Source organism: Urocitellus parryii, chromosome 4, assembly GCF_045843805.1.
Source record: "Urocitellus parryii isolate mUroPar1 chromosome 4, mUroPar1.hap1, whole genome shotgun sequence".
NCBI lineage: Eukaryota > Metazoa > Chordata > Mammalia > Rodentia > Sciuridae > Urocitellus > Urocitellus parryii.
This window is the reverse complement of record NC_135534.1, coordinates 110554739-110626827: the sequence shown is the minus strand read 5'-3', so window position 1 is coordinate 110626827 and position 72089 is coordinate 110554739. Positions and strand designations below refer to the sequence as shown.

General features: G+C 36.3%; 2 protein-coding genes and 3 pseudogenes across 2 annotated transcripts in view; 2 read left to right on the top strand and 3 right to left on the bottom strand.

Moving 5' to 3' along the window:
- The first annotated feature begins 7723 nt into the window (after positions 1-7723).
- LOC113192567 (olfactory receptor 8D1-like) lies at positions 7724-8667 on the top strand (annotated as a pseudogene).
- Positions 8668-23303: 14636 nt separating this feature from the next.
- On the top strand, positions 23304-24248 carry LOC113192568 (olfactory receptor 8D1-like). Its single transcript, XM_026402730.2, has one exon. The coding sequence runs from the start codon at positions 23304-23306 to the stop codon at positions 24246-24248; it is 945 nt and encodes a 314-aa protein (XP_026258515.1).
- A 2348-nt stretch (positions 24249-26596) lies between these two features.
- LOC113192569 (glyceraldehyde-3-phosphate dehydrogenase pseudogene) lies at positions 26597-27879 on the bottom strand (annotated as a pseudogene).
- A 17721-nt stretch (positions 27880-45600) lies between these two features.
- LOC113192544 (olfactory receptor 8D1-like) lies at positions 45601-46527 on the bottom strand (annotated as a pseudogene).
- Positions 46528-71530: 25003 nt separating this feature from the next.
- LOC113192524 (olfactory receptor 8B3-like) overlaps positions 71531-72089 on the bottom strand; it is a 936-nt gene continuing 377 nt past the window's right edge. The window contains exon 1 of the mRNA XM_026402681.1: positions 71531-72089. This exon is cut by the window's right edge and continues 377 nt beyond it. Within this exon, the coding sequence (XP_026258466.1) occupies positions 71531-72089 (559 nt within the window).

Here is a 72089-nt window from a genome sequence, read left to right as displayed (position 1 = left end):
TCTTTTCCTCTGTCTGACTAACTTGAGAGACCTTCTCTTTTACTTGAATCTTTTCCTCTGTCTGACTAACTTGAGAGACCTTCTCTTTTACTTGAATCTTTTCCTCTGTCTGACTAACTTGAGAGACCTTCTCTTTTACTTGAATCAGTATGTTTTCTCCTTCCTCTACCATTGTCTGAACTGAAGGCTTTGGACTAAGCAAACAAGGTACAAACATCAACAATGGCAATGTGCCAACTGGCAGAGTCCCTGGGCTTTTCTTTTCTATTCTTTTTAAATCTTCACCATGATGGTTCCATTGTGATATATTCAACAACTCCTCCTTAAAAAGCCATGGGCTACATTTTTGTATTGTATCAACGTATGCCCTGACTGCTCCTGATTTTACTGGGATGCCTCCTTCCTCTAACAATTTACTTAACACTCTTTCAGTTTGTTTTTTACTAATTTCTGATCCCATATTTCTACTATAATACAACCCAACAAGATAACGCCAAACAAAACTGAGACAGAATGAAATAAAAAATGGAACAACAAAAAATCATTATAGCCTTTCTATCCTTCTGAAATGTGCATCCGTCCTTTCCCCCTATCTGTTCCTCAGACGTAAATAGTTTTTCCTCAAATATGAGCGGTTTTTCTTCTGTCTCACTCATCTCCAGGGACAGGCAACTTAAAAGTGAAGCAAAACAAAAGAATAATCTTAAAATGGCTACCCATCCTCTAGCCCTGCCCTCAGGGGCGAGCAGTTTACCTTATCACTTACCCTCAGTCGTTCCCTGTGGGGCCCACCAAATGCCACAGTGTGGCTGGGCACAATCAGGAGCCACTTGTCAAAAGAAACAAACTTTATTTTTAGAACCACACGCGCCAAACAAAACTGCTGCTCAGGAAAAACCTTCGGAGCCCAACTGCCACCACCGGCTTCCCACAAGCTTCTCAACCTCTCCCACTCCTCCTGCTCTTGAGGCCGATTGGCTGGGTCGCATGGGTGGAGTCAAAAAAGTCCCCCAATAAGCAGCTTCGTAGTCTGAAAGGGCGGGGAAACAGCCCAATGAGCATCACCGCAGAGGAGCCAATCAGCTACAAGTTGCTGGGGCCGCTGTGAGCCAATCATCAGCTGGCAGTCTGAAAGTTTGCTGGGGCCCCTTGGGCTGTGGCTCTCAACATCTCCCCCTCTCTGTTTAAACAACAAGCATGTGGCTCAGGGATCGTGCCTGCCTTAGGTTGTCCAATAGTACATATGGTTCTTACCTGTTATCGGATGAGCTGACCTCAAGGCTTCAGCCTCCTGTCTTAGGTTTGTACCATTGCAATTGGATCTTACCTGTCACTGACTACCGGTCCAGTATACAGCCAAACCTGTGGATAGGTCTTTGTACCAGCAGGGGGGTGAGGTTCTTTGCCTCACCTCTGTTGGCCCCCAAATTTTAGCTGAACGATCATGACAAGCAGAAGGGAGGAAGATACACCAAGCCAATTGACAGCTCCTTTTGGAAAAATTGTACCACCAATGACATCATCAGCAAAAATACCCCAACACTACCACAAGTCGCTGCACCAACAGATAGTTCACAATACATACAGGTGAGTTCACAATGCATACAAGTGATACATAGTCCAGGCAAGTTCTGCAAGCAGTTCAGTGATGGCTATTGCAGAAGCTATAGATTGGTTTTATCTTTGTCTTCACTGGCACTGGGATGAAGATAGAAATTCTGGAAATAATGGCTAAAGAAAAAATTATGTAACATTCTAGAAGGCACTAAAAGAAAACAATTTTTCTTAACAATTTACATTATCTTGAAGAGAATTATTAAATATAATGAAAAGGAAAGGTGAAAGTAAACAAACAGATCTGTTAACCTCCTTTTTTGTTCACATATTAAAACAATCCTCAACAGTTGTTTACCCAATTTAAATTAAACCATTTAAATCATGTGAATAAAAAAAATATATTTGGATCCATTTTTTCATGAGCGCTCATCATATATGATATATGGACATATGTACATACAAACATACAACATAAAACACAAGTGTGCACACAACACATAATAGTAAAAGCCTTATAACTTTTTTCAGGTGAAATCTCCATTGCAATGTTTAAAAACTCTATAGTCAAAAAATAGAACTGATCAGCGAAACATTAACCTAGGTCTGTATCAGCTCAAAAAACAAAATAGAACTTCACAATGTGGGAAAGGGCAATAATAAAATAGATATTGAAAAAAGCATCCTGGTTCTGTCGCAGATGTAAGGGTAGCCAAACTGGAGTTCTGGATATCAGCTGTTATGGATTTGAGCCGAATCATCTTCTTTTTGGTCTGTAGAAATCGCTTTAGTTAATCTTTCTGGAATCCAAATCAGCTGCTGTTCTCCCTGTGGAAACACACAAACAGACCCCCGACTCCAGACAATTACTGGGTCAGGACCTTTCCATTGTCCTGTTAGAATATCCTTCCAAAGTACCTTGGGCTTATGTACATTTTTTGGACACATATGGTTTTCCGCAGAAATAAGCCCTGATGAATCCAAATTTAAAAAGTTTAGAGTAAAAAGGGTTATTTTAAGTTTATCTTTGGGGAATATATACCCCTTCCTAATTCCTTCTTTTTGCTTTAATAAGTACATTTTAATAGTTTGATGAGCTCTTTCAACTATGCCTTGTCCCTGTGGATTGTATGGGATTCCTGTTATATGAGTAATGCCAAATGTTGAGCAAAATTGTTTAAAAGAGGTAGAAGTATAACCAGGGGCATTATCTGTTGTTAACTGATTTGGAATGCCCACAGTGGCAAAATTTTGTAAACAATGAGCTATAACATCTTTAGTTGTTTCTCCGGCATGAAGGGAGCCCATCAAAAATCCAGAAGAAGTATCAACTGTAACATGCAAATATTTTAATTTTCCAAATTCTGGCAAGTGTGTGATGTCCATCTGCCAAATATGGTTAGGTATCAATCCTCTAGGATTGACTCCAAGATTAACTTGTGGTAAAAAGGTCACACAATTTTGACATTGTTTTATTATTTGTCTAGCTTGTTCCTTAGTTATTTTAAAATACTTTTGTAAAGTATTAGCATTGACATGGAACTTTTTATGAAAATTTGTTGCTTCTTCTAGTGTAGAGAAAATATGTATGTCATGTGTAGTTTTATCTGCTAAATCATTGCCCAAACTAAGGGCTCCAGGCAATCCTGTATGTGCCCTGATATGTCCTATAAAGAATGGATCTTTTCTGTCCCAGATTAGACTTTGTATAGTGGAAAGCAAAGAGAAAACAGTAGAGGAAGGGGAAATCCTACCAGCATCTTCAAGGGATACTATAGCATTAACTATACACTGACTATCGGAAAATAAATTAAATAGAGAATCTTTAAACATCACAAAAGCTTGTAATTAAGCTCTACCATTTGAGCTGGTTGTTTGGGTTCTAAAAATGTAAAAGTTTGATCAGGTGTAACTATTGCTGCTGTACCATTATTTGACCCATCAGTGAATATATTTGGAGAATTCATGATAGGTATTTTTCTTGTCATTTTTGGAAAAATTACAGGATGCGATGATCAAAAAGACAATAAAGGATTAGATGGTAAGTGGTTATCAAATGAAACATTAGATTTGCACATGATTATTGCCCAAGTATTTAACTCATTAGCTAACTCATCAATTTGATTCATAGTATATGGAGTAATAATTTTATTGTGAGAAATTCCAAACACTCCCTTTGCTGCTTTTATTCCTTTGAGTATTAATTGTCCTACAGCCTCAGGATACCTAGTAAGAATAGTGTTAGGAGAATAAGATAAATGTATCCATAATAATGGACCTTCTTGCCAAAATACTCCTGTAGGAATATTTTTTGTTGGTAGTGCAATAAATAATAAAGGCAAACTTATATCAATTCTATCCAAATGCATATTTTCCATATATATTTCAATGATTTTTAATGCCTTTCTTGCTTCAGGCATTAACATTCGGGGTGAATTTGGATCTGATGGACCTTTTAGGATATCAAATAAAGGTCCCAACTCTCCTGTTGGTATACCTAGGTAAGGCCTTATCCAATTTATGTCTCCTAATAACTTTTGAAAGTCGTTAAGTGATTTGAGTTGATCTACTCGTATTTGTTTAAACAGAGAGGGGGAGATGTTGAGAGCCACAGCCCAAGGGGCCCCAGCAAACTTTCAGACTGCCAGCTGATGATTGGCTCACAGCGGCCCCAGCAACTTGTAGCTGATTGGCTCCTCTGCGGTGATGCTCATTGGGCTGTTTCCCCGCCCTTTCAGACTACAAAGCTGCTCATTGGGGGACTTTTTTGACTCCACCCATGCGACCCAACCAATCGGCCTCAAGAGCAGGAGGAGTGGGAGAGGTTGAGAGGCTTGTGGGAAGCCGGTGGTAGCAGTTGGGCTCTGAAGGTTTTTCCTGAGAAGCAGTTTTGTTTGGCGTGTGTGGTTCTAAAAATAAAGTTCATTTCTTTTGAAAGTGGCTCCTGATTGTGCCCAGCCAGACTGTGGCACATTCCTAAAAAATAATATTCTCAAAGAATGTAAAACTGCAAATAATATTCTCAAAGGACATAAAACTGCCCCTATCACAAAGCTAGCTAAATTTCAAGCAGAAATCTGTAGATATTCCACATATGAACTGTGCACTTCTATGATCATGGGGATCTTAATATGGTCAAGACAATACCTTCAAATTCTCCAAATTTTGATCCAGTCTATAAGGGGCCCTTCCATGTGGTTTTATCAATCTTCAGTAAAAGTGCTTGGACAAGAGAACTGGAACCACCAGTCTCAGCTAAAAAGTTGGCATCCTGGATCAACTCACAGGGAAATTTCTCCTTCTCAAGAAACTGAGGCCAGGCATGGTGGCACATACCTGTAATCCCAAGGGCTCAGGAAACTGAGGTAGGAGGATGGCAAGTTCAAAGCCAGCCTTAGCAACAGCAAGGCATGAAGCATCTCATTTAGACCCTGTCTCTAAAGAAATACAAAAAAAAAAAAAAAAAGGGCTGGGGATGTGGCTCAGTGGCTGAATGTTCCTGAACTCAATCCCCAGTACCCTAAACTCCTGCACTCCATTAGAAGACCTAAAATTTCTCTTCCACAAAGATAGTGGTGATATGTAAATATTTCTTCATCTCATTCTTTATTATTTTAGATAAGTCCACTGAAATTAACTATTTTCTAGACTGGGCTCAACAGTATGCTACTAGGTTACAGAAAGATAATTGCTGTATATGTGTACTATTGCCTCTTCCCAGTACTTCTGGGCTGCCTTGGTGGGTATCTTCTTTACAAGGGAATGACTGGGTAAAATTACAATTTTTAATTGAGGAAGAGGAGGAAGAGATATACTCTTTATGAACCACCACCAATGCAGCTGTTATATTATGACCTATAACTGAGAATTTGTCACAGCCAGGTCATGGAAAGAGTCTCACTCAAGAGCAAACCAATCTTTAAATTTTTGCAGCTGTTAAAACACATTTAAGCCTAACTACTCCTCACCTTCCACTATCTATACCACAATGCCAAAGATGGTTACTCTCAGATTCAGGAAGGAAATATAAGGCTTACACCCACCACAGGGCATCTAAATCAAAAAGCCCCAATACATTGGTAACAATGTAACCATGCCTATGATAAATGGCCTAGCGCTTCTCAGAAATTAGGATGTATCCCAGTATCTCTATGTCAACACATCATGAATTTATAGGCCAATGATTGGCTTGGGACTAATTCGTTCTTGACAACTCTGGCAATGTGGAAAATCTTTAAAGATTTCTATTCCTAAATAGATGCTGCGGCCTCACTGGCCTTGTCATGGGAACAACTTTTTAGCTTATGGTTCTCTGGCACCTCCTGGTGGAAAAAATTCCTGGTCTCTATTGTCATCATCATAACTTATTCATATATTTGGATGTTGCTGCATTTAATTGTATCAATATCATTCCAGTATTCATGTCTTCTTGCTTTTCTTATAGGGCACCCACATCCCAGATGACTTTTTAACCTGTTTAAACTAAGCAGACTATAACCATGAACCTCTCAATCATCCCTAACATTCCTAAAAGGGAAATCCAAACTGCTTGCCCCCAATTCCTATTAACTTATTTGTTATTATGAGCATATTTACATATAACTAAGTAAAACTGGGCCAAAATCTGACCTAGAAAAATATAATCTAAAGGTGAAAGAACTTATATTTGCAGCAGTAAAACCATGGAGCCTGTCTGGATCTTGGCTAGCTAGACTGGGTTGTCTGCCTGCAAAGAATAGATAAATGATATAACAGGCATGAGTTTGGTTAGAAGAGAGAAAAAAGAGAAAGGGAAATTCTCCTTTCATAGAGGAGAGGGATGGAGTGTCCCCCCCTGCACTTCATTTTTTAAGGGGAAAGATAGGAAAGATTCCAGAGAGTCACTTTCAAGTGTACCTTTTGATTTTTGACTGATAGCATAGGAACTGCATGGATTTTCTCCAAGAAAGGAAGGTGTTATGATCACAGAGTTGGAAATTTCAAGGAAATTGGGTACTCCTGTTCTTGCATTAACTTTTGATCCCTTAATCAGTAAAGTGCCTTTTGAATAGCCTTCAGTAAGCTTCCTTCATGAGTGTCTTGATGTTTAGGTTGCCAGGATGTTGGAGATTGTGATAGTTTTAATGATGAGGGAGGGTTCAGGCCACCTGATGGAGTGGTTCTTGAAACAATATTTTTTTCAAGGGGAGTATGTTCTTGAAACAATATTTTTTCTTATGGTGAAGTAATCATGGCTGGGGGATAATTTAACATGCCAAGCCCCATCTTCCTTATGTTCCTCTGTCAGATAGGACTCGCTATGGTTTCTGGTCACCCTTCATTGTCTTTTTCCTACTCACCCATTCATTACTGGCTAGTTGCCTCTCTGTGCGATGTCTAACAGGAGTGCTGAGAAAGGAGAGCCTGGCTTTATTCCTGATCTTAAAGATAAAGAGCACCATTTATTTTTATACTTGTCTTGAGGACTTCTCCACCAATGCTGAAGCCAATAAAGTATTAATGAGTGTTCCTTCATTTGAAGGCAAACCTAATGGGAACAGGAACCTGTGTATGAATGCTCCATCTTCTAGTTCCTCAAGTAACCATTCTGGGAGGCTCTTTACTCATGCCTCAGGGAGTATCCATAAAATTGAACCCCTACTAACCACAAACACCTCACTGATACACTGTGATATTGGTTTGTTCCCCTTTATAACTTCATTTCTTTTCTGTACGGGAAGAGAAATGCATTCATCAAGTCCTACCATTGGGAATTAATATCAAGTTCAGAAACAATTTTGACATTATTTTTGTAGTTAAAAAGAAATAAAGATGTTTTCTTCATAAAACAAACATTATTATCTTTTAGTATATTTATTTTAATATCTCTTAAATATGTTCTTGAATAAAAGAAGCTGATATTAATTAATAATTGCTTATAAAATGGAAAAATGGGAACAGAATACCCAAGAATTTTGATTCAAAAAGTATGCCATATATAGTGTGTGTATATCAGAAAAAGAAACAAATAAAGAAGCTACAATAACTGATAATTTCCCAAAATCAAGTTTGGACATCAAAGCACTAAACCCTAAATCTCAAAGAATCATAAGAAGGACAAGTACAAACAAACAAACAAGCAAAAAGTATATCTAGACATATCATATCATACAATATTTGTCCAGTGAGAATGTCCCCCTTGTGCCACTCTACCTATAACAATAGGGAGAAGAATGAGCACAGCAACTGTATCTGTCTGGAGGGACTAACAGATATCCCAGGGATCCAGTTCCCTCTCTTCCTTCTGTTTCTATTGATCTACGTGGTCTCAGTGTTGGGAAACTTGGGCTTGGTCATTTTAATCAGGATCAGCTCTCAGCTTCACACCTCCATGTATTATATTATTTTCTCAGTAACTTGTCCTTCATAGATCTCTGCTACTCCTCTGTCATAATCCCTAAAATGTTGGTGAACTTTGTGTCAGAGAAGAATTTTATGCTCTTTACTGAGTGTATGGTGCATCTCTTTGTATTCTGCTTCTTTGGTATTGATGACTTCTCCAAGATGACTGCCATGGTGTATGATTGCTAAGTTGCCGCCTGTAACCACTTACTCTACAGTGTCACCATGTGCCACAGAGTCTGTCTGCTACTGGTCACCAGTGTGTATTTCATGAGGGCATTTGGGGCTTTAGTTCATACCAGCAATGTATCTAGTCACTTTTTTTGTGGAACTAACATCATCCTCCATTACTTCTGTGACATCCTCCCTCTTCTAAGTATATCTTGCTCAAGAGACTACACCAAGGAGCCTCTGATGATGGTTTTGGTTGCATTTAATGTATTTGCATGTACTCTAGCCATCGTTATCTCTTATGCCTTCGTCCTTTCCAACATCCTGCGTATATGCTCAGCTGAGGGAAGTTCCAAAGCCTTCAGTACCAGCAACACCCATCTTGAAGCTGTTGGGATCTTCTGTGGCTCCATTATCTTCATGTATTTTAAACTAAATACCAGTGACACAACTCAGGAGAAGGTGGTCTCTGTGTTCTATACCACAGTGATTCCCATGCTTAACCCCCTCATTTATAGTCTTAGGAACAAGGATGTCAAGGAAGCATTTAACAAATTTTGAATGGTGGATGATCTCCAGATCTGTGTATAAAATAATGTATTTTTATAAGACAATTTTGAACATAGATTTTATCTTAATTTTTGCTTGTTTATAAGAATAACCTGTTTCAATATTAAACCAAAATATCTAAATAGTTTATTTTTGATGATCCTCATTTTCCCTTTTATTGTCCCTACTTCCAACTCCCAGTGATTTTTCACTCTCCCTAGTCTTTCTCTTACCCATTGTATATATTTCTATAACTAATGTAATATAGTATAGTAATCTGAATCTAATATTCATGGGAAAAAGGACAAATCAAACCTTAAAGGTAATCTGTAAAAGAGCTAGTTTATGTTTTTAAAATCTGAATATCATAAAAGAAGGCAGTTGAGAAACAATTCTAAATTTACATATACTAAAGGAAAATGAAAACTGTTATGTTAGATCTAAGGTAAAAGTAAAACAGAAAGAACTAATAACACATATCATTAGAGCAACTGATGACATTTGAATGTGAATTATACATTCAATAGAATTGCACCAGTGTTGAAATTTCCTAGTGGTGTAATTATATAGTGGTTACCTAGAAGAATGTCTTCATTTTTAGAGGATATGTGCTAAAGTATATTAAAGAAACTTCATGATTTGTAATTATCTCTTAAATGATAAAAAATATGTGTACATGAGGATATCTGTGGTGTGTGTGTGTGTGTGTGTGTGTATGTACCTATGTGGGTGAGCATGCAGTGTACTATGGGGAAAGAACACTGAAGTAACCATGGAAAAAAATCACCAGTGAATCCAGGGTAAGAATATACTTATTGTTCTATTCTTGCAACTTTTCTCTAGGCTATACATTTTTCAAAATAAGAAAGAGAAGAGAGATCTGCCCAAACCAGCCTGCTTGGGAAGCAGGCTCACTGTAGGCCTGGGTCCACCCCTCCACCAGCAAGCACCCACCCAAGCCCAGCCTCTGGCACAGGACTGCACCTTCCAACCAGCAGACTACTGTGGGAGGTCAAGCCCAGTGGCCCAGATCCACCCACACCAGCCTGCAAGAGATCCAGGCTCCCTCCACCAGCAGACACTCCCTGGAGCCCAGCCTCCAGCACAGAACCGCCTCTTCCAACCAGCAGACTAGATCCACCCATTCTGACTTTCCCAGGACCCAGATGCAGGGTAGATTTGAGTTCACTCCCCACCCCACACCTGGAGACTAAGCCTAACCCACTTCCATCTTGGGACACTGCAGTCACCACCATAGTCTTCCCTACACAGTAGCACCTCACTTTTTGACAGCAGAAAGGGCCAATAAGCAGCTGTATCTCATAGCAAATAGAGTGTTAGGCCCACCCTTTCAGCCCCATCTCTGTAAGACATTGCTTCCGTCTTGGGGCACCTCAACTTTTATCTCGAGTAACCTCGGCTATCACTGCCACCACTTTTAGATGCAATAACATACATTGAGGGATACCAGCAGGGTCTGGAAGTCCAACATCAAGGTGAGGTACAGACAGTCCTCATGGGTACTATAAGAATATAGGGTAGAAAATGTGATATCTCAGATTCATGCTGCAAGAAAGGAAGACCCATAGACAACATGAAAAAAATAAGAAAGGAAAATGCCCCAAACAAACCAGGATACTATAATAACAGAACCCATGGATAGCAAAGTTGATAAAATGTCAGAGAATGAGTTCAGAAGGTTCATAATCAAAATTATCTGAATGATTTTCATAAAGAATGATCTAAATGAGCAAATACAGGCAAAAATTAATCACCCCAATGAAGAAATAAGAGAGCATACAGGTATCAAAAGATTACTTCAAGAAAGAGATAGAGACTCTGAAAAAAAAAAGTCAGAAATGGATGGCATTAGAGCAGATTATGCTAAGTGAAGCTAGTCAATCTTTAAAAAACAAATACCAAATGACTCCTTTGATATAAGGGGAGTTAACAAGGACAGGGTAGGGACGAAGAGCTTGAGAAGAATATTTACATTAAACAGGGATGAGAGGTGGGAGGGAAAGGGAGTGAGAAGGGAAATTGCATGGAAATGGAAGGCGATCCTCAGGGTTATACAAAATGTCATATAAGAGGAAAGGAGGGGTAAGACAAGATAATACAAATGGAAGAAATGATTTACAGTAGAAGGGGTAGAGAGAGAAAAGGGGAGGGGAGGGGAGGGGAGGGGAGGGGGGATAGTAGAGAATAGGACAGACAGCAGAATACATCAGACACTAGAAAGGCAATATGTCAATCAATGGAAGGGTAACTGATGTGATACAGCAATTTGTATACGGGGTAAAAGCGGGAGTTCATAATCCACTTGAATCAAACCGTGTAATATGATGTATTAAGAACTATGTAATAGAAAGCATAACCAATAAACTAGATCACTTGGAAGAAAGAACGTCAGATAATAAAGACAAAATATACAATCTGGAAAATAAAGTTGATCACACAGTGAAGAAAGTTAGAAACCATGAACAAAACATCTGAGAATTATGAGACAGCATATAAAGACCAAATCTAAGAGTTATTGAGATAGATAAAGGCACAGACTTTCAAACCAAAAGAGTGCACACTCTCTTCAATGAGATAATATTAGAAAATTTCCCAAGCATGAAGAATGAATTGGAAAAACAAATACAAGAGGTTTACAGGGCAGCAAATGTACAAAACTAGAACAGATTCACACCAAGGCACATTATAATGAAAATACCTAGCATACAGAATAAGGATAAAATCTTAAAAGCCGCAAGAGAGAGGAATAAGATCACATATGGGGGGAGATCAATTCGTATCTCAGCAAATTTTCAACCCAGACCTCAAAGTCAGGTGATCATGGAACAACATATACCAAGCTCTGAAAGAAAATGAATGCCAACATAGAATCTTATATCCAGCAAAACTAAGCTTTAGATTTGATGATGAAATAAAACCTTCCATGATAAACAAAAGTTTAAAGAATTTACAACTAGAAAGCCTGCACTACAGAACATCCTCAGCAAAATATTCCATGAAAACAAAATAAAAAAACAATGATGAAAATCAGCAGCAGGAGGAATTACAATAAAGGAAAATCTAATCAGAGGAGAAACCAAGTCATGTTCAATATTAAAAATAAACAAAAATGGCTGGGAATACATATCATGTCTCAATAATAACCCTGAATGTAAATGACCTAAATTCACCAATCAAAAGACATAGACTAGCAGATTAGATTTAAAAAAAGACCCAACAATATACTGCCTCCAAGAGACTCATTTCATAGGAAAAGACATCCACAGACTGAAGGCAAAGGGTTGGGAAAAACCATACCATTTACATGGACTGTGGAAGCAAGCAGGGGTTTCCATCCTCATATCAAATAAAGTAAATCAAGCTAAAGTCAATCAAAAAGGGTAAAGAAGGACACTACATACTGCTCAAGGGAACCATACACCAACAAGATGTAACAATTATAAATATATATGCCCCACAAAATGGAGTGTCTATTTTCATTGAACAAACTCTTCTCAAGTTCAAGAGTCAAATAGATCACAACTCAATTATTTGGGGTGACTTTAACACACCTCTTTCGTGAAAGGATAGATATTCCAAACAAAAGCTGAAAAAGAAACTGTAGAACTCAATAACACAATCAGTAACTTAGACTTAACTGAAATATATACAATATTTCATCCTTCAACAAGCAAATACACTTTTTTTCTCAGCAGCACATGAATTCTTCTCTAAAATAGACCATATATTATGCCACAAAGCAAATCTTAACAAATACAAAAATGTAGAGATACTACTCTGCATTCTATCAGATCATAATGGAATGAAATTAGAAATCAACAATAAAATAAGAAATAAAAGCTACTCTAACACCTGGAGTCTAACATGCTACTGAATGAACAATGGGTTACAGAAGACATCAAGGAGGAGGTTAAAAAAATTTTAGAGGTAAATGAGAACACAGATACAACATATCAAAATTTGGGACACTATGAAAACAGTTCTAAAAGGAAAGTTCATTGCATGGAGTTCATTCCTCAAAAGAAGAAAAAGTCAACAAATAAATGACTTAACATTACATCTCAAAGCCCCAGAAAAAGAAGAACAAATCTACACCAAAGGCAGCAGAAGACAGGAAATAATTTAAATCAGAGCTGAAATCAATAAAATTGAAACCAAAGAAACAATTGAAAAAATTGATAGACAAAAAGTTGGTTCTTTGTAAAAGTAAATAAAATTGACAGAGCCTTAGCCATTCTAATGAAGAGAAGGAGAGAGAAGACTCAAATTACTAACATACATAATGCAAACGAAAATATCACTACAGACACTACAGAAATAAACAAGATAACTAGAAATTATTTTGAAAAGTTATACACCAATAAAATAGAACACATTGAAGGCATTGATAAATTTCTTTTTTTTTTTTTTTTTTTTTTTTTAAAGAGAGAGTGAGAGAGGAGAGAGAGAGAGAGAGAGAATTTTTAATATTTATTTTTTAGTTCTCGGCGGACACAACATCTTTGTTGGTATGTGGTGCTGAGGATCGAACCCGGGCCGCACGCATGCCAGGCGAGCGCGCTACCGCTTGAGCCACATCCCCAGCCCGATAAATTTCTTAAGTCATACAATTTGCCCAGATTGAGTCAGGAAGATATACACAATTTAAACACATCAATATCAAGTGACAAAATAGAAGATGCCATCAGAAGTCTACCAACCAAGAAAAGTCCAGGACCACATAGATACACAGCCCAGTTCTACAAGACCTTTAAAGAAGAACTAATACCAATACTCATCACTTTATTTCAGGAAATAGAAAAAGAGGCAACTTCCAAACTCATTCTATGAGGCCAATATCACCCTGATCCCAAAACCAGGCAAAGACACACCAAAAAAGAAAAATTCAGACCAATATCTCTAATGAACATAGACGTAAAACTTCTCAATAAAATTCTGGCAAATTGAATACAAAAACATTTCAAAAAGATTGTGCACCATGATCAAGTGGGATTCATCCCAGGGATACAAGGATGATTCAACATACAGAAATCAATAAATGTAATTCATCACATCAATAGACTTAAAGATAAGAATCATATGATCATCTCAATAGGTGTAGAAAAAGCATTTGACAAAATACAACACCCATTTATGTTCAAAACACTAGAAAAATTAGGGATAACAGAAACATATCTCAACATCATAAAGACTATCTATGCTAAACCCCAGGCCAACATCATTCTAAATGGAGAAAAATTGAAAACATTCCCCCTAAAAACTGGAACAAGACACAGATTCCCTCTTTCACCACTTCTACTTAACATAGTTCTTGAAACACTGGCCAGAGCAAGTAGACAGATGAAAGAAATTAAATGGATGTACATAGGAAAAGAAGAATGCAAATTGGCACTATTTGCTCAGGATATGATTCTATACCTAGAAGACCCTAAAAGTTCCACCAAAAAACTTCTAGAACTAGTAAAATAATTCAGGAACTATATATAAAATCAATAGCGATTAATCAAATGCATTTCTGTATATCAATGACAAATCATCAGAAATGGAAATGAGGAAAACTAACCCATTTACAATAGACTCAAAAAAAAAAAATAAAGTACTTGGGAATCAACTTAATGAAAGAGGTAAAAGATCTATTTAATGAAAATTACAGAATCCTAAAGAAAGAAATCACAGAAGATGGGAAGATGGAAAGATCTACCTTGCTCTTGGATAGGCAGATTTAATATTATCAAAATTACCATACTTCCAAAACACTATACAGATTTAATGCAATTCCAATTAAAATCCCAATGATATTTCTCATAGAATAGAAAAAGCAATCATGAAATATGCTGAGGGCCATTGCCAAGTAGGAATGACACATCGAAATTTCCATGCCACCGTACCCCATGTTGCTTAGAGGAAGGACTCGTGGAAATGGACATTTGAAGTGACATTGCATGTATGTTTGAGAAAGGTGACCCTGCTAAAGGACCAGGGTGGATCCGAGTTTAAGGAGGATCCTACTGGATTAGGGTGGATCAGGTTTTAGGGAGTATCCCGCTCCTTGGGTTTAGGGCGTTCAGGTTTAAGATTATTCCTGCTGGGAATAGGGCGTATCCTGCTGCCTGAGTTCCCGTTGAGTTCTCGTGGAATTCAGAAAGTATTTGGGATTCAAAGCCTGGTGGAGTACGGGAATTTTAGAGAACATGGATTTCCCCAGAACGTGTTTGTAGAGGGCCGGTGTGAGTTCGGGAATAAAGAATTGCTGTTTGAATCTACAAAGCTGTGAGTGGCTCGTGATTTTGTGCCCAGCCAGACTGCAGCAGAAATACATCTGGAAAAATAAGAAATACAGAATAACTAAAGCAATCCTTAACAGGAAGAGTGAAACAGATGGCATCACTATACCAGACCTTAAACTATACTACAGAGCAATAGTAACAAAACAGCATGGTATTGGCATCAAAACAGTCTGGTAGACCAAAGGTACAGAATAGAGGATGCAGAGATGAACCCACAAAAATATAATTATCTTATATAAGACAACAATGTCATGAACATGCATTGGAGAAAAGATAGCCTGTTTAACAAATGGTGCTGGGAAAACTGGAAATCCATATGCAAGTAAATGAAACTAAACCCCTATCATTCACCATGCACAAAACTCAACTCAAAATGGATCAAGCACCTAGGAATAAAATCAGAGACCCTGCATCTATTAGAAGAAAAAGTAGACCCTAATAACATCACATGTGATTAGGTCCCAACTTCCTTTATAAGACTCCTGTGGCACAAGAATTAAAATCAAGAATCAGTAAATGGAATGGACTCAAACTAAAAAGTTTCTTCTCAGCAAAATAAACAATGTGAGGTGAATAGAGAGCCTACATCATGGGATCAAATATTTACCCTTCACACATCAGATAGACCACTAATCTCTAGAGTATATAAAGAACTCAAAAAGCTAAGCACCAAAAATACAAATAACCCAATCAATAAATGGGCCAAGGACTTGAACAGACACTACTCAGCAGATGATATACAATCAATCAACAAATATATGAAAAAGTGTTCATCATCTCTCACAGTTAGAGAAATGCAAATCAAAACTACTGTAGGATTTCATCTCACTCCAGTCAGAATGGCAGCTATTATGAAGACAAACAACAATAAGTATTTGGGAGAATGTGGGTGAAAAGGTACACTCATACATTGCTGGTGGGACTGCACATTGGTGCAGCCAATATGGATATTTCTTGGAAAATTGGGAATGGAACTACCATTTGACCCAACTATTCCTCTCCTTGGTCTAAACCCAAAGGACATAAAAACAGCATAGTACAGGGACACAGTCCCATCAATGTTTATAGCAGCACATTCACAATAGCTAAACTGTGGAACCAACCTAGATGCCCTTCAGTAGATGAACAGATTAAAAAATATGGCATATATACACAATGGAATATTACTTAGCAATAAAAGGCAATAAAATCATGACATTTGCAGGTAAATGCATGGAGTTAGAGAAAGAATGCTAAGTGAAGTTAGCCAATCTCAAAAATCCAAAAGCCAAATGTTTTTTCTCATATAAGGAAGCTGATTCATAGTGGGGTAGGGAGAAGGAGTATGGGAGGAATAGATAAAATCTAAATAGGGCAGAGGCGAGGGACGGGAAGGGAGGGGATATGGGGTTAGAAATTATGGTGGAATGTGATGAACAATATTATCCAAAGTTCATGTATGAAGACACAAATTGGTGTTAAAATATTTTGTATATGACCAGAAATATGAAAAATTGTGCTGTATGTGTGTAATAAGAATTGTACTGCATTCTGCTTCCATATGTAAATAAATAAATAAAATTTTAAAAAAAGAAGAGAAAATAATCACCCAATGTGCTCTTCAGCTAATGAAGAATATGACTGGAAGCAGGGAGGACAATTAGGAAGTCATTCCAGGAATCAGGTGAAAGACAAAAGTTATATGGACCAGGATGGATACAGCAAAGGCAGTGAGAAGAGACAGAATTCCAGATACATCTTGAGGATCAAGTATTCATATCTATGGATAGCTTGGATATGAATTGGAAGAGAAGGAAATTTTCTCCAAAGCTTTTCACGTTAGCCATTGGATAGATAGGGTTGCAATAGCCAAAGCTATGGAAAATCATGGGAGGAGTCCCTTTGGGTGAGGATACGTTCAATCCATGTTGATAATCATGATTTCTTTACAATAAAATACCCTCTCAAGAACAAGGATCTATATTTTGTTTGTATATGGACACATATTATTTTAAAAAAATTGTGCAAGAAATAAAGCAAATTGATTCTTGATTTCAGGAAGAAAATCAAAGATCAGTTAAAAAAAAAAAAAAGAAGTGGATCCTGACTAAGGTTGGCCCCAATTACACTTACACTCACACATTCACATATTTCTAAGGGAAATATATTACCTAAGTAGCTTTCACATCAACATAGAGTTCTTCTGCAGTTATACTGAGACCAAAACTAAGCTGCAAACAAGAAGTCGGGGCAGTGTTGAAAACAGCAAGGAGAGTTGAAGTTGAAATAATATCACTGTCCCCCTAGTATGTTGGCTCTTCGCTCTGAAAGGATTCAGAAGAAAACCATTATACTGAGATTTAGGAAGTATGGACAAATAATCTGCAAAACAACACTAACCAATTGGATAATTTTCTGTGCTCTCTGGGATGCAGTTTCTTTAAGTTCTATAAATTGTGTTCTTCCAGGTTCCTAGGAACAAAATGGATATGGTCTTGTAGCATATGAATTCATAGAAACCTAAGCATCACCTTCATGACACTCATTGTAATTAAAACTTAATACTGAATTCTGAGAATATCTGGGTAATATATGACCATATCTAAAATGTAAAATCTGTGAAAACAGTGGCCATGTCTGTCTTGTACATCTTTCTTTACAATTCCTAAAACAGTAAATGATGCATAGTTGCTCAAATCATATTTATTGAATGAATAAATAAATGAATTTTTATAAATAAGAATTTCAAGGAAAAATAAAATAGAGAAGATGTGTAGAGCCAAACTCCTAGATATATTTATCTTCTCTGGGAAGATCCTTATTCTGGTTCTCATGCCACCGAATATTTAGTGTAGCATTATAAAATAGGTCTCATGGAATTTAAAACAGTCAAAAATGTGTGTGCATAGGTGAGGGGATCAGGTGAATACGAAATGACCCTTATTTCTCTTCTAATTCACTTACTTTTCTCATTTAAATGTCTTTGAAGTTGTCATACATTATTTTCATAAAAAAGTGATTATAAAAAGCCTTTTAAATGAGAAACATGATCATGAAAAATAAAGTGCTATAAAGCAGTCATCTATTCCCTGAGCAGAATACCAGGAAATTAAACAACAGAGAATAGGATGGCTTCTCTCCACTTCACTGATTTTAATTGTAATTTGCTTGGGAAGTGATAATTGTTGTTGCTGTATTTTCTTTTGTTTTTCAGATTGATAAGCCAAGAAATCAGTCATGTTGTACACAAATTCTGTATTAGCTCCCAAAATTTTACCCCACTGAATATTAAGTGAATCATTAAGATAAAGATCTCATGGAGGGGCTGTGGTTGTGGCCGGTGGTAGAGCACTTGTCTAGCATGTGTGAGGCACTGGGTTTGATTCTCAGCACTACATATAAATAAATTAATTAAAGGTCCATTAACAACTAAAAATATATTTTTAAAAATCTCATGGAATGAAAACAATCTAAATAAGTTGAAGAAGAGAATCCCTAGTGCTGAAATGTCCCTTAGTGTCCTGGATGAATAAATGAAAGAAACATCCAAAACACGGAGGGGGAATAAAGAGAGAGGTATAATTTCAAGAAAATTTTGGTTTTCAGAGCAAAGAATACAGAGATATTACATGGCACTTCTGACCTCCTCCAACAACCAGTGTAGTTTCCCCTTTTAGTAATATTTTTCATGGTATTTTCCTTTAAACTGATGAGTGAATATGGTTACATTACTACTAACTAAAGCTGATCATTTACATTAGGGTTCACTCTTTATGTTCTACATTCTACAAGTTTTGAAAAGTCTACAATTGCATGTCTCTGCCATTACAATACCACACAAATTTGCCTCATTGCCTCATTGCCTGTGCTAATCTATCCACCTCTCTTCCTTCCACCCAAGTTGTTGGCAACCACTAATCTTTTTGCTGTCTTCATAGTTTAACTTTTTCCAAAATGACCCATAGTTGAAATTAAAATACATGTATGCTTTTCCTCAGTTACTTTTTTTTTTTCACTTAGAAATGTGCTCTTAAGCTTCTTCCATGTCGTATTGTGGTTTGGTAGCTCATTTCTAAAAATCAACTAATAATATCCCATTGTCTGGACTCACTGCACATTGTTTATTGATTCACTTTTCTTTTACCTTCAACTATTGATAATAATGAATAAAGCCTCTACACACATGCATTTTCTGTGTAAACACTTATTTTAAATTCATCATGGTAAATAGCAAGGTGCTTGATTGTTCAGTCACATGGTAAGAGTATGTTTGGTTTTGTAAAAACCTGACAAGCTGCACCTTTGTGCATTCCCATCAGTAATGAATGAGCAATCCTGTTGTTTCACAACTTCAACAGTGTTTGGTGTTGTCAGTATTTTGAATTTCAGACATTTTAATTTGCTTTGATTTATAATTTTTTAATAACTAAAAATATTTTCAAATTGAATCATGATGTATTATGCCAAGAAGCAGATGTTGTTGTAAGTATTAAGCACTATACAGATTCAGTGCAATCCCAACCAAAATCACAATGGCATTTCTTACAGAAATAGAAAAATCAGTCATGAAATTCGTCTGGAATAATAAGAGACCCAGAATAGCCAAAGCAATCCTTAGCAAGAAGAGTGAAGCTGGTAGCATTACTATTCCAGATCTAAAATTTTACTACAAAGCAATAGTAACAAAAATAGCATGGTATTGACATCAAAATAGACCTGTAGACCAATGGTACAGAATGAGGACACAGAAACTAACCCACATAATTTCAGTTATCTTCTACTAGACAAAGGCACCAAAAACGTACATTGGAGCAAAGAGAGTCTCTTCAACAAATGGTGCTAGGAAAACTGGAAATCCACACGTAGCAAAATGAAATTAAACCTGTATCTCTCACAATGCACAAAACTCAACTCAAAGTGGATCAAGAACCTAGAAATTAAACCAGAGTCAACATACCTTATATACCAACAGAATTATGAAAAATTGTGGTATATATGTGTATTAAGAAGTGTAATGCAAAAAAAGTACATGTATAATGGCATAAATTGACATGAACATACTTTATATACAGAAATACAAAAAAATTGTGCTCTATATGTGTAATAAGGATTGTAATGCCTTCCACTGTTGGAGTGTATTTTAAAAAAATAATTTTTAAAAATGTTGGGAAAAAAAAGAATTAAGATCTTACTTAACCATCACTGATGTTTTTTTACAGGCTTAAAAATTAACCTTAGTTCGAATACAACTTTATTCTGAGAAAAAAATTAAAACCAGAGTCTAATAGAAGAAAAAGTAGGCCCTAATCTCCATCATGTTGGATTAGGCCCCAACTTTCTTAATACAACTCCTAAAGGCAAAGAATTAAAATCAAGAATCAATAAATGAGATGGATTCAAACTAAAAAGCTTTCTCTCAGCAAAAGATATAATCAGTGAGGTGAATAGAGAGCCTACAGAATGATTTACAATTTTATGATAACTTACCTTAAATATTTTTTCATAAGATTACTTCCCAGCCCTTTATCTTCTTTTTGGTAAAATGTTCATTCAGACATTTTTCCCATTTCTAAATTGAAGTATTTGTTGATTTTTTAATAGTTCTATGTAAATTTAGGATATTGACACTTTATTAGATATGCATTTTGCAGACTTTTCCTCCAGTCTGAAGCTTACCTTTTTCTTCTTTTAAATAATGCCTTTTGGTAATGCATTCTGCTGTCATTTATTTAAAAAAATCAATTAAAAAAAGAAATAACAAAACTAAATAATAAAAAGTAATGCAGTTATCCACACACATGCAAAAATACACCTTTTACAAAGCAAAAGTTTTTGGTTTTAATAAATTTTGACTTATTTTTCTTTAACTCTTTAATATATTATGTATCTAGTGTTGTGTCTAAAAGTTATCATCAAACTCAAGGTCACCCAGACTTTTCTCTAGGTCATTTTTCTAGGAGTTTATGATTTTACATTTAGATTTTAATTCATTTGATTTGATTTTTGTGAGACATGTGAGACCTGTGTCTAGATTAATTTTTTTATATGTATTGTGCAATTGTTCCAGTATCATTTGTTAAAAAAGACTGTCCTTCTCCATTAAATTGTTTTTGCTCCTTTATCCACAATCAGTTGATTATATCTATGAGGGTCTATGTCTGGGCTCTCTGTCCTGCTCATCTCTTTGTCTATTCTTTTTATGTCACCTTCTTGAGTATTAATGCTTTGCTTTAATTTTGAAGTCAGATACTTCCAGTCTTCTGACTATTCTTCCCCTTCAATATTGTGTTTGCTAGTCATAATAAATCCACAATATATCCTAAAGCTCTTCCTATAAATAAAAATACATATGGAATATTCATTCAAATCACAGAACACTAGTTGTAACACAAGTGGCTCATCATTGATACTGGTAGCATAATTACTGTCCCAGGAATATAAATCTTAATTAACCTTAATTACAACACATAGATTTAAAAATATAAAAGTCAGGTTTACTATGCTCTTTTTGGAGCTCAGTCATGAGGTCAGAGACACTTGTTTTTTTGAAGTCAGACTCTCCTAGCTAAACTGCTTATGGTAATCCTACAACCATCTCAGGTGGGAACTTTCATCTTTCACATACATTGTTTTCTTCCAAAAAGTAAGATCAAAAATGTAATTACATTCACTGGAAATGCCAACATTCTGTGCACATCATCAATTTAAGAGCAAATAGACTTTATCGTGTTTCTGGTTCTCAGGAGAATTTCATCATCTTTCGTGGATCTTGTGGTCCTCAGAGAATATTCTTGTCATCCATTTCCTTGGAGACCAAACATCCACAAACAATGAGTCAAAATATTCCCTTGCTTAGAAAAGGCTGTTTGTGTTATAGGGGTGAAAGGGAATCTTATATTTGCTTACCCAGTGTCATTAAATTTCAGAGATTCAGTACACTATGGAAAGCCTCATCCCAAATTCATTCTTTCACAGAACAGCAAAGGTGAAGTTACTTTTCCAAAGTCATACAGTGACTTGGTGACACAGCTGGAGCATGAGGTAAGCATTGAGATGGCCAGAAGATGCTCTATTTTTTCTTCATTTTCAATAATGTCCATTTGATTTTCAGTGTTCATTAATTACACTCCAACAAGATCAGCAAGGCACTGGATGGGGCATATTTTCCATAAAGCCAACTGTGTGAATTCATTTCACACTGAAAGAGAACAAACAAACCAAGTTGGAGCAACAATTCTACTCCTTACAGCATTCAGGTAAGTGTACACTTAGGAAAAGCCACATTTCCTTAAAGTTTTCATTGTAAAATAGGGTTACTTATGGAAAATTGCAAATTTGTAGTTCAATAAGCTAGTTAGATCAAATACATGTGGAAATTAGTTCACCCAGTACAACCGGAGTTGGAGGAAACAAATTTACTCTTGCCTGTAACATGCAGTGGATAGAACCACAGAAAGATGGCTCTTCTCTTTCCCATTATTTCATCAAAGTCCTAAGATGTGCCTACAATATATCCCAAAGCATCTCTAGAAGCAAAATTGCCTGACAACAGACTCTCTTATTTGAATAACAGAACTTCAGAATCACTTGAAAACCTTAACTTGGAGCATCAAAGTAACTGTGCTTCCCTCTGTGACCTTGAATTGTGACCCTAAAACATGCATTTTCTCCCCAGTTCTTGTTTATTCCACAGTAAACAATTACCTAATGCACACACAGGCTGTTACTAGCCCAGAAGTTACTTTAATTTTAAAAAAATATTTATTTTTTATTTGTAGTTGGACACAGTACCTTTATTTTATTTGTTTATTTTTATGTGGTGCTGGGGATCCAACCCAGGCCCTTGCACATGGGAGGTAAGAGCTCTACTGCTAAACCACAACCCCAGCCCCAGAAGTTACTTTCTGAGCACTAGATTGAACCTTGGTGTTAGCAGCATGGAACATCCCAGCAGGCATTAGCCATGCAGAGGTCAGATGGATTTCCAGCTCCAGCTGTAACTATGGAGTACCCATTCATAGTAGACACTAGGGTGGTCTCTGAGGATAAAAATGGGGCAGCCTTGAACTGTTCAGATACTTTCTAATCATTTTAAGATCATATAGTACTTGCTCTTTGTTTCTATACACCTTATAATATTCCTTGACTAAAAGAAACTCAAATCTGACATGAAAAAAAATATATAATCCTCTTCTTTTGTTAGTTACAGCCATTAAACTGTTCTCATTTGATGATCAGGATTTCTTTTCTTTTGTCACACTCGTAATAAAACAGCTTCCCACCATGGGAACAGAGCTTTCTTACTTTCTAAGGTTTCTTTTTCTTTTTTTCCTTAGGTTTATACCCTGTTTCCTAGAGGAAATGATCAGATGCAATTTTTCCACCATGACTGAATTTGTCCTCCAGGGATTAACAGACCAACCAGAACTCAAACTGCCCCTTTTTCTCCTGTTTCTAGTAGTCTATGGGATCACTGTAGTGGGAAACCTGGGTATGATCCTCCTAATTACTGTTGATTCCAAGCTCCAAACTCCCATGTACTTTTTTCTTGGTAATTTGTCATTCATAGATTTCGTCTATTCCTCAGTTATTACCCCTAAACTGTTAGGAAACTTTATATGGGAACAAAATGTTATCTCCTATTCTGGATGCATGACACAGCTCTTTTTCTATTGCACGTTTGCTATTGCTGAGGGCTATATGCTGGCAGCCATGGCATATGATAGATATGCAGCTATCTGTAATCCACTGATCTACAGTGTCACCATGTCCCAAAAGGCATGCAGCATACTGGTAACAGGGGTCTATATCATGGCAGCTCTTGGAGCTGTAGCCCACACTTCCTCCATGATCAGGCTTTCCTTCCACGGGGAGAATGTCATCCACCATTACTTCTGTGACATAATTCCCCTCCTACAGCTTTCCTGCTCTAGGACCTACTTTAATGAGCTTCTGGTGACCCTTATAGGTGGATTTAATGTGCTGGCAACAACTGGGCCCATAGCCATCTCTTACACTTTTATACTCACCAACATTCTTCGAATACCCTCAAGTGAGAGCAGGTCCAAAGCTTTTAGTACCTGTGGCTCTCATTTGACAGCTGTTGGGGTCTTCTACGGATCCATCATGTTTATGTATTTCAAGCCAACATCCAGCCACAGCAGGGTCCAGGAGAAGGTGGCCTCTGTGTTCTATACCGCGGTGATCCCTATGCTGAATCCCTTGATCTACAGCTTAAGGAATAAGGATGTAAAATATGTTCTGAGCAAAGTAATGAGAAAGAGATGTAGCCTACCCCAGAGTTAGTGGACATAACCACTAAGGATCATGGTGGCCTCTTGACCCCTTCTTTTTCTTAAAACTAACTTCCCTGTTTCTTAAAATTAACATTCAATAATTTTCCCTTTTCCCATTTCCTCCAACAGTTGCCCAGTTTAAGAAGTTTGTGCAAACACACACACACACACACACACACACACACACACACACTTATTTCTTGAGCAAACTATGCCAAAATATAAGGAATCATTGGTCCTTGATAAGCCTGGACATGTTTACTTAAAAATATTCTTTTGAGTTAAATTTGCACATTCTATTTCATTCCCTATTGAGAAAATCTGGAGTAGAATTTTTTTTCCTTTAGTTGGGGTAAGTTTGTATTCATCACCTTCTGTCTCACATAACTAGCTTTGTAACAGTCAATGTTAAGTCTTACCAGACTAGGCTTAACACAATAGTAATCTTAGCAATTAATCATAGGAAAAATTCAAAAACTAGGTATATACTTTGCTAATTTGAAGTCTCCTCATGGGTCCTCTCCCTTTTATTGTTCTGCTGTGTATCTTTCTTGTGAAGATTAATCGGAGAATCAATTAATTCCAAAATTAATGAACCTTTATAAAAACTTAAAAGCAGACATAAATAGCAAAATAATAAGTTCATAGTAGGCCAGGGAGGTTGTTTTCAGAAAGGAATATATATCCTAGCAAAATACGCAAGCAATTTGACCTTTAAAAAATTTAATTTCATAGGTGATAGATTTTCCTTAATCTCAAAGAGACTGAATCATGGGCATGCTCCTAGAAGGCAGCCTAACTAATTCTCTTCTGCTCCCCATTTCCTCCTACTCCACTTACAGATGTTATGTCCAGTGTGGTAACTGATTTCTTGTGGGAATGACTTACAGGGTAGGTAAGGATCATGCCAAACAACCTCATCCACTCAAGGCCTAAGTTTCCTGCTGTTCCTCTTCCAGCCTCCACTGCTGAAAGGGAAACTCCATTGGCAGGGCCCATGCTTTCCTATGGAGGAACTCATGGGATAACGTCTCTGTCCATGCACCCCACCCATTTCTCAATATTCCATGTAAAAATAAGAATAACAACTTAAAAACTGATCAAGCTCAGCTCCTATACTCCTTCTTCATTTCTATCTTATTTTAATAGCTTTATTGAGGCATAACAGACAAATTAAATGTGTACAAATTGTATACATTAAACATATACAATTAGATAAGTGTTGACATGTACACACTCACAACGCCATCACTACAGTCAATTCGGTGAATATATCCATCATCCTTAAATGTTTACTCATGCCCCTCGTTAATCTACCCCTGGATGCTTTCTGTTGCTATGAATTTGTTTTCATTTTCAAGAATTTCATACAAATTAAATCATATAGTAATTACTCTTTTGTATGGGGCTTATTTTACCCAGCATAGTTATCTTTAATTTTGTCCATGTTGTTACATATAATAATATCTACTATTATTGCAGTAACATTCCATGGTATGAGTACACCAAATTCATTCATCTGGTGCTGGACATTGGTTTTTTTCCAGATAAAGGGTGGTGTACCAGTCTTTGTGACAGCATAGGCTTATATGCTTTTATTTCTCATGGATAAGCACATCAGAGTGGAATACCTGGACCATGTATTAGGTATGCATTTATTGATTTAGAAACTGAAAACTGTTCTTCCAAAGTGGCTATACCATTTTACATTCTCTATAACAATTTTTCAGGATGTCAATTCCTACATTGTTTTTGAAACATTTGTTGTGGTCACTCTTATTATTGTTATGCTTAACTCCTCCATATAGTAGTTAGTGGTGTTTCATTGTGATTTAACTTGCATCTTCCTTATGATTAATGATGCTAAGCTTCTTTTCTTAATGTTATATGGATCTTTTTCAGTGAAAATGTCTGTTCAAATATTTTGCTTCTCTTTTTTTCTTACTATTATTTTGAAAGCTCTCTATATCTTTATATATTCTCTCTATATAAAGTCACTCATGAGATAACTGGTTTGAAATATTTTCTCCCTGTCTATGCATTATTTAAATTCTTTTTACCTTCTGTTGAGAAGTAAATTTCATGATTTTAATCCAGTTCAGTCTATCAATATATTTTTGTATAGATTATTTATATCCTACACAGCTTTGCCTAAAACCAGGTAACAAAAATTGACTTAAATATCTTCTAGAGTTTTCACAAGTTCAGGTTATACATTTGGGTATAGGACCTATTGTGTATATGCTATGAAGTGCATATTCAAGTTCAATTTGTGTATAATCTTATTTGTTTTCATACTCTTTGATGTAAAGCCTTTTTTCACTGAATTGTCTTTTCATTGTTACCCAAAAAATATTTTCATAAATACTCGGATCTATTTCTGTATATTATAGCATTTTTATAATGTCTTTTTTGGAGGAGGGGTGCAGTGAACTTTATGGATGGTATGTGACAGTAGGGCTCCCTAAGCCCCTCCCCATCTTCAGGGGGTCTGGGATGGAAATTGGGAAGAGGGGAGATTTTCAGTGTGTTGAGGGACTGAGTTAGGGGCAGGGACTCTTCGGCAGCTGAGGGCTTCTCTCTTCTTCTGTGTTCTTTCTGGGACAGGTGATCTAGAGGCTCTTGCTCCTTGGAGGCCATGTGGACCATAAGATCCACCACCCTGTTGCTGTAGCCAAATTCATTTTCATACCAGGAAATGAGCTTGACAAAGTGGTGGTTGAGGGCAATGCTGGTCCCAGCATCGAAGGTGGGAGAGTGAGTATCACTGTTAAAGTTTTAGGAGATGACCTGGTCCTCCATGTAGCCCCAGATGCCCTCTATGACTGATTCACCACCTTCTCGATGTCATCATATTTGGTCAGATTCACAAATGACACGTTGGGATTGGGCATATAGAAAGCCATGCCAGAGAGCTTCCCATTCGGTTCAGGGATGACCTTGCCCACAGCCTTGGCAGAGTCAGTGGATGCAGGGATGATATTCTTCTAGGCAGTCCCATATCCATCATGCCACAGTTTCCCAAAGGGACCATCCACAGTATTCTGAGTAGCAGTGACGGCACTGATTGTGGTCATGAGTCCTTCCACAATGCCAAAGTTATCATGGATGGCCTTGGCCCGGGGGAGCTAAGCATTTGGTGGCATAGGAGGCATTGCTGACAATCTTGGGGGAGTTGTCATACTTCTCATGGCTCACACCCATCACAAACATGGGGGCATCGCAAAAGGGACAGAGATGATGACCTTTGTGGCACCACTCCTCAGATGAGCTCCAGCTTTCTTCATGTTTAATGAAGACACCAGTGAACTCCATACATATTCAGCACCAGCATCAAATATCAATATATGATATTGGTGGGATCTTACTTCTGGAAGATGGAGGTGGATTTTCCATTGATGACAAGCTTCCTATTCTCAGCATTGACTGTGCCATTGAATTTACCCTGGGTAAAATCATACTGGAGCATGTAGACCATGTATTTGAGGCCAATGAAGGGGTCATTGATAGCAACAAGATCCACTTTATAAAATAAGGACAGAATATGTGTCAGGGCATTTGAAGACTCTATCAGCATTGAAAGCAGCCCTGGTGACCAGGCATCCAGTACGGCCAAATCTGCTCACTCTGAAATTCACCATCATGTCTCAGGGTCATGGCTAGCACTGCAAGAGAATAGAGGATGTGGCTGTCTGTCAAAACGGGAGGATCATAGAGCCTATAATAAGTCTTGATATTGGATTTTGTTTCTCTTTATTTTTCATCTTTTCCTTGTTGTGATTATATTAGGTCTTTTGTTTTCCCATTAATATTTTAGGATCAGGATGTCAACTTTTACACACACACACATACACATACACACAGTCTGATGAATAATTCCTTATTGCTTTGAATGTAAAGATAAACTTGAAAAGAGTTGTCATCATTGGAATAATGAGATTTCAAACCCAGAGACCTGGTTAGAAATGCTGTAATATTTATTTAGGTCTCCCCTTAGCAATACATTTTAGTTTCCATTTTTTAGTGTAGAGATTCTTTAAAAAAAATTTTTTTAAGGTATATATTATTACTCACTTGCTTGATTCTCTATTAACTTATTTTTATTTCAATTTTATTTTGCTCATTGTTATTATATAGAAACACATTAAAGTAAAAATACTTCACCTGAAACTCTTACTAAATATATATACCATAGTAGATGTTCTGAGGCTTTGCTAAATTTTCTACAGACAGCTTTACTTCCTTTCAGTGTCATTTTTCTTTTTCCTTATTGTAGCATCTGAAACTTACAATAAAATATTGAATAGAAGTGATAAGGGCATACCGTTTTGACATTATTGATCTTAGAAGGAAATCATTCAGTCATTCACAAGTCTGATGTAAGTTTATCATAGATTTTTTTATAATATTTAGAAATTTCTCTTTTATTCCTGGTTTGTTGAGAATTTTGGATTTTTTTTAAATGAGAAAATAAGGTTGTATTTTGTCAATGTTTCTTCTAAATTATTGAAATATGTTTTATTTTTAAAAATATCATTGATTACATTGATTATCAAAAGTTATAACATTGTTAAAATCTTGGACCATCCCTACTTTGACATGATATGTTATCTTCCTAAGAGATTTGTTTTGTTTAGAATTTTGCATCTATTCAAGAGGGATATTTGTATACAGTTTTCCATTATGTGATATCTTTGTCAGGTTTTTGGTAACAGGGGGGTTTTAGCATTATAAAATGAGTTAAATTATAAAATGAGTTAAATGAGTTATTTGCTCTCCCTGAAAGTTCTTGAAGTATTCATGTACAGTTGAAATGTCTGCTTCCTTAAATGGTTAATATCATTTATCAGAGAAATCTGCATCTGGATTTTCCCTTGTGTGAAAATTTTCTGATTCAATTTTTAAAAAATAAAATAAAATAAAAGGAAAAATCTAGGTTATGAATTTTCTCTAGAGTAAACTTAGGTAGTTTGTGGTTTTTTGTGTATTTACCACTTATATTTAAGTTCTGGAATTTGAGGCATTTATGTCCATTCAAGTTTCTTAATTTTTATCAATTAATTTCTGATATTGGTAATTATGTTCCCTTTTTTCCTAATCAAACTTGCTACAGACTTATTGATTCTATTGATCTCAGAAACTAAAGTAAGTTTTTCTTTTCTGATTGATTTTGATTGAATTTTATTTAGTTGGGGTTAAATGAATTTTCTCTTGTTGATTTATTAATTTATATTTCAGTTATTTATGCTCTGTTCTTTATTATTTCCTTTCTTCTGCTTCTTTGGATTTCATTTGCTCTTATTTTTTTTTCAAGTTTTTAAGATAGAGCTATGTCAGTGATTTAAGATCATTGAAAATCTACAATTGTAAAAAAAACAACAAAACCATCTGGGAGAGTATAATATTCATTGACAAGGTTATTATTTTTCTTTGGCCTGATAGTTTGAGCTCGAAATTTTGGTTTTTTTATTATGATTCAAAGCTATTCCTCTTTTGCTGTTTTTGATTTGTGAATTTAAATAGTTAATTTTAATAGTTAATTTGTTCTACTTACATTACTTTTCAGAGATTTTCTCCTATCTATGTGGATTTTATTTTATTTTAATGACTGTATAAGTAATGTAAATTATTTAAAGGTGAAACTTCTTTTTGTGGATGGATAATATAGTCATTTAAATGCTATTGTAATTCAATAAAGTTGGAAATTATAATAAAATCCTTCTATGAATATTGATATTGTTTCTAATATCTTACTATAAAATGTTCATATAAATAAAATATGTAGTTCAGTTGTAGGTTAGATGGTTCCAGGTAAGATTAAGCAACTGGCACTTTAATCTCCCACTGAACTAACTATAAAATAAGGTATAAAATAAGGACAGAATGTGTGTCAGAGCATTTGAAGATTCTATCAGCATGTAGAGATGGGAAGTTATCTTGAAATACCACAAAGAGACAGAGTAGTTTGTAATGATTTTATTTTTCTTGTTGGTGATATTTAAAAATTCAGTAGTAAAATAAAAAAAAATTTAAATGTGTTAGGATTTTGTGCAAGATTAAGAAAACCTCTCCACACATCCAGGTTATAGAGGAATACCCCCTTGCATTTGTTTTTTAACTTTAAATACTTCAATTTTAAAATTTAGTGTTGGAGTTCATTCTTTTGCTAAGTGCAGATATAGATCTCATGTATTCTTTTCCTGAATAGGTATTTTAGATTGTTACCATTGCTAAATGAAAGATTCCTTCTCTTTCCAGCTATATTAGATGCTACTTTATATTATACTTGTTATGTTTTGGATGTGAGGTAACCCCAAAAATCTCACATGTGAGACAGTGAAAGAAGGTTCAGAGGAGAAATGATTGGGTTGTAAGAATCTTAATCCAATCAGTTAATTAAGTCCCTGATACAGATTAGCTGAGTGGTAACTGAAGTGATAGGGTGTGGCTGGAGGAGGCGGGCATTGGAGTGTGGTTAGGGGTATATATTTGTGTCTGGCAAGTGGAGACCCTCTCTCTGCTTCCTGATCACCATGTGAGCTGCTTCCCTCTGCCACACCCTTCTACCATGATGTTCTGCCTCACCCCAGTCCTGAGGAATGAAGCTGTTCTTCTATAGACTAAGACTTCTTAAACTCTGAGCTCTCAAATAAAATTTTTCTGCCCGAAAATTGTTCTGGTTGGGTCTTTAAGTCACAGCAGTGAAAATGCTGACTAAAACAACCCTTAATTTCTATATGTGTTCAATCATATTTTGGATGTTATATTCCATTGTACTTCCTGCCTTTTGATGCAGTAGTAGCACCTTTTTTTTAATTTACAAGTTTTTTTAGTGTTTTAATATGTGGCAGTTCTAATTTTCCCTGTAGTTTTTTTTTTCAATTGTCTTCTAATTATTTTTGCATGGTGTTCCTCTTTTTGAACCTTAGTACTAAATCACCCAGCTTTGCCACACCTCTATTGTAGCTCTATAAGCTCACTACACCCTACACACCCAATAATTAATACAATAAGTCTAGACAGCATAAAAAAAAACAACTGTCTGAGTGCTGATAAAAGTTAATAAACTAACCACAAAATTTTAGTCAAAATGGATCACAGGCCTAATTGTAAAACCTAAAACCATAAAAAATATAGGAAAACCTAACAGAAGGAAGTTTTCTGCAACTTCAGAATATATAAAGGATTTTTAAAGGAATATACATATAATAAAAGTAATAAATTGAACATCAAAATCAAATAGATTTTTTCTTTGAAAAACACTGAGAATATGAAAAAACAAGTCACACATTGGGGATGTAATCTTTGCAGTACACATATCTGATAGAGGTCTTGTTTCCATAAACAGAATTCATCTACTATAAAATTTACATACAATTCAATAATAATAACTCAAAAATTGAATAATAAACTGAAAAAAAATTTAACCAGATTCTTCACAAATAAGATAAATGAACAATAATGCACATGAAAACATGTTCAGTATTATTAGCAAGGAAAACAAATGCAAATCATGAAATGGGACAAAATACAAACCAATAAGTATCTTTTAATTTGTTTAAATCTACTTTTGTATCTTTCAGAATGACTTAAATGTTTCCTTGTGGTAGAATAGAATGGAAACTTCAGCAGTTTAAGAGCTGACAGGCTGTGATTTCACACATTGGCACACAGCAGCTCTACTTACTGACATTTAAGCATAGGGGCTTGCGCAGTTAACAGGTACCTGTAACAACTGCATAGCAGCAGCAGAAGCAGGAAACAAAACAGCTGGGACAGAACAATCCCTGTATGAGCTAAAAGTCACTAGGCTGTTGACAAGCTTGTACCCATATACGGAATGTTGAATGCACACTCCAATAGAATTGCATGAACTCCCTTGCCTTGATGTACCCAAAACTTGCTTTTGTATAAAAGTAAAAGCCCTGCTGGACTCAGGGCTCAGACTTCGGGAATTATCCCTCTGGGCCATGGTAGCACTAATAAAGTGTTGCTTCCAGATCTTGGTATCCTGACCATCATTTCCTGCTACATCCTCATAGAGTTTTTTCCATTTTTTATTAAAAATAATAGCATGTACTTTAACTTTTTGTTTTTATCGTAAAGGAGGTTTATAGTAGTTACATTTTTTTACAATTTCTGAAGGTTAATTTTTTTATTACATGACTTAATTTGTGTTTTATCACTGAATCTCTAAGAATTTTGAGATGTCTTCTTATATCATCTGAAACTAGAGGTAACTCTTTTCTTTTCTCCTAATTTTTACTATTCTGTGTGGTTTCTCACGTCTATTGCATTGACACATTTCTTTTTTTCTGTGTCTTAGTAGGAATAACTCAATGTTTTCCTCTGTGATATACTATTTGTTGAATCATGGTATATTCCATTATATTTAGAAAGTAAACATCTGTTTTCTCTTTTATACAGTGTTTTTAACATAAGTAATTAAAATTTGAGTTTGTCAATGTGTTTTTAATCATGTTATATATTTTTCTTTTATCCTTTGATTTATAACAGGATTATAAGATCCTAATGTCAAAACATTGTACATTCCTATGATAAATCCCACTTGGTCAAGGTCCTCTATTTTTTATTCAAGTACTAGATTCTGTTTGCTAATACTGTATTTAGTGGTTTTGTTTAATCTTTTAATACTGTATTTAATGTTTTTGCTTTGATATTCTGAATGTTATAGGTCTATAATGATTCCTGCTATACTTTCTAATTAAAGGGAATTTGGAAGATTGTTATTATTTTTATTCTCTGGGATATTTTACTCTATTTTAAGCTTTGAGCCAATTTTGTCTTTGAACTTATTGTGGAATTGCCAATTGAAACCCTCTGGGCCTGTGTTTTTCTTTAGGATTGTTTCTTAACTTGCATCCTTAATGGAAATGAATCTGTTAAATCTTACAATTGCTGGTGGGTAAAACCTTAGTAAACCATATTTTCCTAGGAAACTCTTTTAACTAAATTTTAAGATTCATCTCCACAAAGATCTCAAACTAATTTCTCCTAGTTTACATTCCTGTTTCACTGGCTTATTTGTGTTATTTATTTCATATCTTGTACATTGATGTGTTATCTTTTATTTTAATTTACTTAAAGATTTGCCTATTTGGTTGATTTTTTAATTCAGGGTTTTGATTTTTAAATTATGTCTGTTTTATTTCTAATTTATTAATTTAATAATTAATTATATATTTTGATTTTTTTCTAATTTATTGATTTATGTTCAGTTGTTAAATTAGGAAATCAATTTTCATTATTGTACTTTTTTTCAGATTATTTACATTCAGTGACACAAACATATATCAAGGGTGCATACCAACTGGTTTGATAAATGAGCACATTTGTTAGTGTCATTCCTTGCCAGGTGAAAATATATTCCTTCCTCAGAATGCTCCACATTGGTCATTGCCAGTGAACAACCACAACTACAATGCAGACTGTTTTTACTACTGTTACTATGATGAGATTTCCCAGCTGGATTTCCTTGTACATTTTGTGGACAAGATTTGCTTTTTGAGAGTTTGCAGTAACTGCAGTGTACCTACAGTGCTGTGACCCACGCAGCATCAACAAAACATCTCCAATAGGGGCATCAGGAGATGGAGAAAAACACAGAGACAAAGAAAACACAGAGACATTTTTAAGCAAAGCTGGGGCCAGTTGGGACACTGCCCTCTGATAGAGTCACAGAGACCCAGAACTAGCCCCACGAGTTTATTATATAGGGTCTTATAGGAAGTTTAACTATAAGGCTTTGTGAATTGTTCAAGGCTTGTGAGTTATTAAGAAGTATCTTTATGCACTAAAAAGTTACAGAGCTGGAAACTCTTTCTAACTATCCTGCTGTTACGGTGTTAGAAACATCTGTGTTGTACCCAAAAAACCCATCGTACTGGAACATCTGATAACTATTAGGGTGAGAGCCTGGTATGAAGGCTGTTCACATCCCTGCCTGTGGTGAGCCGTTTCTGTGAACTGTGGCCGCCATTACAAGATGGCGCTGGTTTTCCCTGTAGTCTGTGACAAACAACTCCTTATCAGAATGAGTTGGCACGTTGTGACTTGGCACCCTATGGGAAGGGTCCACGTGGCAGTTGTGCATTGGGGCTTTATCTGCTTTATTAAGGCTGGGGCACACGGGAGTAGTAGTAGTGGCAGTAGTAGTAGCAGTAGTAGTAGTGGCAGTAGGAGTAGCAGTAGAAGTAGTAGTAGGAGTAGCAGTAGAAGCTAAAAGACATGTCAATACAAAGGCCTGAATAAACAGCTGAAAGAAGAAAAAGTATCAAGGACCTGAATAAACTGCTGAAAGAAGATTCCTGAGTTGTGTCTTCCTTGCGGGCAAGGGGTCGCGACACCTGCCTTTTGGCAAGGACTGTTTTCCAGGCTTGGCTTTTGCCTACATTGCAGGATCAGCTGATGACTAGATCTCATCTACTCTCCATACTCTACTCTCTTTTGTCAGCATAGGCATGTGCAGTTTCTTCAGTGGAAATATTTTCTCTTTCTTTCTTTTTTTGCACAGCATTTAGGAATAGATTGGGTGTATGTTTTCTGTTTATGTTGTTGTTTTGACTTTCTTTTATATTTCAGAATTTTTAACTTTTTGTCTGTCATTTCCCCTATCTAGTATACATATGATTCCTCTGAGTTGATTTCATCCTCTCACCTAGAAGTGCTATTTTTCTAAGATTACACCCTAAGTCTTTTGTGCTTTTTAGTTGACTTGAGTTTGGTTCCCATAGTCAATATTCTGGTTTACCAAAAGTATCTTTTTTCAGCATGTTTGCATTAAATGGTCCTTTTAATACTGAAGGCTATTAGACTCAATTTCTTTTGTTTAATAGGAGTGTTACTTAATATTGCTTGTGCTGTTATCTAGCTATGCTGAAGGCACAGTGATCATGTGGTCTTACTTTTTCTTTTAGTTAACCTATATGTATAGCTTTGGGAAGAATGTCTGGAGAGATTTTAATTTAGGCAAGCAATGTCACCACAATGTTACCTCAAAATTCTGGGAAAAAAAACATTTTAAATTGTCACTTCCAAAAAAATATATAGGTAAATGAATGTGGTACATACTTAGACATCAGGGTATTGCCTATATTGAGATACAAGTTCACCAAAACGGCTAAAATTAAAAATATCACAATACTAAATCTTGGCAATGTTCTGGAGAAACTGGTGCTTTCTCTTACTGATAGTTGCAGTATAGCATGCCCAACAGCCCTAGGACATAGTGTGGCATTATTTTATAAAGCTGTTTCAGCAAAAACTACTAATTCACTCTACATCAAGGAGATATATAACCTGGAGTAAAAAAATACCCAGGAAAATGAGGATATATATCAACCATAAGTCAGAAAAAGAATATTCATTGAAAATTTAATTATAACAGCTAAAAAATGAACACGCAAATGTCTATCAAACTGGAGAATAGATAAATAAAATGTGCTGTATTCACATGACGGAGGTTGCACACGTGCACCATAGTATGAGTATATAAACTAGACATAGAAGAGTATATATATTCTATGGCTTCATTTATATGAAGTTCAAACATGGCAAAACCAACTGTACAAGTCAAAATAGTGGCTACCTTTAGGGGTCGGCATTTACTAGAAAGAAGAAAGAGGAAGCCCCCTGGTGCAATGCCAATGTTCAAGTCTTTATCTGGGGAGTCACTAAGTATAAACATCATCAACAATCCGAGGAGCTGCATTCCACTGCATGTTGTATGTATACATGTGAAGATTCACTGGTATGCAGTAGAAGAATGTCTTCAAAAACACTTGGAATCAAAGAGGAAGCCCCTTGTATTTATCTCCCTGCACTCAACAATGAAATAGAGGAAGGATGTCAAAGTCATCCCTAAAGTGTTATCCATTTAAATTTGCATGCTATGTGCTTATTTAAGTAGGAAAAGGAAAAAATGCCTGCTAATACACTAGGGATTTTTCATCTAAGTACATCACATATGTGAGCACCTTTTGTCATGCCTTTATCACTTCACACTTCCCATGTAGATAATTTTCTTTTCAGTATTATTTTACAAAATTGTTATAATGATTGCTTTTTATTTTATTGTGTCTGTATCATACTTATTCTATTTTATATATATACCAAATTCAAACATAAACCTTTGAGAGAATTTTATGCATTCATTATTTTACTTTTATAATATCAAGGCAATAAATGTCATAACTTTACCTTTGACATGTAACTGTTGTTTCTAAAGTACACATGCATAGAAATTGAATAACTCGTCAAAAGCTCTTATAAAATTATAATATATTTGATATATTATCAAAATGTCTTATACAAATTAATATGAATATTTCTATATAAGTCCTATTGTACTCACTTTCAAGATTTTTAAAAATGTTTGCTATTTCATAGGTAAATTCTAGACAACTTATATAACTTGTTTTATTTGAATTTCTATTCCTAATAGAGCTTAAAATTTTTATTTTGCTAATTATACATATGCATTTATATGTATGTATGAATATGTTTATACATATATATATGAATATGTGTATGTATATGAATACATATGTGTATATATATATATATGCCCATTGAATGATTTTTATCTACCTTTCTATAAATGTAAGCAGCATTTACATAGCTCAATTTTGTTCAGCTAAAATTATTTTCCTCTTCTCCATTAGTTCTTACTCCTCCTTCTACAAAAAGACTGAATCATTATAACAAGTTCATCATAGTCTTACCATAGTCTTGCCACCATTCCTTCCTCTCTGAATTGACTGGAGTCTGATTTTCTATTTTTTCTTTTTCCTTTTTAAAATTTTTAAAAAATATTCTGGTATGGGGGGTTGAGCCCAGGGGCACTTAACCATTGAGCAACATCCCAGTTCTTTCTGTTATTACTTTTTATTTTGAGACAAGATCTTGCTAAGTTGTTTAGGGCCTCACTAAGTTGCTGAGGCTGGCTTTGAACTTGCAATCCCCCTGCCTCAGCTTCCGAAGCTGCTGAGTGGAGCCTGATTTTCTAAGTCCTAAAATTACTGTATGGGATGAGGCATTCCTCATTCCTGATGTTTCCATCCATGAGGTGGGATACCTATTCCTCTAGTACTGCAAGTTCACCAATTCTCCCTTGGAAGGTGGGGCTGCTCATCTGATTGATGAGTTTCAAAAGGGAAAATGTTCTAGCAGCACAATTCACAATAGCTAGACTGTGGAACCAACCTAGATGCCCTTCAATAGATGAATGAATAAAAAAAATGTGGCATTTATACACAATGGAATATTACTCAGCACTAAAAAAATAACAAAATCATGGATTTGCAGTGAAATGGGTGGCATTAGAGCAGATTATGCTAAGTGAAGCTAGCCAATCCCTAAAAAACAAATGCTGAATGTCTTCTTTGATATAAGGGGGGCAACTCAAAACAGAGCAGGGAGGAAGAGCATGAGAAGAAGATTACCATTAAACAGGGATGAGAGGTGGGAGGGAATGGGAGAGAGAAAGGGAATTGCATGGGAGATGGAAGGAGACCCTCATTGTTATACAAAATTATATATAAGATGGTGTGAGGGGGAAGAAAAAAAAAGAGAGAGAGAAATGTGTTACAGTAGATGGGGTAGAAAGGGAGGGGAGGGAAGGGGGGATAGGAAGGGGATAGGAAGGGCAGCAGAATACAAAGACACTAGTATGGCAGTATGTATAAACGTGGCTGTATAACCAATGTGATCCTGCAATCTGTACACATGGAAAACTAAGAATTCATACCCCATTTAACCAAATGTATGATATATGATATGTCAAGATCATTGTAGTGTTTTGAGCAACTAATAAAAAAAGGAAAAATGTTCGTTTCTGTGTTATATTTCAAGAGTTAGCATATTTTCATAATAAATAATAAATAAAAATGTTATATAAATAATAATATATCATTTAAAATATATTATCAAGATATTATAATATATTAAATATATTATGTACTATAATATATATTAAAATAATATATTATTTTATTTTTTTTTTATTTTTATTTATTTTTTTTTTAGTCATTACATGACCATTTATTAATTGTGTCTTAGAAACTGTGCCAAAAATGAAGATATAGCAAAAGGTAAGAGTTTTAAAATAAATTGTCATTAATAGTCCTATTGTTTAGTAGAATAGAGATATCTATACAATTACAGCAAAATATCATGGATATTATATAATTTTTTTTTCTTTTTTTTTTTTATTGTTGGTCATTCAAAACATTACATAGTTCTTAATACATCATATTTCACAGTTTGATTCAAGTGGGTTATGAACTCCCAATTTTACCCCGTATACAGATTGCTGTATCACATCAGTTACCCATCCATTGATTGACATATTGCCTTTCTAGTGTCTGATGTATTCTGCTGTCTGTCCTATTCTCTACTATCCCCCCTCCCCTCCCCTCCCCTCCCCTTTTCTCTCTCTACCCCTTCTACTGTAAATCATTTCTTCCATTTGTATTATCTTGTCTTACCCCTCCTTTCCTCTTATATGTCATTTTGTATAACCCTGAGGATCGCCTTCCATTACCATGCGATTTCCCTTCTTACTTCCTTTACCTCCCACCTCTCAACCCTGTTAATGTAAATCTTCGTCTCAAGCTCTTCGTCCCTACCCTGTCCTTGTTTCCTCCCCTTATATCAAAGGAGTCATTTGGCATTTGTTTTTTAGGGCTTGGCTAGCTTCACTTAGCATAATCTGCTCTAATGCCATCCATTTCCCACCAAATTCTATGATTTTGTCATTTTTTAATGCAGAGTAATACTCCATTGTGTATAAATGCCACATTTTTTTAATCCATTCATCTATTGAAGGGCATCTAGGCTGATTCCACAATCTTGCTATCATGAATTGTGCTGCTATGAACATCGATGTAGCAGTGTCCCTGTAGCATGCTCTTATTAGGTCTTTGGGGAATAGACCGAGAAGGGGAATAGCTGGGTCAAATGGTGGTTCCATTCCCAGCTTTCCAAGAAATCTCCATACTGCTTTCCAAATTGGCTGCACCAATTTGCAGTCCCACCAGCAATGAACAAGAGTGCCCTTTTCCCCGCATCCTCTCCAGCACTTATTGTTGTTTGACTTCCTAATGGCTGCCAATCTTACTGGAGTGAGATGGTATCTTAGGGTGGTTTTGATTTGCATTTCTCTGACTGCTAGCGATGGTGAGCATTTTTTCATGTACTTATTGATTGATTGTATGTCCTCCTCTGAGAAGTGTCTGTTCAGGTCCTTTGCCCATTTATTGATTGGGTTATTTGTTATCTTATTGTCTAATTTTTTGAGTTCTTTATATATTCTGGTTATTAGGGCTCTATCTGAAGTGTGTGGAGTAAAGATTTGTTCCCAGAATGTAGGCTCCCTGTTTATCTCTCTTATTGTTTCTTTTGCTGAGAAAAAACTTTTTAGTTTGAGTAAGTCCCATTTGTTGATTCTAGTTGTTAACTCTTGCGCTATGGGTGTCCTATTGAGGAATTTGGAGCCCGACCCCACAGTATGTAGATCATAGCCAACTTTTTCTTCTATCAGATGTCGTGTCTCTGATTTAATATCAAGCTCCTTGATCCATTTTGAGTTAACTTTTGTGCATGGCGAGAGATAGGGATTCAGATTCATTTTGATGCAGATGGATTTCCAGTTTTCCCAGCACCATTTGTTGAAGATGCTATCCTTCCTCCATTGCATGCTTTTAGCCCCTTTATCAAATATAAGATAGTTGTAGTTTTGTGGATTGGTTACTGTGTCCTCTATTCTGTACCATTGGTCCACCCGCCTGTTTTGGTACCAGTACCATGCTGTTTTAGTTACTATTGCTCTGTAGTATAGTTTGAAGTCTGGTATCGCTATACCACCTGATTCACACTTCCTGCTTAGTATTGTTTTTGCTATTCTGGGTCTTTTATTATTCCATATGAATTTCATGATTCTTTTATCTATTTCTACAAGATATGCTGTTGGGATTTTGATTGGCATTGCATTGAACTTATAGAGAACTTTTGGTAATATCGCCATTTTGATGATGTTAGTTCTGCCTATCCATGAGCAGGGTATGTTTTTCCATCTTCTAAGGTCTTCTTCTATGTCTTTCTTTAGGGTTCTGTAATTTTCATTGTATAAATCTTTCACCTCTTTTGTTAGGTTGATTCCCAAGTATTTTATTTTTTGGGGGGATATTGTGAATGGAGTAGTTGTCCTCATTTCCGTTTCAGAGGATTTGTCGCTGATATACAGGAATGCCTTTGATTTATGCGTGTTTATCTTATATCCTGCCACTTTGCTGAATTCATTTATTAGCTCTAATAGCTTCTTTGTAGACCCTTTTGGGTCTGCTAGGTATAGAATCATATCATCTGCAAATAGTGATAATTTAAGTTCTTCTTTTCCTATTTTTATGCCTTTAATTTCTTTTGACTGTCTAATTGCTCTGGCCAGTGTTTCGAGGACTATGTTGAACAGAAGTGGTGAGAGAGGGCATCCCTGTCTTGTACCAGATCTTAGAGGGAATGCCTTCAATTTTTCTCCATTCAGAATGATGCTGGCCTGTGGCTTAGCATAGATTGCTTTTACAATGTTGAGGTATGATCCAGTTATCCCTAATTTTTCTAGAGTTTTGAACATAAAGGGATGCTGTACTTTGTCGAATGCTTTTTCTGCATCTATCGAGATGATCATATGGTTCTTATTTTTAAGTCTATTGATGTGGTGAATAACATTAATTGATTTCTGTATATTGAACCAGCCTTGCATCCCATGGATGAATCCTACTTGATTCATCCATAATAAATTTTATGAGTTAGCATATTTTCATAAAGAATATATCTTTCAGGGCTGGGGCTGTAGCTCAGTTGTAGAACACTTGCCTAGCATGTGTCGGGCACTGGGTTCAATCCTCAGCACCACATAAAAATAAAGAAATAAAATAAAGGTAATTGTGTTTATAATAAAGAATATTATTTTAAATAAATGAATATATCTTTGCTCTTGCCTATGAGTCCTACAACTGCTAATAGAGACCTACATGGATTCAGCACTTTCTGTGATTCATGGTAATTTTGTTTAATTCTAGAGTTTGGTGACTAGGATAACATAAAGAAACTATCAAATATAAGTTATTTGATGAGAAAAAGGAAGTCCAGTAGAGTAGAAGAAGGAAAATGGGAGAAGGGAGAAAAGACAGAGGGAAAAGGGGAAAGATCACAAACTGAATTTGATTTCCTTGTAAGTATAAGTTTGTTGGGATGAACCCAACAACTATGCATAAGGATACAGCTATAATTAAAAAAAGCAATCACTTTTCCCAAAATATACCTTAGCAATAATAAAGTTGTAAGATCACTTTACCCAAAATACACCTTAGCAATAATAAAGTTGTAAGATCACTTTACCCAAAATACACCTTAGCAATAATAAAGTTGTAAGAAAGATATTTTACTTCTTCACTTTACAACTAATTTACTTTTTCTCTCAATTTGTGCAGAACACAAATCATTGCAGCTCCAAATGGATGATACCTTGTATAATGGACCAGGGGTATAAAGAAGTTAAAAAAAAATAAAGTTAGATGCAAAAGCTAACCATTTGAGTCTTATGTTTTTAATAGGGAGATAGGAATGGATTTTTATCTCAGTGTCATGAAGTAACACTCATTTGACATTACTTTGATAGTTTACAGTTTATATACATAGCTTCCAATTATTGAGATCTCAAGAAGCGGCAACTAGATGCTAACAGCTGAGGATGTCAGACTTTCATTTTCACAGGTGCATATACAGCAGGACTGTTCACAAGTAAATTTCTTTCTTTCTTTTCTTCTTTCTTTCTTTCTTTCTTTCTTTCTTTCTTTCTTTCTTTTTAGAGACAGGTAATTTTTAGTGAGGGAAAATTTATTTTTCCAGTGACCACGCTGCTAGTTCTAGGACGATTTCAACACAGATAAATGTCTCAATGTTACAAAATTAGAGACCTCCAAGAAACTGAGGCAGTGTGAAGACCTCCTCTTCAAACCCAAATTCTTGTGACCAAGTCATAAAGGTTTCATGGCCCTGAGAGTAATAGGCATGAGTTTATTGAAGGGATTAGGAAAAGGAAAAGGGACACTTTCCAGGGAAAGAGTGGGTCCTCTCACAGAGGAGAGGTCCAATGTGCCCACCTGTGCTCCAGTTTTAGTGGGGATCCCAGGGAAGTTTCAGAGAATTCCACCCAGGTCAATCTTTTGACTTAAACTGAAGCAGGGTGACATCAAACATTCAAATCCTCACTGCCATGGCCATTCTAGATTATCCTGGCCCGTGTTGACTGGTTCTAATTGAATTGTTATTCATACATCCTTATAGATTTTGTGGTCAGCAGGAGGGGTTATCCTTATCTTCCAGAATGGTCTGTGAAAATGTCACAAACTTCTCTCTCTTGTTTCCTTTTATCAAGGTTATCTCCTGCCTGCATTTCCTTTCAGATAATGGGTAGGTTGCTGAGCAATGTGACATCCTGTTCACTTAGGCTACAAAGGTTTGCAGGCAAATTGCTTTTTGGTAAAGAAAGCATGTGGAGGTAAGCACAGTGGGTTCATTTTATAGAATTATTCTCTTTAGCTTGTGTTTCCACCATCCTTAATAATCTGTCCCCTAACATCAACAAATGTCCATGATACTCAGACAATGTAGGTTGGGTAGTTTGAGCGGAACTAAGCAATTACACAAGATGCTTTAAAATATTGTTGCAGCTTAAATTTAAATATACAGAGAAAGCTCTTTTCAAGTAGAAAAAAAATTATAAAAAGTAATTTGGGGACAATAGGGATTAGAACAATCATCTGTTATTTTCACACTATTTTTAAGGGAGTTAATTTTTTAGTTAACTCTCTGGGGTAGTGAGGCAACTCGGTGGTAGAGTGTTTGCCTAGCATTTGCAAGGCCCTGGGTTTGAGCCTCAGCAAAAGAGGAAAAAAGGAAAAGAAAGAGGAGGAGGAGGAGGAGGAAGAGGGAGAGGAGAACTAATGTCTACCAAGTGATCTCATGCTTAAGCTAAACTTGGATATGTTAAAGGCATAAGCTCTTTCCAGGACTGCAAATATCTGTCTCCTAAGCTAGAGCTTTCCCCTACAAAAGGGTTGTAGATTGTAGATTTCATTAACAACTAATAAAAATGAAGAGGAAGACCTTACCATAAAAAGAACATTTCATCTTATAGGGAAGAAGAAGCAGCTCAATCAAAGTTTATTAAAATTAAAGGCTAAGAATATGGACTGAAAACATTCTGTTTCTACAAATCTGTTTAGTAAATGAAATGATTTATAAATGATGCAGTTTTAAATCCCACTAGGAGCAGCAGAAAATTGCAGATAAATAAAGGACATAGTAAATTAAACATTCCAAGAAGAGAGGAAAGCCGATTAAAAATCTCCATGATAGAAATAACGATTTGAAATTCAGAATCTTCCTAGATTGTTAATTATAAAAAAGTAATGGTGTTGGAAAAAAGAGCAAATAGATAAGTAAAGCAAGTCAGGGACAGAAATACAAGTACCACAAGATCTCTATATGTGGGATATAAAAAAGTGAGTTGCAAAAAGAGTAGATAATACATGTCCTCTCAAATGCTGAAAGGACATAAGAAACAGGAGAAATAGAAAAGATAAAAGCATTATCTGGACCCTAAAATATTCAAGGAAGAAATACATGGAATAAAGTACAGAGAAGACTCATTAAGGAGAAGTGGACAATGTCATGATTAAAGTCCTGGACCTGGGTAAACAATTTGATGGGAAGTTAAATCTGGGAGATATTATAAAAGGGAGGACCTAAAGGTAGATATCCTTTGTTAGAACAGTGGGATTTTATAGATGAAAACCTACTGATTTCATATGTCTCAATTAGAATGATTCCGAAGATAAAATTTAAAGCATTTTGTTCTAAAAAGTATATTGGCTAAAACAAGAGCAACAAAAAAGCAAAGGGAGAAAGACATAATTTCAATAACTTCCAATTAACACAACTGGTTTAATGTGTGATATAGGATGAATAGAATCAATTTGAGATGGAAGTTAAGATGGTGGAAATTCAATGAAACATTCCTTGGAGGAGGGAAATCAGCTTATGGATACAAAGCTTAGATACAAAGCATATTTTATTACCACCCCTCTCTACCCAACCCATGCCACCCCCCAAAAAGATGGAATTGCTACATGTGGTCTGGAATGCAACAAAAACATTATCTACAGAGCTCAAGCTATCCCCAGATTTTCTGTTTTTATTTGTGCTCTAGTCATATGCTCAGAAATATCAAGCACAGGGCTAGGGTTCTGGGCTGGGGTTGTAGGTTCACCTGGCATGTGCAGGGCACTGGGTTGGATTCTCAGCACCACATAAAAATAAAAATAAAGGTATCATTGTGTCCAACTACAACTAAAACAAAATATTTTTAAAAAAGAAATGTCAAGCATAGCTTAAGTTCAGAAATCTCCTGATATCCACTTTCTAACTGAGGCAATGTGCATATGAGCCACACCTTCCCTGTGAGGCAGGTTCCACACACAGGCAAGGCCATTGCAGCAGGTGCAAATGTAGAACAATCTGCAGGCACCAAAGGTGAGGCTGCCATGAAAATATGCACTCAGAAGTCCCTAAGAGTTTATCTCTGGTGTTAAAAGAAGCAACAACAAAAATAAAATAGCAACAACAGAAACCTTATAAGGGCCAAGAAGAAAATGGTAATAGAGATTTTGAATCTACTACATACAAAAAATAAAGAATAACAGAACCATATAAAGTTCTGCTGAGTAAAATTGCTATTCTTGTTCTATGGCTGTTTTTCCTGTATTTTCTTTCTTTTTTTTTTTCTGTATATTTGCCTTGTTCCCTCAAGAATTATTGGATTACATTCAGGACCAGGTTACCTTTATCTTGTTAGCACATCAGTGGAAAACCCAGTACCTCTCACATAGCAGGTGTTCAAAGATAAACAAACATGGAAAATTAGGAATATAATAATTATGTTTGACAGCATCTTAACTCTCATTCCTTTTCTACGTTAATAAAAAGTATGGAACTAAATTTCAGTTTTCATGCTGAAAAACAAGAACACTAATTTCTGCTTTACATTTTTATTTTAATTTGAAAATTGAATCAAATATAGATAGGAAATCATTTTTTTATTAATCTGGATATTGAGGGTAGGAATGTAGCTCAGTTGTGGAGCACCTGGCTAAGAGGTCCTGGTGTGCAAAAGAAAAATAATCTAGAATAACAACAGAATAATAAAGAAAAAGAACGAAAGGGACATTTGCATTGGAACTATTCATTTCCCCCATCTATAAACTCTCAAAAAAGAAAACTCATTCCCCCACCAAGACTTTCCTCAATGCTTTCTTCACATCCTTGTTCCTCAGACTGTATGTTAAATGGTTCAGCATGGGGATCACTGTGGTATGGAACACAGAGGACACCTTCTCCTGGTCTAGAGAGTTACTTGAAGGGGGCTTGAAATACATGAAGGTGATAGACCCAAAGAAGATCCCCACATCTATGAGATGAGAGCTGCAAGTTCCAAAAGCTTTGGACCGACCCTCTGAGGAGTGGATGTGAAGGATGCTATAGAAGATGAAGGCATAGGAGATGGTAACAGCCAGGGTAGGCACCAAGGTGTTGAATCCCCCTATGACAAAGAGTAGGAGCTCACTGAGGTGTGTGTTGGAGCAAGAGAGTTTGAGGAGGGGAAGAACATCACAGAAGTAATGATTGATGCTGTGGGATTTGCAGAAGCTCAGTTTCATCATGGCACTTGTATGGGCCACAGCAGATAGAACACCCAGGATAAAGGCAATCAGCACAAGTAGTCAGCAGAGCCAAGGGGACATGGTCACATTATAAAGCAGTGGACTACAGATAGCAACATAGTGATCATATGCCATGGCAGTTAGGAGGTAACCCTCGGCCACCACAAAGACCACAAAGAAAAAGAGCTGGGCCATGCACTCAGAATAAAGGATCAAATTCTTCTTTCATATAAAGTTCACCAGCATTTTGGGAGTGATGACAGTGGAAGAGCAGAGATGGATGAAGGACAAACTGCTGAGGAAATAGTACATAGGGGTATGAAGCAGAGGGCTGGCTGCAATCAGGAGGCTCATGCCCAGGTTCCCCACCACTGACACCATGTAGACTCCCAGGAACAGGAGGAAGAGGGGCAGCTGGAGCTCTGGCTGCTGTGTTAAACCCAGTAAGGCAAACATGGTTGCTGTAGAATGATTTGCTATGACCATTCTTCTTTGAGATTTCTGTAGAAATGTAAATAAATAAATTAAAGAAGATCTTCAGTCCCCTTTTAAATAAAACCAAACCTGCACTAGGAAGCTAACAAGAACAGAAAGACCAAGGCATAATTTTATTGCCTCTGATCATGATAACTCTTCCCTATCACCCTAAATCACCCTGAACCTTCTCCAAGTTAGTCCAGAATCTATCTCTCTCTCTCTCTCTCTCTCTCTCTCTCTCTCTCTCTCTCTCTCTCTCTCTCTCTTTCACACACACACACACACACACACACACACAATTCTTATGGATTGACTTGGAAATCTTTACCTCCTGAATTTGGAAACAAAATCAAAAATTTTCTATATGTGGAGAATTACTTATAACAATTTGCTGACAGTTAAACAGCAGAAAAGCTTAATGACTATTTTAATAACTATATCAATGTTCCCAGTTTTCTCACACTCTGAGGTTGCTGGAATTTCCCATAAAATTTCCAAACAAAGAAAGAACCAAAGTCTCAGGCTCAGAGCATTGAAAATTATCTGTAGAATGGGAGGAAATCTTTACCACATGTACTTCAAATATAGCAGTAATTTCCAGGATATATAAAGAACTCAAAAACCTTAACATCCAAAAAAAAAACCCAATCAATATATGGTCAAAGGAACTGAACATACACTTTGTAGAAGAAATACAATCAATCAACAAACATATGAAAAAAATGTTCATTATCTCTAGCAATTAGTGAAATGCAAGTCAAAACAACTCTAAGGTTCCATCTCACTCCACTCAGAATTGCAATTACAAGAATACAAGCAACAATAAGTGTTTACAAGGATGTGGGGGGAAAGGTACACTTATACATTGTGGTGGAAATGTAAATTGGTGTAACCAAAGATTCCTCAGAAAACTTGGAATAGAGCCATCATTTGACCCAGTTATCCCACTCCTTGTTTTATACCCAAAGGACTTAAAATCGGCATAGTACTGTATTGCAACCACATCAATGATTATAGCAGCTCAATTCACAATAGCTAAACTATGTAACCAACCTAGATGCCCTTCAAGAGACTAATGGATTTAAAGAAAATATTGTACATATACACAATGAAATATTATTTGGCCTTACAGAAGAATTAAATTATGACATTTGCAGGTAAATGGATGGAGCTGGAGAATATCACGTTAAGTGAAATAAACCAAACCCAAAAAACCAAAGGTAAAATGTTTTCTCTGATAAGTGGATGCTAATCCATAATGGAGGGTGGGTTGGGGAATGAAGGTATTTGGGATTGTGCAGAAGAGAGTGAGGGGAGGGGAAGAGGTGTGGGGATGGGAAGGAGAGTATAATGAGAGTGACATTAGTACCCTATATAAATGTATGATTACTCTACTGGTGTGACTGGACACCATGTTCAGCCAAAGGAAGTTGTGCTCTATTTGTGTACAATGTGTCAAAACACATTCTACTGTCATGTATAACTAATTAGAACAAATTAAAACACACAAAAAAAGGAAAAAAATTCTAACTTCCAGCTAAAGTGAAGGTGATCATGGAGTTAAATATAGAGGATGGAATCATCACTCCATAAATGAAAAATGACTTTAACAGTCCTGGTTACAAGTACTACAAAAACAAAAGTGCTCCTGCAACACTTCCTGGTTCTCCACAGTGCTGATAAAAGAGGTGGAGAAAGGGCTTCACCATGGCATTCACTAATGAAGGGTGGGTAACCCAGATGCTCAGCCTAAAACTCATAATGAGAGTCTCCTCAGACCTCAACTATGGCCCCAAATGTTGATTGACTGCAACATTAGCAATGAACCACTATCCCCTTATGCATAAGAAACCCAAACCCTACCGTACAGAACACTTTCTGTCACTGTGGCAGTAAAAGAAGCTTCTAGGGTGCCTGAAAGAATGGTGTCATTGGTGTAAACAATACCAAACAAAATAAATTGTTGAACTTTTTTGAATAAATTGGTGAACTTTCCAACTTTCCATTATTCACTACTCATGGATTTTGGGACCTCAATCTGAACAACTAACACTATGCTGCATTTTTCCAATAAGATTCACTGGAATCTTATTAATACACATCTTTCCAACATAAACCAAGTTCCTGATGGAGCCATTTTGAATAAATGCACATGTTGTCATGGTACCAGTTATTCTGCTCTTCCTTTTAGAAAAGACAGCTAGAGATAGAAATATTTTTTTTCTGCTCTCCTCCTTCTTCCCCTTCTCTGCCTACTCTTTCTTACTCACTGATTGCTTATTACTTCCACAGGTTCACTTATCTTATTCTTCAATAACTTGAAATAGTATTATTATTTATATTGTATTTTACTGGTGAAGAAATCAATCACAAAGACTTGAGCAGCAGAGATGAGACTAGAGTCTAGGGAATATAGTGTCAGAGTCCCCTTCCACCACTTTACTTCAGGGATAAATGAATATTTTAACACCCATTGTCCTCTAACTTGTCTCAAAACTCAGAGTATGAGAGCCTACAAGGAAATGTGACCATTTTTATGTTATAGAATAGTCCAGATTTCAACACTCTTCTGGGGAAAAGGAAAATACAGATGATGAGCAACAACAGGGCTTGGGGCTTATGCAGGGTGAGCAACCTGAGAACACTGCTCATCATGGAGGGGTTCAGATCAGGAATAGCAGAGATCCAGCATAAACTTCTGTATCTTGTAATTCTACCTAAAGCTGATGGGGGCTTGGAGAAAATACAGAGAGAGGAACATAGATGTTTTTGGCTTCCAAAGAACCTAACATACAGAATATTAAATGTACAAGAATGACTGAAAGAACATTTTCCATGTCATCCTTAAAGGGTACACTGAGGCACTGTGTCCATAGCCATGACTATATTCACAGACAATATTCATAATGTCCTGTTAAAAAAAGCAACAAATAAAACACATAGTCATTTTTTTTTCAAGTAAGTATTTTCACACATCCCTTACAGAAGCACATAGTAAGCATTTATATATTAAGAACTTTTAATAATCAACTGGAAAGAAATGTGTCCATTTCTCAGTGCAGTAGCCATTTCTACTTGATAACAAAACTGGTGAAAGGGTTTAACAAGGTGAACTCATAGTCTGCTTTGCAATCCAATTGGAAGTTTTTGGTGTCAGGAGGGTCTTAAGTTCAAGGGCTGACTGTTTTGCTGACCAGCTTGCAACACTGAGCAAGCCATTTGATATAAATCTCTATGAAGTGGAAATGAAAATATCTGTTTCAAAGGATTGTCATAATCAACTAAAATAATGAATGTGAAGATTGTGATCTAAAAGCACTGATCAAAATTTAATGTGGCACATATTTTTGAAATATGGTTGAATATAGAAAGGCTCATAATGCGGTAAGGAGAAGATGAATTCCTATGTCTTCTTTTCATCCCAGGTCCTTCACCTTGGTTTGAGTAATGACGATATCTTAAACATTTGGGGCTGGTCAGACTTAAACACTTGCCTCTAGATTCATAAACTCTGAGTAGTCGGAAGTATTAAGACTTTGCCTTTTTTGAAGTTGGCTCACTGAGACTCTTTATCCAAAGCAGATGCCTGTGGCAAGGGCTTCTGAGGTAGGAAGGAAGTAAAGAAGGGTTATTTGAAATAAATGGAAGCTTTGTCTGTCTCTTAATGGCTTAAGAATATTCATAGAAGATACATGAGAGGGTAGGAATTTATGTTTAATATTCAGTCCAAAACTGCACACTCTACTTGGGATATGATCTGCCCTTAATATCTTTAACTCTTTAAGAATTGTGGGTGTAGGGTGGTGGACAAGATTATAAGGAACATTAATGAATTTGTAAACCAGAAACCCTCCAAGGAAGTAAGTGCTTCACAGTTAATTAAAACCCCAGTGAGGGTCTCTACACCAGGGCTGCTTGAATTTAGACACAGAATCATCTCAAGGATGTGAGACCTGAGTCACAAAGAAGTGACAAACAGGGTTGAGAGAATTAGATGGGAGACATGACCAACTGGAGAGGATAGTGGATCCAATGCTCCTGGGTAAAGCCAAAATATTGTATGTGGCCGCTCTTGCTTGTCACCAACTGCCCTCCTGTTAGACATGACAGGATGGCCATATTGAATGAAACTGGACACTTACCTGGAACCTGCACCGAGAATGATGTTCTTAGAAACTGCTTGCTTTGCTCATGTTAAAGATCCCTCTTTCATCTAACAAAAAGCAATGCATTTCTCTGGCATGATATCAAAGAATGAAATATTTCATAGGATAATAATAAAGCCTCAAAATTCATTTCATGCCATATCTTAGTCCCTTAAACTCGTCATAGTATCTAGATTTCCCTAGCTTAAAAACATGAGGGTGATATGAAACACAATTTTTATCTGAGGTTGAGTGATGTTAGGGACCTCATTAGAAATACAAGACAAACTCCTGCACATACAAATCCCTCAAGACCTCTATAGCCCAGAGATTACTGGAGTCCTCAATATTTAATAACTCTTTGCAAAAATTATCATGTCATGCTTTGAGGTCCCTATGGCTATCTGTCACAAGAGTAAAGAATTTCCTCAGTTTATATTTGTAAATTTTCAATGAGAATTGTGTAACACAGAAAAATTAGAACAATGATTCCCCAAAACAAGTTGGAAATCAGATGCTTGTTCTTGACTATGATTTCATGAATTACTAAAAAAAAGAAAAAAAAGAAAAAAAGAAAATGGGAGAGGATAAAGACAATGTAATGTTTTCCTAAAAGTATGTTTATCAATTTAAAGACTGCCCATATTCGAGGTTGTCATGGTTAGTTTTTAAAATTTGGGGGAGATTCAAAATATTCTTTTATTTTTATGATATATTTCTGAGAGTACATAGTGGTTTCATATTTTTTATTGTTACATTACTTATTTGTGTATTGTGTGCTAGCTTATTTATTTGTGTATTGTGTTTGGTGCTTTTACTTAGCAAATTGAATTTTAGAGAACTTGTTTTCCCACATTGGAATTGTATTGTCTTGCAAAATCCAAACTCTGAGGTGTGGAGTGGTTAACATAGGAAAGGAATGTCCTCTTTGCCCTTCCTGTCTAAGACTTGAGTAAGAAATATCCTGAGACCCTGAGAAAAATTGTTCCTGAACTCCCTCCCTCTGAACTAATCATTAATTACCAGGACCCTGTCATTATTCTGCCGCTCTTCCTATACTGTTTCTTATGACTGCAGTTTAATGTCATTCAATGGCATAAGTGACTTTCTCAGTTTCTCATCATTACACATTACACCTGTCGAAGGTACTTTTTGTCCCAGGACAAGTGAGCAATACATTCCCCTGATCCACACCAGAGATGGTACACTTAAAAGTCACTTCAGCTTTCCTGTGTCTGCTGACCACAAATTCCAAGGTGTCACAAGTTAACTCTCTTCTTTAAAGAAGTTAATTCAAATGCATTCAACAATATATAATGAAGTTTACACATATAGTATATTAACACAGTCAAGTAAAAGTTAAATTTATCCAATAGCAAGTTTAAGTTCCAAAGCTTCCCTATCTAAAATTGTAATGCTAAGTGGGAATCTTTATATTACTATTTTTATTATTATTACTGATATTATTATTATTACTATCATTAGCAATACTATTTATAGATGCGTATTATGTAAAAGACCTTGGCCTTGGCACTTTACATATATAATATTCCCTTAATCAAAACATTTGAGGAAATCATTATGACCCTGAGACTCATTTCTCATCTATTGTAAAATAACAAGATTCAAGTACATTATTTTTTAAATTTCTTAGTGCTATATAACTTTTGTAATAGGAAAAATTATGCCAGAAGCAGAAGGGTGATCTTTGGGACTCAATTATTCTTTAATTCAGAAGTCATGTTAAAAATCCTTTGGATTTGATCCAAGAATTTTTCATGATAAAAAGGTAGAAATAATCCTGGACTGACAGGTAAGGGACTCAGACTCTACACTTTGTTTTATACTTATTATCTGTGGTCAACTTTAATTTCCCTATCTGAAAAAATAGCTCCATCTACTTCACAGAAAGCCATACAAATATCTAATAAATGGCAAATGCAACTTAAAAATTTTGAGGCACTTTAAAAAGTAAAGAATATTAAGCTCCACCATTTGCCCCAAAGACAGCCCAGGAAGTACTGTTCTGTATTCATATCTATTCTCTAATTTATGCAGATATCTTTCTGGACAAAATCATTCTGTGCATAGGTGATGGTGGAGGTGAAAAATTATGACTGGAAAATTATATAGGACTTACTCTGCGCTATTCCAGCTTAGAAAGTATCCGATTATAATAGAGAAGTTCAGAAAATGTAGAAGAGGTTCCACTCACTTCTAGTCAAGCCAAAGAAACACATAGTTCTCAAAGTAAAATAAAGTGAAATCATTGTATCTGGCCATGGTACTGGAGTTGATCATAAAAGATAAGTTATTAGTGGTGGGCTATGACTCTTGGCATATCTTCCTCCCTTCTGCTTGTCATGATCGTTCAGCTAAAATTTGGGGGCCAACAGAGGTGAGGCAAAGAACCTCACCCCCCCGCTGGTACCTCTCCACAGGTGTGGCTGTATACTGGACCGTAGTCAATGAGGGGTAAGATCCAATTACAATGGTACCAACCTAAGACAGGAGGCTGACGCCCTGAGGTCAGCTCATCTGAAGACGGGTAAGGATCATATGTAGTATCGGACAACCTAAGGCAGGCATGGTCCCTAAGCCACATGCTTGTTGTTTAAATAGAGAGGGGGAGATGTTGAGAGCCACAGCCAAAGGGGCCCCAGCAAACTTCCAGCTGCCAGCAAACTTCCAGCTGCCGGCTGATGATTGGCTCACAGTGGCCCCAGCAACATCTAGTTGATTGGCTCCTCTGCAGTGATGTTCATTGGGCTGTTTCCCTGCCCTTCAGACTGCCAGCTGATGATTGGCTCACAGCGGCCCCAGCAACATCTAGCTGATTGGCTCCTCCACGGAGCTGCTCATTGGGCTGTTTCCCTGCCCTTTCAGACCATGGAGCTGCTCATTGGGGGATTTCTTGGCTCCGCCCACGCGACCCAGCCAATCGGCCTCAAGAGCAGGAGGATTGTGAGAGGTGGTGAGGTTTGTGAGGGGGAGAGGCCTGTAGAAGCCGGTGGTGGCAGTTGGGCTCTGAAGGTTTTTTTTTTTTTTTTTTTTTTTTTTTTTTTTTTTTTTTTTTCCTGAGGAGCTGTTTTGCTTGGCGTTTGTAGTTCTAAAAATAAAGTTAGTTTCTTTTGACAAGTGGCTCCTGAATTGTGCCCAGCCAGACTGCGGCATTCCTCTCTGACACAAAGTTCACTAGCATCTTAGGGGTAATGACACAAGAGTAGCAGAGATCAATGTAGGACAAATGACTAAGAAAGAAGAAGCTGAGTGAAGCCGAGAACTGATGGCAATTAAGAGGATCATGCCCAGGTTCCACACCACTGTGACCACATCCATTCTAAGAAATAGGAGGAAGAGTGGCAACTGACGCTCCGGTCATTTTGCTAACCATTCCAGGATAAAATCAGTTCCTGAAGAATGATTTGAAGTAGCCATTTCTTACAAAATATTATCTGTAGGAAGAGATATGAAAAAAGGTTGTATTAATTTCCTGATTTCCAAAGCAGAATTTCATGCTCTTTTTGGTGATTTCCATTCCTGACAACCTCATGTGTCTCATGACTTCGTCCTTTCCAAGGACCTCTTAAAAGTTTGAGGACAGAGACTCTAACTATAACACAGAACCATGGCTCCACTCAAACCCAACCATGCTGAAAGCTCCTCTTCTTTTTTTTTTTTAACGCTGTGATTCTACGTCTTTTAAAACCAGAAAAATTAAAAGTTGTGCTCCATCTGTGTACCATGAATTGAAATGCATTCTGTCATATATACCTAATTAGAACAAAAAATAATTTGAAAAAGTGGTGTATTGGTGTATCCTATCACTTTAAAAATATTCCCTTAAAATTACTACTGATCCCACTATTAGATTGGAAAGTAAAAAAGGAAAAAAAAAAGAAAAAGTTCAGCAAATTTTCTTTTCTTTTTTTTTTGTGTGTATTGGAAAGTTTTTTTTATTTGTTTTAATTAGTTAAACATGACAGTACAATGATCTTGACATATCATACATTTGAATCAGATGGGGTATAATTTCTAATTTTTCTGTGTGTACAGGTTGCAGAGTCACATTGGTCATGCAGTCACGTATATACATTCAGCAATAATAATGTCTATTTTATTCTTCTGTCCTTCCTTTTACCCCTTCCCCTCCCCTGAAAGCTCCTCTTGAAGTCAATGTCCTTTCATTTTGTTGCCAGGTTTAAGCCTTCAACTACTACACTTTGAGAAAAAGCACAAACTTTTCCAGACCAAACTAGTCTTTTGTTCATACCAATAAAGTATGAACTCTTACCCTCTTTATCTCAGCATATGCCAATATAACCTTCAGACCTTGTGACCTGATGGCTTCAGATCTAGCTGTGACCGTGTGAGAAATGCCCATTTCAGTTCCCAGCCCACCTCCATGAATCAGCATAATTGACAATTTGTAAAAGCCCATGAAACATACAGATGTCTATGACGTACAGAAAAGAACGTATGGAAATGGCTCTAATCACTTCCAACCCTCATTCTCTCATGTCTGATTTCTGAAGGAAAAACCTGAGTGGGCCAAGACATTTGTTCCTTTTGGTGTGGATTTGACTGACCGAATTGTGGTCCCAAAGGCCATGCTTAGATTAGAATTTAGATATTTCTGTTCAAGAAACAGCAAAGAAGTCATGCTAACCTTCAGTTGTAACACCTAAACCATCAACACATTGCCATTTCCCTTCCTACATCTTCCTCCTGTCCTTTATTCAAAGTCAAATACTCACTGGCCTTTCTAACAAAAGATTTAAAAATTTGCTGCAACATATGTTCTCGATAAACCTTCCACAACATGTTAAGGATAATCAATATATGTGCTGATTTAAAACTGAACTAGATGGGGTGTTTATTCCAGGAATGTAAGAAAAGAGCCATGGGTCTGAATTCAGGAAATGAGCTCATACTTTAAGAGAAAGAGAATCAGAGTTGCCAAGGCACAACTCCAAACAGCCCCATTGATAATACCAATGAAACTGGACCATCTTCAGGAGTATGCTTTGAAGTTGTTCAATGAACTATAAGAATCAGACAGACACATATTTTTGTTACTCACAAAGAAGCCAACATAGTATGAAAGCTAAAAGAGACAGAAATGGGGCAGTTTAGGTTCAGATCCATTTAGTGGTTACTATAAGTTTTGATAGACTTACACAGTACTGATTAAATTTCCTTTTACAATTCCAATTAGTATAAAAACCTTTTCTGCCGCGTCCCCTCGCCAGCAAAGGAAACACGACACAGGATTCTTCCTTCAGCAGTTTATTCAGGCCTTTGTTTTGACATGTCTTTTAGCTTGTTTCTCTCTACTACTACTACTACTACTACTACTACTGCCAATACTCCTACTACTACTACTGCCACTACTCCTACTACTACTCCTGCTGCTACGTGCCCCAGCCTTAATAAAGCAGATAAAGCCCCAATGCACAACTGCCACGTGGATCTTTCTCATAGGGTGTTTTATAGCTACGTGCCAACTCTCCCAAAATAAGGAGTTGTTTATCACAGGCCACGGCGCTTATCAGCGCTATCTTGTAATGGAGGCCACAGTTCACAGAAACGGCTCACCACAGTTCCCCCTTTTTAGTTTTACTAAGACAATACAGGCGAGAGTAGAGGTCCTATCCCACTGTGCAGAAGTGACTGCATATGGTCCAGCCTTAAGGAGGGCCCTTCCCCAAACCTGAGGCCATATCAGCCGACGCCTTTTTTCGTGGGGCGGGGTGTGGACGTCCAACCCGCATGCAATAGGACATGCTCCCCTTGAGGTCCACATCAAGGATCACTCAAGTGCAGTGCCTTGCCTCGCATCCTGTATCGTGACAATGGTGGACGAAGGGGGACAGCTGAGGCTGAACTGTGGCTGTTTAGAAATACGACGACAAACAAGTTGGCAGCACCCTGAAAGAAAGGCACGGACAGCAGAAAGGGGGAGAAATTCGGTCGTGACATCTGCCATTGTTAGATAAAGGCCAAGACGTTCCCGTGGAAACTCAGGCGGATAAACAGGAGGCCTAGTGAGCTGGCCACTTCGACATGCAGAACAAAGAATTGGGGGCTGGGCCCCCGGGGGCCAGGGAAGGCCTGCTACCAGCAAGTTCCCCTCTTTTGTTTATTGCATGTCAAAGGTAATCAAGTAGCCCCTGTCTTAGGTCGTCCACCGCCCCTGCACTGCTTACCCGTCTCTGGGGAGGCCCCATTCCCCTGTCTTAGGTTGCAGTGCAAGCGTGGAAGTTGCCAGTCACTGGGTACTACAAGATCAGCTCAGCGTGTTGTGGCCAACAGGACATTGTTATGGTAACCGCCTCCATAAACAGGACCCATGACCATCACCATCAAATGGCAGGTGTAGTTGAACCGTAAGATTAGTTAGTAAAGATGCTAGTGCAGAAAGGCAGGGAGGAGAGGTATGCACAGAGGAAAGATATAGTAGAAGTTCCAGCATTAGAAGAGTGACAAAAGAAGGACATGTCGATCCCAGTGCAATGTTATAATAACTTGGGGTGCAACGACCATGTCAAAGGTTTACTGTTTAAGATGCGCAAGCCAGGCCTGTGGCGAGTTGCCATTTTCTAAAGCAGCAAGAGTTTGTATGATCATAGCCTTATCGTGAGCACTGCGGGCCTTGAGGCTACAGAGAAACCACAAACAGAGAAACATACCAAAGCAACACATTGCACCAAAAATGCTTACTCCCACCCACTCCTTAAAAAAGGAAAAGGCAGAAGATATCCAAGTGGTGAATTGACTCAAGGTCACTGGATCGACACGGGTGTTGTTTAAGGCAGCTATCTGAGTTAGTTGAGACTGGATCATCTCTTCCGCTGTCATGGACCAATTTCCGGCCAAATAAGCACCGATGATGCGGGGAAGCATTCCTCTGCTTTCCGAATCTCGGTAAGGACCTCCAGATGCCAAGTCCGGCTAACGGAAACCGAGTCCGGCGAGAGATGTCGAGGTTAAAAAAAAAAAAAAAAAAATCACAGGACACCAAGGTTCTTTATCCAGGAGGAGGCATGTGTGCCTTTTTTTTTTTAATTTCTTTTTATACTTTGGAACAATTTTTGAAAACCTTAGAATCTATAAACAAAATTATTATATTTTGATAAGAAATATCAATGAAAATAAAGTTAAAACCTTTAGATATTTTGGAGAAATAATTATAATAATTTATCATTTTATGAGTTTGAACAATAACCTTGAGAATTAGAAATTACTTGATTGTATTTTTACTTAAAAGCAAATTTATAGTAAACACATTTATCTCAAATATCTGTAACTGAAAAGGCAGAGTATCTGATAAATGTAAATATAAAACATAAATTATGGGTTTTCTGTTGAAGAAAACAATTAGGCAAATATATATTAACTAATCAATTAGGCATGTGCTAATTAATTTATAGATTAACAAATATAGGTTATCTAAATATCTAAAATATATATATATTAAGAATAAGAACATAACTTATAATTGTATTAACTTTATGTAACCAAGTGGTCTTAAAATATTTGGATCCATTTTAATTTATTTTTAACTAGGAGTGCACTCTTCTATGTGACGTCACTTGATGTAACTGAAATAAGATCCTTGAGTATACATTTTTATTTTTATAGTTAGCAATGAAAATAAGGATTTTTTGGTCATCACAGGAACTTTGCCGGCTTGTTCCTGTGGCGAGCAAATGCATCCTCATAACCTTCAAAATTAAAAGTAAAATATAAAGAAGCATATTTGATATCTCTCATCAATAGAACATTATTTAGTAACACAACTATAGAGAAAAAGTCAGGTTATTTAACTTAGAACTAGCTTAAATTTAGGACTGTAACATAGAAACCTGTGGAATTAAGTTTTGTCTGAAAAAGATATCTTTCATTAGCATTTACAGGTAGGCATTTTTTTTTTTTAAATACAGGCTCTGAGCAGCTCCGATAGAAATCTGAAACACAGCAGTACAGGTTAGTGGCTGGAAAGCGGGACTAGAAGTCCTGTCTGAGTGACTGTGGAAGAACCAATGAGAATGAAAAGTCCTCCCGGAGCCTTGGACTCCTCCCACGTTCGGGGGCAGAGCAATGGGCGGATCTATGGGTGGAACATCAGGTATAGAGTCCTCCTCTAGGTTCTCAACTTCCTCCCCAGAACTGGATTTATTACCCTTCTCACAGCAGGCTTTTACATCTGTTGTTTCCCGTTTTTTCTTTCTTATCTTAGTCTTACGTAATTGTTGTAATAACTTGTCCAATTCCTCAGAACTGTCCGAGCTACTTGTGTCCTTGGGAGTTTTTAACTCAGTCAAGTCCGGATAGAGCCTTCTCCCCTGTTTAACTTCAGACTCCCTTGTCTGTTCACCACTCTTACTCCTAATACTTTCTGCTACCTCGCTATGTGACCACTCCGATTTTTCTTCATGCAACTGCTCAAGGACTGCCTGACCTTCACTCACAGCTTCTTGGCATTTACCATCTGTTATACATCCTCTAATTAACTTCCAAAGTAGTATAACACCATCCTTCAAGATACCCTGCTCACTAGCGAAATCCAGGTCCTTCCCTAATTTGTCCCAGCTGGGAATCGTCAGACTCCCTGAAAAAACAAACCAAGGAGCCGCTATATCAGCTTCTCTTAAAAACATCTGCAATGTGCTCTGTTTCACTTTAAGTTCCTTAGAACGCAGCAGCCCATCCAAGGCCAGCAAAATTGGGCTTGAGGAGTTAACACCCATAATGTTTTCAAAACTATGAAGAAAGTGAAAGTACAAAGCCCTGCTCTCTCTTTATCTACAGAGGAGCGTCCTGTTTAATTATTTTTCCGCTCTCTCTTCATTTACCGAGGAGCGTTTTATTTTATTATTTTTCCCCGCTCTCTCTTTATCTACAGAGGAGCGTCCTATTTTATTATTATTATTATTATTTTTTTTCCCACTCTCTCTTTATCTACAGAGGAGCGTCCCGCTTTCAATTGCGGATTCCCATTTACCCGGGAATTTATTATTTTTTCCCCGCTCTCTCTTTATCTACAGAGGAGCTGCCCCACTTTAATTGCGGGTCCCATTTACCTGGGATTTATTCCCGCTCTCTCTTTATTTACCGAGGAGCGCCCCGCTTTCATTTGCGGATTCCCACTTACCTGGGAATTTACTGGTGCACCACCCCTGACTGCTGAAGGTTCTGGATCCTGGGTTCGAGGAGGTTTCCCAGTCCGGGCCACCAACTGCTGCGTCCCCTCGCCAGCAAAGGAAACACGACACAGGATTCTTCCTTCAGCAGTTTATTCAGGCCTTTGTTTTGACATGTCTTTTAGCTTGTTTCTCTCTACTACTACTACTACTACTACTACTACTACTGCCACTACTCCTACTACTACTGCTGCTGCTACGTGCCCCAGCCTTAATAAAGCAGATAAAGCCCCAATGCACAACTGCCACGTGGATCTTTCTCATAGGGTGTTTTATAGCTACGTGCCAACTCTCCCAAAATAAGGAGTTGTTTATCACAGGCCACGGCGCTTATCAGCGCCATCTTGTAATGGCGGCCACAGTACACAGAAACGGCTCACCACACTTTTCCATTGGGAAGTGTTGTCCAGAGGTCAGAACCACAGAGGACCTATCTCTGAAACTGAAGAGATGTTCTTTCTGAATTTTTAAGACTAAAATTGCTGATCTATCAAAGTAAACAAAATCTATCAGTTTATGTTTTGACAGAGCCCATTGGATTGAGGAAAACAACTGATAGGCAGCAATATTTCACTATCTATAGGTATTTATCAAGTGATTTTAAATCCCAATATTATAAAATCAATGAATGTAAGTTACACCTTAAAGAAACCATTCCAAGTATCATAATATCCTTTTATTAAAGTTCATTCACAAACCAGCTCATGTACCAGCTATTAGTACCATATCATTGTTTTTATTTAATTCATTTTTTTAGTTGTAGTTGAACACAATACCTTTATTTTATTTATTTTTATGTAGTGCTGTGGATCGAACCTAGGGCCTCACACATGCTAGGCAAGTGCTCTACTGCTGAGCCACAACCCCAGCCCCATATCATTGCTTTAAGAAATAATTTTAACATACCTGAAGAAATCAAATGAAGTCACCAAATCTGAAAGAGAGGAATATCTGAGAAAGCAGTTAATCAAAGATAAAAGTAGCAAGCAAAGCAGTTTAAACAGCCTCCTGAAAATCATTTGAAAACTAGTAACAATAAAAAAAAAGTCCCCAAACTACAAAGCTCTCTAAAACTCCAAAGTCTGGTTATGTGGAAAAAAAATACACAAAATAGGTCATGTGCATAAAAATCATTGCCTTGAATCACCATCAAAAGAGCATCTATTTATTTTCAATATTTTCAACTCAAAAAATCAGTGTAGCATGAAATACAATAATTAAATTTCCAAAGTAATTCAGTAAGTCACTTGGTAGATGAGCAAATGTAAGGTATTACATATGTGAGATTTTACTGAAAATGAGATACTGTTACATGAAATGAAAGTGAAAATAAACAACTACTATTTGCATGAGTGATATACTCTCCTGCAGGACTGTTGACCTTAGGTGATGTGAATTCTCTAATAAGGTACTGTTTTATTTCTCTTCCAAATCTTATTTCATGTTTGGTGACTTACAATTCTACTGCCTTTACAGCTTTACAATTCAACCATACTATAATACATAAAAGTGTCTGTTCCTACTCTTGAGAAACATAAATGCATATCCAAGAAAAGTAGCTGGTTGTTTGTACCATCAGCCATTAAATAATGTAAGAGTCCATGCAGGTCACCAGGAGCTTACAAGTCACCCATGGAATTTTCAGTGAATAAATGATACAAGTTATATACAAGCATATTACTATGTGTGTGAATAATTAGAATAAAGATAAAAATTTTAAAAATTGATATTTATTCACTATTTCATTTAACATAGATAAATTTATGATAATACTTCATTTAAAACCCTCACTTTTTAAACATATGAATATCTAGAGTAGGTATTAATCTGTTATTTTTGCACTGAAAAGATAGAATTTAATAAAAAATGTACCTAAACTAGTATTTTGAGGCCTATAGAATATAAAGTTATTGAAGAAATCACACTATTCTCATTTTTATGATGTAATTTCATTCAAGAGACAAGATTAAAATTGGCTAGACATCAGAATTTCAAACACTACAGCGATCCCTTTGGAAATTGATAAAGTTGGTCTTTTGGCTAAGATAATAGAATTCAGGAAGTTCAGTGTTCTGGGTAGAGAATGAGGTCCAATTCTTCATTGGATTCAAATACAATGGAAAGGAGATATTCAATGTTTATTAACTTATCTCAAACAAATGTTATATAGCATCTAAATGACTTTAATCAGAATGAAACCTTTGCTCATTCAAATCCTAACTCCTGTCCCCTATGACTAATGATATAGATAGAAAACCTTCTTGTTTGGAGGCAGAAGAGTGGGCTGAAAGCAGAACTGCATGCACTCCTTGTCATAGAGTCTGTGTGACAGGACAGGTCATTTTCTGGCATCTAAATCCTTATGAATAAGACCAATAGTTATGAAGACAAAGCCTTCAAACCTCTGCATGGTTTTTCTTATACTTGTAGATGGACAGCATGCCTTTATTTTATTTGTTCAATTTTTGTGGGTGCTAACGATCAGACCCAGTGCCTCACACATGCTAGGCAAGCACTCTGCTACTCAGCTACATACAGCCCAGCCTGACCTCTGCAAATTTTAAATCACTATGCAACTCTTCCTAACATTTTTTTTTACATTTATAAAATGGTTTCTGAATTTGCTCTCCAATTGACTCCAAGGCTTCCCAAAACAGCAAGTAGCCTCAACCAGGGACGTGAATGGGAAAGCAGATGAGAGCATGTGTTGCTCAAGAACAGAGGAAGAAGCAGTTTTACTCCCAGCTATCATGGAGCAGAGGACAGTCTTTCAATTAGAAAACAAAAACATTGGTTAGATTTCAAGAAGCACAGAGATCAAAAGATCCCTGGGGCTCCTACAGTGACATCTGAAAAATTATCAAGATTTGGGAGCATTTTGTAGGCCACGAATAGCATAACATAATGATTTAGATTTAAGAAGGAGCTGTTCCTGCTGTCAGGAACATCTATGGCAGTAAGCTGCTCTGAAAAGCATTGGGAACAACAGGAGTGTGGGGTTATTGAATGCTGTCATCCTAACCAGCCTTGTGGACCTTCCACATCTAAAATAATGCCAAGAATGTCTTCAGTATTGACAGTGATGGTTAAGAGCCCAGTCACAACTCAAGGCTGTGATGCACTTATCAATTGGGTCTCTGATGGGACATGGTTGAAATAGGAAAATCCATCTACAGAAGCAAGAACTTATAGGTACCCTTATGTAGCAGTTTTAGGACAGCAGGACATTAGAACACTCAGCTTTGTAAGATTTGCTTCACTCATTAGTGGTTCTGAAAAGAATACTGACACTGAAATGCAGATAAAGGGAGATTAAACCATCCAGGGTACATGTGAACAGAAAATAAGTATTACCCTTTTCCAGTCAAAAATTTTAAGTATGGTTGATCTTTCCTGCAATGTTTGTTTTGGAGTCTCAAAAAATAAGCGAATACAATCTCAAAAAATTAATGAATACAATATCATAGTATTCACAGTACAAATCTTAATACCACTCTATATCAAGAATAGCCAGAATGAAACTTTGACTTTGCTACTCACCAGTTATGAAATTTTAGAAAAATGATAATACCTGTGATTTAATATCCTCACATATAAAACTCCTCATATATGACTTATTTTTGAGAATAAAATGAGTCAAAGTAAAAAAAAATTGTAATAGCTTGTATATATTAAGTTTGATGCATTATCTTGAAGAACTATTTAAACACAGCATTTAAAAAGAACAAATTCAAAAACATGTAGGATTTGTACAACCTTCTGAGAAATTGACACCCATTTATTTTACAAAATTTACCATAAAAAATGAAATCATACATTATTTGTAAATGTTGCATTGTGCTTAGCAATATATTATTGTTTCCCAAAGGTATACAAAAATCTCCCAATATTTGTCTCCCTGTGCAATATACAGCTAAAAAAAAATCAAACTAGAGCTCTACATAATCTTAAAAACAGTTACTCGCCCAAGGGATAGATCTCAGAGAGAATCAATAAAAAAGTATATTTTGTTCTTCAAACATACTTCCTATCAAGACTTTTCATCTGGATCTCTACAGTAGTTTATCTCAGGCAGCCCCAAGAAATTTGATATCTGGAAAGCTCCTGAGCTTTTCCTATCTAATAGCCCAACTGTTTTCTGTTATGAAATCCATAAGGCAACCTAGGGTCTTACCTACAGTTATTACTGTAACAAATATAATTAAAATATCCTTTTCCGGAAAACATGAATTTGATATCTCAATTAGTTTAGGCTACCTGTTTAAAGTCCTACTTTTTAATATGTGATTTTAGAGTATACTAGGTAATTACATTATAAAGGTATTATCTGGTATGATATCAGAAAAGTTACATATTTCTGTAGCATATTAATGTGATGACCCTTCCAAGTATGTTATACTGCCATATTAATATACCTTTTTTATGCTTCCTTGTTTGTTGAGATACAAATGCTCTTTTTATTTATTCATTTATTTATTATTGAATAAATAGTCAACTTGCCCAGGCTGGTCTCAAACTCAAAATCCTCCCACCTGAGCAGCTGGGATTATAGTAATGTGCCACCATCGCCAGCTTTTATAAGTGCTTTCTTAACAATTGAAGAGAGCTGTTTCTACTCCATAAAAATGTTCACATAAATTGGGCTAATTTTCAGTTTCATTAGAATTTACATACTATCTCAAGCATTTTTAGAGAGAAGAGAGATTTTGAACTCCTGATTATATTTCTTTATTATAGTTTTGTTCAGAAGATTTTAAAAATCGAGTTTTGATAAATAGTGGTTTTTCAAAAAGATTTTTATTTAATCGAATTTCTCAAATACATTGTATGTTCAAGATGTATTTTTCTGTATCTGACACTCTGAATTGTGTGCCCATTCTAAAGTTTTGGGGATTTTCTCCTTTATTTAATTGATTTTTCCAGATTTTTTTCTATTTCTTTAATCATGTGCATAGCCAGCTTTTGAATTTGTAGTTACTGTTTTCTCATTTCTTATTATGTTATTCTTTCTGGAAGTACTTATTATTAATACACTAGTATTAATAATATTTTATAATTAAAGCATTAATACTCTTTGAGTTTACTGTGCTATTTGCTCTCAATCCTTAGCACATTAATTTCAAAATATTTTATCTTATCTTAAAATAAAATTGATTATAGGACAAAGTTTCCCTGTTATTCCTACTGTAGCGATTTCTTATAAGTTTTAGTATATGTTAATGCCCTATGATGTTTATTCAGTTCTAAATATATTCTTATTTCATTTTGAATTTTTTTTTGCCCTGTAAAATATTTGAAAGTGCTTCATAAATTTTAAATCTAGACCGCAGGAGCCCAGGCCCAGCCCAGACTGCCCACACCAGACCCTGCGAGACCCAGGCTCACAGTAGGCCTGGGTCCATCCCTTCTTCACCTGTGGGGCAGACACCAATGGAAGCCCAGCCTCTGGCACAGGACCACCTCTTCCAACCAGCAGACTACCGCAGGAGCCCAGGCCCAGCCCAGATCCATTTACACCAACTTGCTCAGGACCCAGGCCCAGAGTAGATCTGAGTTGCCCCCCGACCTGGGAGCCCAAGCCTAACCCACTTCCATTTTGGGACCCTGCAGTCATCGCCATAGCTGCCCCATGAAGTAACCTGAAACTTTTTGACAGCAGACAGGGCCTAGAAGCAGCTGCATCTCAGAGCAGGCATCCCAAAGGGAGTGTGAGGCCCACCTTTCAGACCCGTTTCTGTAAGACATTGCTTCCATCTTGGGACACCTCAACTATTATCTCGAGTTACCTCGGCCATTGCCACCACTAACTTTAGATGCAGTAACATACATTGAGGGACACCAGCAGGGTCTGGAAGCCCAACACCACAGTGAGGTACAGACAATTTGCACAGGGACTACAAGAATATAGGGAAGAAACTGTAATATCTCAGATCCACACAGCAAGAAAGGAAGACACATAGACAACATGAAAAAACAAGGGAGGAAAGTGCCCCAAACAAACCAGGATACTGTACTATAGTACTATAATAACAGAACCTATGGACAGTGAAGTTGGTGAAATGTCAGAGAAGGAGTTCAGAAAATTCATAATTAAATTTCAAATCTAGAAGGGTGGAGAACTTTGTATTTTAATAATAATGCATGGGAATTAGAGAAAGTGGTCTTCATTTATTTATTGAGACTGAATGTAAGGGCTAGTTCATAAGTATACTTTGTATTCTATGTGTTCTTAAAAATAACATGGGCTTGATTCTCAGCACAACATATAAATAAAAAAAATAAAGGTCCACTAACAACTAAAAAATGTATTAAAAAAAAACACATGGACTTCACTTTTGAGAGCATTGCCAATGATGTAATACCTACAGTAAGTAAATACAGGTTTGAAGCTATTAAATGCTATTATTTTTATGATTATGAAGTAGCTTTTTTATCTCTGCTAATCATAGTTAAAGTCATTTTATCTTTGTATTAATTTAGTTATAGCAGTTTGTGTTGGTAGCTTTGTTGCTGGTATTTCAGTTTTACTTATGTTTTTTCAATTTTATTTGTCCTTCAATTTTATAGTTGTTCCCTCTGAATAGCATGGCTGTACTGACATAAGGGTTGGGAGTTGAACCTTTTGACCCCCAATCTGAAAGCCCCCATCTTTTAAATAATGGAGTTGTCTCATTTGCATTTGCTGATATTACTTACATATTTAAATTGATTTCTGCTATTATTTGTTTCTTCTATTATTATACATTTTTCTGCTACATTTTAAAATTTTTTCTCCTGTTCTTTCTTTTCTCATTTGAAAATTACATATTTCCCACTATCTTAGAGGACAATCTAAAATTTGAGCGTGTGTCCTTGAATTAACAATGTCTAAAGTAGTCAGAATACATAACCTCTCTTCTCAAATAATTGAAAAATCATAAACTATTTTAGCTCTAACCTTACCCCATTTTGCACGTTATTTTTTGGTAAGTTAATGATACCTTATTGTAAATGCTCTTAATGTAGTTATTATTGTCATTTGGTTTGTTTATAGTAAATGTCTGTTTAAATCAACCAACATGTTGAATAATTTCTCCCCACACAATGGTATTTGATCTCTTCCCTTTATTCCAACTCTGTATTCTTAATACTAAAGTATTTCTGTTGACTGTAATTTCAGTGGGAATACAATAGGTCAAATGACCTATTTCCACCTGAAATTTTCTTATTTCACCATCATTTATGAAATACATAAATGACTAAATACAGAATTTAAATTGACAATAGTTTTTTCCCTTGGCATTGAGAATATATTATTTCATTGCCTGTGAACTCTGTATTTACTGCTAAAAACTTGAGATCACTGTTTTTTCTTTTTTTTTTTTTAAGAGAGAGTGAGAGACAGTGAGAGAGAGAGAGAATTTTTAATCTTTATTTTTTAGTACTTGGCGGACACAACATCTTTGTTTGTATGTGGTGCTGAGGATTGAACCTGGGCCGCACGCATGCCAGGCGAGCGCGCTACCGCTTGAGCCACATCCCCAGCCCCTCACTATTTTTTCTTTATATATAATTAGATACACTCTCTCCTCCTCCCTCTCCCTCTCCCTCCCTGTCTCTCTCTTTCTCCCTCCCCCACTCCCTGCTGCTCTCCCACTCCTATGCTCTTGCTATTATCATTACAGATATTAAAACTTTCCTACAATATTTTTATGTGTTCATTTGAGTTTATTTGTTCTGTAAGAATTCAATTTTTTAAAGAAGATTCTGAATATGTCTTTGCCATTGTATATGCAGATAATGCTTCTCCTGGATTATCTCTTTCTGGAGTTTCTGTACCTATATCTGTCTTTTGTGTCATTTGGGTTCTCTTCCTTATTGTCTCATTTCATCTTTGCTGAACATTTTATAATTTACTCAGATCAATTTTCTATCTATTATCTCTCCAACTCTGTCAATGCACTTTATCTATTTACTTTTTAATTTCAATGATTACATATTTCCTTCCAGACATTCTATTTAGTTCTAATTAAAACCTTTATGTCATTTTATGGTGTTTTAATATTATTGGTGTCTCATTACCTTCTTTTATAGCTAGAATTATTTAAAACATTTTTACAATCTCTAATAGTCATGAACAACATAATACAGAATATCAGTCTCTTTTGAGTCCTTATACAGTGAGAAATAAGATAAATCAGAGACAAAATGTCACACTTTAATACATTAATCTTGTGATGAAGACACAAGAATAACTTAAAAATGGATTTTCTAATATTTCCTACTATGTGATTAATAGTTTTTGATCTGCTCAACAGCCTCACCACTTCCTCTAGTGGCAGAGAACTTGCTTCCCATAGGCAAGCCACCATTATACAAGAAAAAGGAGAAGGGAAAGCTATCCCCAGTCATGTAGGGAGAAGAGCACAGCCAGGTGATGGCACTAATGTCCTCCACATGGAAGGAAACATCAGGAGCAGGGGATGAGTGTCCACTCCATGCTCCACAATAGTCTTCTGTAAATTCACAGTCTACTAGCAGAAATTGTTGAGGTCAGATGTTTTTATTTGTTGGATATAATACCTCCCATTCATCAATTTTCACTTATTAATTATTCCTAATCATAAAATCTGTAAGAACAAGTTCCAATTAGAACCAGTCAGCATGAGCCAAAGTAACTTGTACTTTACCATGCACAGTGGGGAATTGGAAGTCTGATGCAGTCCTGTTGACAGTTAAAATCAAGAGGTGGACCTGGGCAGTATTCTCTGGAAACTTCCCTGGTACCTCCAATAAAACCAGAGATCGAGAGGCATACCATACTTCTCCTCTTAAAGATCATGGTTTCTCTATTGGCAGTGTCATTTTTTTCCATTTTAGTCCATGACTATTTGAACAACATGTCTGAAAACATTTTTTTTGGCATAATTGCAAGAACTGGTAACCAAGGATCACCATGGTTATCTCAGTGTTGCAGCAGATTCTGCCTCTATAACAAAGGCATAATGTAAATCAGTGTGGAGGTTCACCAAAACCTAAAAATAGAACTATCATATAATCCACCTCTACCACTCTTCAGTTTTTATCTGAAAGAATTAAATCAGTATACTTCAGAGACACAGGTTTACTCATATTTATCACAACACACAATTCACAATAGTTATGGAATCAGGCTAGGTGTCCATCAACAGAAGAATGGATAAAGAAGAGACAGTATATATGCACAAGGGAGTTTTATTCAGCCATAAAGAATAAAATTATATTTTGCAGGAAAATTATGGAGCTAACAGCAGCAGGTTAAGCACAATATGTCAGACTCAGAAAGACAAGTTTTATTCTCATATGTGGAAACTAAAAGGAAAAAAAAAAGGACATCATGAAAGTACAACAGAGACTCAGAACAGAGGAAGGAAGTTGGGGAGAGAGATGAAAGGATGTTAATGGGACGTAGTGAGAAGTAAAACTGATCAAATTATGTTATATGCATGCATGAATATGCCACAATGAAAGTCACTGTTCTGTGTAACTAATGTACACAAATTTAAAAAGGAAAGGGAAAGTGACAATATGATGTAATATTGAGCTACAATTTGCAGAGTATATGGAGAATTACTATTCCATTGTCATTCTTGTGACAAAATCTAAAAAAAATTATATTAATAATATCATTATAATTTATAATAAAAATAGAAAACATTCCATACAAAATGTTTTTGTAATTTTGTACATCAGAAAAGTAATAACGTAAAATATGTATTTATATTTTAAAAAATTTTAGCAATGTGATACATCTAAAAACAAATAGTCAACAACTTATGATAAATTTTCAATATGTAAACAGTGAATATATAGTAGAAAAAATGAGAAAATAATATATATTGTTACAGTTATCTTAGAAGATATTGAAATTTGTATATCAGGTTAAGAATTTTCAGCATAGTCATCTCTTTGCCTGTTTACTCAAAAGGAAAATTATTCATTGTCCTACCCTCCAAAAGACATTGTCACATTTTTTTATTCACCAAATGTACCTTCTGAATTCTATGGCTCTCCCAGCTGGAATACGGGTTTTCATACCTTAAATTCCATACAGGAAGAGTCTATGAAAGTCAACATAAACACAAGTGGTTTAGTTGTTTCAAGGTGCTCCTGGCTTCTTGGGTTAAATTCTTCAAAGTCAAATGACATAAACCTGTGTCCTATCCGTGGGAATCCTATTATCATCATGTTTCTAGGATCTTCTGGAAAAGAGAAAGCAGTAGCTTTCATTTCCTGTTATTTTACTTTCTAAATTCCTTCTTCCTTACTTGAATTTCAATTACAATTCACTATTTTGTATCCTGAAGTTGTACTCCCTTCCTGACTCCCCACAAATATACAGTGATTTTCATTTCCCCAAATACTAATAACATAAGATGATTATGGTTCAGAAGTTTTACCAAGGCTTTATTAAAAGTGGAGAATAATTACCAAAAAGGTTACAAATGCAAACTTAACTGATGTTTAAACTTTTATTGATCATGTTCCATGCATAGATCTCTTATTTACTGGTCATATTGTCTCTTTGGGTTCTGATCTTGTAGTTCTACTTTATTACTATTCTTTCAATTAAAAGACCCTAAAATTTTTAATTTTTTTTTCAAAAAAGAAAAGTCTGTTCCTGATTTCAGCTAATCATCTCACATCTACATTGGCCCCCCCAAAGATTCCTCTTCCCAACTAAAAGAACCAAGAAATTGATCTTCTAAACAAAAGTAACAACAGTAATAATAGTAATAATCATACAAAAACCTGTCCCTTCCTAGAACAAAGCACAGTCAGCTTTCAGAGTGGAATTTCTTTCTCATATCTCATGCTTAGTGAAATAAAACTAAGAAAATAAGATAGAAAAGCAAAGGGAGGGCATCGCAGAAATATTTTTAAAGGAGCAATAAACTTGAAATCATGTTACTAAGATTTTATTCTAGGCTTTATCTTTAAGGAGCCATAGGACTTTAAGCAAATCATTATCCTCTTTGAACTTCAGCATTCTAACCATAAAATAAATATATATTGATAATATAATATGTGTTAGTTAAACCATACAAGGGAAATATAACATCTCTTATAAAAGTGTTTAATGCACAGTATTTACAGCTGCACAGTGGTTGCAAATGATATTTGATATATGAACATCTGTCTCTGTGAAACACTTGGATTTGAAAGATATATATATATATGCCCACTGGAAGATTAAAACCTAGAGTAGAAAGATTATAGGACTGTTGCTTCATCAAAGTAGCAAGCAAGAATTCTCCAGCCCAGTGGCATAATATCAATGTGGCAATGCATTATTTAGTCATGTACAGAACAATTCACCATTTCTTAGAATAAAGTCTATGTTTTATAGCACACTTTAGGGGACATGTCTGTGTTGTACAAAAGTGGATTGCAGATGGCAATTAAAAAAAAGAAATTTCTTTCTTAATGTTAGTCTTAAAGAGGCAAAAATGGTGAGAGGAGAAACTGTAAATGGTGAGGGAACAAAGAAAACCTACTACAAAACATTGAGAAACGCATTTCAAATTTCCCTCCCCAATGGTAAAAAAGAAATATAAGAAAGATGTCACTAAAAACATTTCAAATAAACACAGAGAACCTGTCTGTGTTGCAACTGCACATGCAGGGAGGTGGTGTTTCTGATCAAAACATTTTCCTGCTGAGGATTTTTCTCAGGGCAACTTTAACATCTTTGTTCCTCAAGCTGTAGATCAAAGGGTTCACCATGGGAACCACATTGGTATAAAAGACTGAAGAGATTTTATTCTCATTCATTGACCCAGCAGAGGATGGTTTCAAATACATAAATGCACATGATCCAAAGAACAGAGAAACAGCAATTATGTGGGAACTGCAGGTGCTGAAGGCTTTGGACCTGCCCTTAGTGGAGCTTATTTGGAGTATGCTGTGGAGGATGAAGCCATAAGAGATAAAGATGGTGAGACTGGGCACAATGACGTTGATGCCCACCACAATAAATATAACCAGCTCATTGGCATAGGTGCTGGTGCAGGAGAGCTGGAGCAAAGGGAGGGCATCGCAGAAATAGTGGTTTATGATGTTTGCATCACAGAAGGTCAGTCTCAGCATGCATCCAGTGTGGGCCATGGCACCAGAAAGTGCCATCAAGTATGAACCAAGCATAAGGTTGGAGCATACCTTAGGGGACATGGCTATGTTGTACAAAAGTGGATTGCAGATG

What these genes read in the sequence shown, in the direction of transcription:
- LOC113192568 (XM_026402730.2), top strand. Translation starts at nt 23,304, where the DNA reads ATGATCAGATGCAATTTTTCCACCATGACTGAATTTGTCCTCCAGGGA.